Source organism: Oryx dammah, unplaced genomic scaffold, assembly GCF_014754425.2.
Source record: "Oryx dammah isolate SB20612 unplaced genomic scaffold, SCBI_Odam_1.1 HiC_scaffold_17, whole genome shotgun sequence".
Classification (NCBI taxonomy): domain Eukaryota; kingdom Metazoa; phylum Chordata; class Mammalia; order Artiodactyla; family Bovidae; genus Oryx; species Oryx dammah.
Window position 1 is genome coordinate 11,944,363 of NW_024070201.1, and position 72,089 is coordinate 12,016,451.

At 36.2% G+C, this 72,089-nt stretch overlaps 1 long non-coding RNA gene and 1 pseudogene across 1 annotated transcript; one reads left to right on the plus strand and one right to left on the minus strand.

The window, feature by feature from the left end:
- Positions 1 to 22,718: 22,718 nt before the first annotated feature.
- Positions 22,719 to 34,233, plus strand: LOC120876181. Its single transcript, XR_005724123.1, has 3 exons — positions 22,719 to 22,815; positions 32,339 to 32,341; positions 34,194 to 34,233. It is a non-coding gene; the product is annotated as an uncharacterized LOC120876181 (long non-coding RNA).
- On the minus strand, positions 33,576 to 34,048 carry LOC120876180 (annotated as a pseudogene).
- Positions 34,234 to 72,089: the final 37,856 nt, after the last annotated feature.

Below are 72,089 nucleotides of genomic sequence, written 5' to 3' on the forward strand. Positions count from 1 at the left end.
GGAGCTTTACCATCAGTCCTTCCAATGAATAATCAGGACTGATTTCCTTTAGGATTGATTGGTTTGATCTCCTTGCAGTCCAAAGGTCTCTCAACAGTCTTCTTAAACCACAGTACAAAAACATCAATTCTTCGGCACTCAGCTTTCTTTATGGTCCAACTCTCGAATCCATACATGACTACTGGAAAAATTATAGCTTTGAGGAGGCAGAGCATTGTCAGCAAATGTCAGCAAAGTAATGTCTCTATTTTCTAATATGCTATCTAAGTTGGTGATAACTTTTCTTCTAAGGATCAAGCGTCCTTTAATTTCATGCTGGCAGTCACCATCTGCAGTGATTTTGGAGACCAAGAAAATAGTCTGTCACTGTTTCCATTGTTCCCCATCTATTTGCCATGAAGTGATGGGACTGGATGCCATGATCTTCATTTTTTGAATGTTGAGTTTTCAGCCAACTTTTTCACTCTCCCCCTTTACTTTCATCTAGAGGCTTTTTAGTTCCTCTTCACTTTCTGTCATTATGGTGGTGTTATCTGCATATCTGAGGATATTGATATTTCTCCTGGCAATCGTGATTCTAGCTTATGCTTCATCCAGCCCAGGATTTAACATGATATACTCTGCAAATAAGTTAAATAATTAGGGTGACAACATGCAGCTTTGATGTATTCCTTTCCCAATTTTGAAACAGTTCCATTGTTCCATGACCAGTTATAACTGTTGCTTCTTCACCAGCATACAGATTTCTCAGGCGGCAGGTAAGGTGATCTGGCATTCCCATCTCTTTAAGAATTTTCCACAGTTTGCTGTCATTCACACAGTCAAAGGCTTTAGTGTAGCCAATGAAGCAATAAACATGTTTTTTTTTTTTGTTGTTGTTGTTGTTGTTGTGTTTTTTTTCCGGGATTCTCTTGCTTTTTTAATGATCGAATGGATGTTGTCAATTTGATTTTGATTCCTCTGCCTTTTCTAAATCCATCTCGAACATCTGGAAATTCTAGATTCACATACTGTTGAAGCCTAGCTTGGAAAATTTTGAGAATTACTTTGCTAGCATACAGCACCACAATTTGAAAGCAACAATTCTTTTGACACTTAGCCTTCTTTATGGTCCAACTAACACATGCATACATGACTACTGGAAAAACCTTTGCTTTGACTATATGGAACTTTGTGGACAAAGTAATGTCTTTGCTTTTTGGTGCACTGTCTTGATTTGTCATTGTTTTCTTTCTGAAGAGCAAGCATCTTTTAATATCATGGGTGCAGTCATTGCATGATCATCGGTTTTTGAATATTGACTTCTAAACCAGTTTTTTTCACTGTCCTCTTTCACCCTCCTCAAGAGACTCTTAAGTTCCTCTCCACTTTCTGCCGTTGGAGTGGTATCATCTACATATCTAAGGTTATTGATGTTTCTCCTAGCAGTCTTGATTCCAACCTGTGCTTCATCCAGCCTGACATTTTGCATGATGTACTCTGCACAGGGTGCAGAGTAGTTAAATAAACAGGGTGTCAATATATAGCCTTCTTATATATCTTTCTTATTTTGAGCCAATCAGCTCAAACCTTCCATGTAAGGTTCTAAGTTTTCCTTCTTGACCCACATATAGATTTCTCAGAAGACAGGTAATGAATGAAAACTGACCATTTCCAGTCCTGTGGCCACCACTGAGTTTTCCAAATTTGAGGCATATTGAGCACAGCACCTTAACAGCATCATCTTTTAGAATTTTAAATAGCTCAACTGGAATTCCATCACCTCCACTAACTTTGTTTTTAGTAATGTTTCCCATGTGTCATCACACTCCAGGATGACTGGCTCTTACTGAGTGACAACACCATTATGGTTATCTGAGACCATTTTTGTGTAGCTTTTTCTGTGCATTCCTGCCACCTCTTCTTACTCTCTTCCTCCTCTATTAGATCCTTGCCATTTCTGTCTTTTATCATGCCTGTCCTTTCATGAAATAGTCTCTTGATATCTCCAATTTTCTTGGAGAGATCTTGTCTTTCCAATTCTATTACTTTCTTCTACTTCTTTGCTTTTGTCATTGAAGAAGACCTTATTATCTCTCCTGATAGTCTCTGAAATTCTGCATTCAGTTGGGTATATTTTTCCCTTTCTCCCATGCCTTTCACTTCTCTTCTTTCCTCAGATCTTTGTAAAGCCTCCTCAGACAGCCACTTCTTGCACATCTTTCTCCTTGGGATGGTTTTAGTCAATGCTTCCAGTACATGCTAGGAACATCTGTCCATACAGTCTCTTTACCAGATCTAATCCCTTGAGTCTTCGACACCTCCACTGTTTAATACCTGAATGGCCTAGTGGTTTTACCTACTTTTTTAATTTAAGCCTGAATTTTACAATAACATGCTGATGGTCTGAGCCACAGTCAACTCTATATCTTGTTTTTGATGATTGTATAGAGTTTTTCCATCTTTGGCTGCAAAGATTATAATCAATCTGATTTTGTTATTGATTATTTTGGCACAGTAAGTAATCCATCTCAATACAAAGATATAATCATCAATTCCTGTTAGAGTTCAGTGAAAGATCAATGGTTATATACAGCAGTGTTCTGGCATCCGCTGCTGTAAAAACTAGAAATAATATAGCAAAGTAGAAATTTTGGAAAGCCTAGATTTTGTGAAGTATATCCTCTAGTGAATGTTTTTGTTGCTGTTGTTCAATTGCCAAGTCATCTCCAACTCTCTGTGACTCCATAGGCTGCAGCATGCCAGGCTTCCCTGTCCCTCACCATCTCCTGGAGTTTCCCCAAGTTCATGTCCATTGAATTGGTGATGCTGTCCAACCATGTCATCTTTTGCCTCATTCATAAACAATGAATGTTTATCCCTTCTTTATATAACAGAAAACATACTAGGCAATAGGACCATAGTATTGTACAAGACAAACTAGGCACTATCTTTCATCAGCTGACATTCTACAGGAGAGACAAAAGTAACAAATAAGGAAAACAAGATAAACCCAGGTAGCCTTAAACACTAGGAAGAAAATAAGGCTAAGCAAGGGATGTGATGAGTGAGTGAAGTCGCTCAGTCATGTCCAACTCTTTGCCACCCCATGGACTGTAGCCCATCAGGCTCCCCCATCCATGGGATTTTCCAGTCAAGAGTACTGGAGCGGGTTGCCATTTCCTTCTCCAGGGTATCTCCCTGACCCAGGGACTGAACCCAGGTCTCCCACATTGCAGGGTGACACTTTACCATCTGGGCCACCAGGGAAGCTAGCAGGGATGTGATAGATGATGACTAAATTATTAAGTTTGATTGTCAGACAAATCTCTCTCTCAAGCTGATATTTGACCTGATACTTGAATTGATAGAGAACTATGTAAGGTTCCAAAAAATAAGTATCCAAGGCAAAGGAAACAGTAGATGCAAATACTTTAACCAGGAGAATAAGCTCAGTACATGAGAAATAGAAAGAAGGGCAGCTTCTCAACTGGATCAAGTCACAACAGCATGATGAAAATGGCTTAGAGATATATGGAGACATCAATACACTTATTCATCCAGACAGCTGGGCATGGTACCTGTGTCCTAAGCTCCTGGGGCCAAATTCACTGATCTTGAGCAGTGTCCATCTCATTGCACCTTTTTCTATGTGTGTCAAACTTGAGAAAAGTTGAAAAGCATAGAATTAAGAGAAGAATGAACCTGGGATACAGGTGAGTGTTCAGAGTGGGCTGAGGTCAATTTATATAAAGTCTCCTAGTTCATGGGAAAGAGTGGGAAATAATTTGAGTGGGAAAGTATTTACAAGAATTGACATAATTTAATTTGTGTTTTGATAAGATCCCTCCAGGTACTATATGAAGACTGTAGAAGGCAAGATATTAGTATCAGGGAATCTCTCATGTTCATCCTTAAAGTCACCTTGGGGTTGTCACTTGCTATCTCAGTACCTCTGCTTCTTTATCAAATCATCAGAGATAATAGCCCTTTTCCTTGGGTTTGCATCACAGTTGTCCTGTGAAGGGAAGCAGGATGATGTCAGTGACTGCCCTGAGAAAGATAACATGTAAAAGGGAGATTGTTATTTGTGCTACTGACACCACACATTCCAACCTGACAACTATCTCTCACATATCAGTTTGTGAACAAGAGAAGATTAGTAGATTAACTTCCCAGAAGGAGAGAGGTAACAGGAACAGTGAATCTCTGGGGATTGCTTTGACACTGATCAGTTCCCACTGGCCAAGCTACTCAGAATGAAGAAAAATATATTCATCCATGACCACTTTCTATCAATTAAGATTCCTGAATAAATGACAAGGACATCTTTCACTTCACGGCTCTGTTACTGTACAATAGTCAAGTAATTAAGGATAAGACATTGACCTCTTAACTGTTGAGTTAACAGTCACACTTATAGGTGTTAAACAGAACAAGCATCACATATCTATCCTAAATGGCACATATCAATCTGTAGACCTTATATAGATGAGGTTTTCAAGATGTCTAGAGATAAACATAACCTCAGATATGCAGATGACACCACCCTTATGGCAGAAAGTGAAGAGGAACTAAAAAGCCTCTTGATGAAAGTGAAAGTGGAGAGTGAAAAAGTTGGCCTAAAGCTCAACATTCAGAAAGCAAAGATCATGGCATCCGGTCCCATCACTTCATGGGAAATAGATGGGGAAACAATGGAAACAGTGTCAGAATTTATTTTGGGGGGCTCCAAAATCACTGCAGATGGTGACTGCAGCCATGAAATTAAAAGACGCTTACTCCTTGGAAGAAAAGTTGTGACCAACCTAGATAGCATATTCAAAAGCAGAGACATTACTTTGCCGACTAAGGTCCGTCTAGTCAAGGCTATGATTTTTCCTATGGTCATGTATGGATGTGAGAGTTGGACTGCGAAGAAGGCTGAGCACCGAAGAATTGATGCTTTTCAACTGCAGTGTTGGAGAAGACCCTTGAGAGTCCAGTGACTGCAAGGAAATCCAACCAGTCCATTCTGAAGATCAGCCTTGGGATTTCTTTGGAAGGAATGATGATAAAGTTGAAGCTCCAGTACTTTGGCCACCTCATGCGAAGAGCTGACTCATTGGAAAAGACTCTGATGCTGGGAGGGATTGGGGGCAGGAGGAGAAGGGGACGACAGAGGATGAGATGTCTGGATGGCATCACTGACTCGATGGACATGAGTCTGAGTGAACTCTGGGAGTTGATGATGGACAGGGAAGCCTGGTGTGCTGCAATCCATGGGGTCGCAAAGAGTCAGACACGACTGAGCGACTGAACTGAACTGAACTGAACTGAGAGATTAAAAACCAAGAGCAAAAATTTCTGTTTTGTGTCACAGCGTCTAGTCTTTTCTTCTTGAATATATAAAATAAGATTCTTATTCCATTTCCTCAAACTTTAAAAATAAAAAAAATATATGACATCACAGTAATATTAAACTGAAAAAAGTTTATTTTATATTGATTTTTAATGTTGATACAAACATGATTCTCTACTTCTTTCAAAATACAAACTATTTTCAATTGGTAGGTAGCTCTTGAAGGCAGTAAAGAAAGGGATTTTAAAATGACAAAAACCTAGAACAAAAGAATGCTCAGGAGATACAATGGAAATATTCAGGAGAGAGAGAAATTAATGAGGGGTAAGATTATTTAATCTCTGGGATAATTCTGACTCAATAGACAAGAGTTTGAGCAAGCTCTGGGAGATGGTGATGGACAGGGAAGCCTGGCATGCTGCAGCCCATGAGTCTCAAAGAGTCAGACAACACTGAGCAACTGAACAACAACCGAATAATCCACCAGATTCAAATGAAAGGAAATATTAATTTTAGGAATAATGTCCTTAAATAAGTGACTGAACACAGATCTAAAAAACAATGAAATTTTTGCCTTTTGGTCATAGCAAGGATGCTTTCATTATTATAGGAAGGAAGGCAAAAATCTAGGTATGCTTTTATCAAGTAGATATATGAATTAGAGAGATGCTGGGTTCCTATATATGTCCACCTTCATTTTCTCTTCTGATTTTGAAGCAAGATTATTAGCTGTGAGTCCATTGAGAAGAGTGTCAGGGGAGATTTGGTGAGAAAAAGAGGCTGCAAATAATTTCAAATTCAGGAACATAATCAATCTCATTGAGTGCTGCACTTTCAACTTTCCTAAACTCATTTCACTGGGCTATCACTGCTCACAGAACAGTGTTTTTAAATCAGAAACATTCCAACATTATGAGGAACACCACTTGTTCTCATGCAGAGATTTCTCAGAAGAGTTCTGGTTATTCAAATGTGAGTAATAAAATAATGCAATGAAAATAAGTAATGAAATAATGAAAATAAGACTAGTTTAAAAATCAGACTATAATTCAAACATTAATTCCACTATATGTAGGCAATGTTGATCTTTGCTAAATTTTTTAATTTCCTTTAAGGGGAATTTATAACTGAGCTGTAATTCTGGAAAGCAGATATGCAGTTGGCCAGAGTTAAGGGAAGGAGGCACTACAAAGTGCACAAGAAAACTTTTAGAGGTGATAGATATTACATGTTCATTATTGGAATTGTGGTGTTGGTTTCCTTGATAACATGCATAAGACAAAACTTATCAAACTATAGGCTTTAAAAGTGTGCAGTATACTATATTCAACTACATATCAATAAAACTCTAAAGGAAAGAAATAGAGTTAGGTGGTAGGATATGACCTATTTAACTCATACAGTTTTAATAAATTCCAAATAATGGTGCATATACAAATAACATAAATTCTTTTTTATTTTGCATTGGAATACATTTGATTGACAATGCTATGTTAGTTTTAGGTGTACAGAAAAGTGATTCATTTATACATATATGTGTAGGTATTCTTTTTCAAAATTTTTTCCCATTTACTTTACTGCAGAATATTAAAAATAACTCAAGTTCTTTTTTATTTCTTAATTTAAATTTATTTATTTTAATTGGAGGCTAATTTGTTTACAATATTGTATTGGTTTTGCCATATCTCAACATGTATCCGCCATGGGTTCCAAACCTTGAACCCTCCTCCCACCTCCCTCCCCATACCATCCCTCTGGGTCATCCCAGTGCACCAGCCCCAAGCATCCTGTATCCTGCATCGAACCTAGACTGGTGATTCATTTCTTATATGATATTATACATGTTTCAATGCCATTCTCCCAAATCATCCCCCCCTCTCCCTCTCCCACAAAGTCCAAAAGACTGTTCTATACATCTGTGTCTCTTTTGCTGTCTCACATACAGGGTTATCATTACCATCTTTCTAAATTCCATATATATGCATTAATATACTGTATTGGTGGTTTTCTTTCTCTCTTACTTCACTCTGTATAATCGGCTCCAGTTTCATCCACCTCATTAGAACTGATTCAAATGTATTCTTCTTCTTTTTTTTTTTTTTAACTTTATTTTACAATACTGTATTGGTTTTGCCATACATTGACATGAATCCGCCACAGGTGTACATGGGTTCCCAAACATGAACCCACCTCCCACCCCATATCATCTCTCTGGATCATCCCCATGCACCAGCCCAAAGCATCCTGTATCCTGCATCAAACATAGACTGGTGATTTGTTTCTTACATGATAGTATACATGTTTCAATGCCATTCTCCCAAATCATCCCACCCTCTTCCTCTCCCTCTCCCTCCGAGTCCAAAAGTCTGCTCTACACATATGTGTCTCTTTTGCTGTCTTGCATACTGAGTTCAATTCTTAAGTGTTCTAAAATGTAAATTTTTTTTTGAAAGTAAAGCTTTACAACATGAAAAGTTCCTCAACCTTAAAAACATAAATTTTGTATCTGAGACTATACAGTTGAAGGATCATGAAGGAGGTTTCTTCTACCACAATAAAGGAGTACTTGTAGTGGTCTAGAAGTTCACTATCTTAACCCAAGCTGTCAGGTGGTACAAGAAATATCCATGTATGAGGGTGCTCCATAGACTGTTCTTAGGGAAATTTCATGAGAGGATTTAACCAATAATTCAAGTTTCAAGCCTAGTTTTACTTTCTGTGTGATTTTCTTTTTTCCTGCTCTCAACTTATTGTCCATTTAAAATTGGGACCATATTTTTTTAATTTATTTATTTAAAATATAAATTTATTTCTTTTAATTGGAGGTTAATTACTTTACAATATTGTATTGGTTTTGCCATACATCAACATGAATCTGCCATATTTTTAGGCATCAAATTACTGAAGTTCATTTTACATAAGTAAAAGACATGTCATGGTAGAGCCTCTCTTTAGTTAGTATATAAAATATCTAATACACATTACCAAACAATAAAAATATTTTCTTGAAATTAAAATTGTAATATTTATCATGCTTAAAATATTATACATATTTCACAAAGGAAATTATGCAAGTTCTCCTGAGTCAGCTCCTTCATGTTTCATATGTAATATCCCTCCACACTATACACTTATAATTTTTTATTATCTTTTATATTCCCAATGAAATCAGTACATATATGTGCAGCACATATTCCTGGCACATATTATTACATTTATGTTTTTATATTGTTACATTATGCCCTTAATGCAAGATGTATATTTTATTCATCTTTATATCCTCAGTACCAGGAACAGCTCCTAGTACTTGGTGATTTCTAACTTATAAAAAAGAAATGGAATAAGGAAGGGGAGGAGGATGTAGAGGAAAGGTAAGGAAGAAAGGGAGTAAAAAAGGAAAGAAAGAAGGAAGGCACTATCTTATCCTATTGATAAGATAGTTCCTTATCAACAGGTTACATTAGGAAATAGAAATTTAAAAAAAAAAAAAATGCTGTCCATGGAGTCACAAAGAGTTGGACATGAGTTAGCTATTGAACAACAAAAAACCTCACAGAATTTACCTTCAAACTGGTCTGTTTTTGTATGTACACACACACACACACACATATATATATACATATATACACACATTATACTACTGTTTCTACTTCTGACTCAACTACACAAAATATATTCTTTGTCTAAACATATGTTCAATACAAGTTTCCAATTACTCAGTAAGATATATGTTTCCATGTGATGGACTTTAAAAAGATTGTTTATCCCATGTACACATTGACTTACTTCTAATTTACAGAATATCCAAATGCCAATTATAGTAATAATCAATAACCCATAGTTGACTTAAATTTCTGTTCTCAAGCAATAGTCATTCAATTTAGAGATGAAAACATATTTCATATGAGTTAAACTTAGTTGCCTAGACATTAAGTTTAATCTCTGGGTTGGGACGATCCCCTGGAGGAGGAAATGATAACTTACTCCAGTATTCTTGCCAGGAGAATCCCATGGACAGAGGAGCTTGGTGGGCTATGGTCCATATAGTTGCACAGAGTGGGACATGACTGAAGCAACTTAGCACACAGCCTAGACATCAGATAAAAGTTATAAAGAAATCACTATTGTATAGCTAATATATATTTAATTGTTAAGGTGAGCTTTTAGTGTCAGAAGTCAGTCACTTGTCAGAAATATGGCTTGTATTTAATGCTACACTAAATTTTTTGGTATTTTAAGTTCATTATAGTCAATGAAACTGCATGCTTTCAGTGTGTGTCCTTATTTATTATGGGCAAAATGCATTTAAAACAGATTGCACATTGATCTTTCAAAAAATGTTATACTACCACATTTAGAAAGAAAATGATATAAGAAAGATTTAATAACAATCTCATATGTATATATGAATTTTGAATGGTATTAACTCAAATTTATATTTTTCACATTGTCATTTTTCATTACCATCATTAATATGGCATGTTGTTTCTATTTAATCTATAAACTAAAAAGGTTGATTTTAGCAAAAATCTATTTGTAAGTAGCAATTTTTGTAGCTCTTTTCATCTATGCTAAATTTGCATTTCTATAGACATTTCATAATATCCAACATTTTAACTTCAGCATACATTGTCAAGTAAAATTTTAAATATAGTAAGTTAACATTGAGATAGATTTTTCTTCTTTATTAATTTAACAGTGCACATAAAACACTTAATATTTCCAAAATTACAAAGTGAAAATGGCAAGCTAGCATTAACTAATCATATCTTCTTAATTGCATGTATGTAATGTTTTTTTAATTGCATCTTTTTCTGCTAATTTTTGTGAATGATATTCATCTAAATTGATTTGAAAGTGGTTTTAAGTGATATGCTGTGTTTACACTCAGTTGTGTCTTACACTTTGCGAACCATGAACTGTAGGTCGCCAGACTTCTCTGTCCATGGGGATTCTCCAGGCAAGAATACTGGAGTGGATTGCCATGCCCTCCTACAGGGTTTAAGTGATATATCAATGTATACACCACACAAACATACACACACATGCACAGACACAATTTCTGAAGCCATACAATTTGAAATACACTGTGTAAGTGGGTAAAATGTTAGACAAAAACTGGAACAAGTTGTACCAGTAGTCACAGCTTAATTCCTTTAAGCAAGTATTTACAATTTGCTCAGGGTTTAGTCAGCAAGCTTCTTTGTATTGTGCTATCAGTCTCCTGATGATATAGTTTAGGATATATATATGATATAGGATGATATCATATCTATCAAACTATGTCAGTTTAGAATGATATAGTTTAGGATATACATATAGATGATATAGTTTAGGATATATAGATTTTAATTTCATTTTGATTTTTGTTTGGCCCATAGCTTATTCACATATGTTTATTTAGAAATATTTGGCAATTTCCTGTATATTTTCTTCTGATTGATCTCAAATTTAATTCTATAGTATTTGGGATAATACTTCATATGCTCAATTCTTTTGACTTTCTTAAGATATGTTTTATGACCTATTATATTGTTATCCTGAATATTCCATGAGCATATGAAAATAGCTAGTTTCCTGCTATTGGGTAGAATGTTTTATATATATATATATATATATATATATATATATCAATTAAGTTAATTTTCTTAATACTGTTGTTGAAGTCTTCTCCTTACAGATTTTCTGTCTAGTTATTGTATAAAATAAAAGTATTTAAATCTTTCTATCATTAATCTTGTCACTTTTTTCTTCCTGTATTTTAGAGTTTTATTGATATGCATCTAACTCCTTGATGCACTAATACAAATTTATCACCCTAAACTAATCCTTTTTACTCTACTAATAATCATACTTATAAATCTATTTTTATCTGATAGCACAGTCATTCTTTTACTGAAGATAATTTATTTTACTTTCTGTTAACTTTACATAATACTTTATATATCTTTTTTAATTTTTTGCTTTAAACCTATTTGAATGTAAGCATATCTTTCATAGACATACAGTTGGATCTTGCTTTTTTATTCATTTTGAAACTATTTTTTCACTGAGACATATTTTGATTCATAATTAATATAATCATTAATATTATGGATTTTATCTGTCATTCAGCTATATTGTATTTTAGATATATCTATTCATTTCCATATCCCTTCTCTGCTGTTTAACTTTATTAAACAGAAATTATTTTTTATATACCATTAAAGTTCATTTATTTATCTTTCCTATATATGTTACATTGATTTAGTAAGCAATCTCAGGATTGCTGTTAGTAATTCTTTCTTTATAATGGCTGAGTAATGTTCCCTTGTAAGTTTGTACTACATTTCCTTTATCCACTCTATCAGTGAACATCTAAGTCATTTTCATGCCCTGGTTATTGTAAATAGTGCTGTATGTGCACTATTTCATGATCCCTTGCTGAAGAGAAATGAACAAGTGGTTCTTATAATTTACACAGCTTACTGCTTCTCTACAGCATGAACAGGAATGTCCCCAAAATGAAGATAGCATTCTTGTTTAGTTGATGAAAAACAGATTGGATTTCAAGGTAGAGAAGGTAGCTATAAATTTCAGGATAGATTACTAGAGAGCCGAGAGTTATATAAGTGCACATACAAGCAGAGGAATTTAAAAAAAAAAAATCAATAAAGGGTTTCTCTCAAGCTTTTGACTGTGAATGACTACACACTCATACAGGGAAGATATTCCAGGCTGGAGAAGAAACCATTGAAAAATAGAAGATCGAACAATTCTCGGAGCTCACATGGGGCTAAGACCTTTTGGAATTTCTGTGCATGAACATAGGGGTGCATGTGCCTTTTTGAATTAAGGCTTTATCCTGGTATATGAAGAGGGGTGGGATTGCTCAGTCCTACGTTAGTTATCAGTTCAGTTCAGCTCAGTTGCTCAGTCATGGCCAACTCTTTGCTACCCCAAGAACCGCGGCATGTGAGGTCTCCCTGTCCATCACCAACTCCCGGAGTCCACGCAAACCCATTTCCATTGAGGTGGTGATGCCATCCAACAATCTCATCCTCTGTCATCCCATTCGCCTCCTGCCCTCATTCTTTCCCAGCATTAGGGACATTTCAAATAAGTCAGCTCTTTGCATCAGGGGTCCAAAGTATTGGAGTTTCAGCTTCAAAATCAGTCTTACCAATGAACACCCAGGACTGATCTACTTTAGGATGGACTGGTTGGATCTCCTTGCAGTTCAAGGGACGCTTAAGAGCCTTTTTCGACACCACAGTTCAAAAGCATCAATTCTTTGGTGCTCAGCTTTCTTCACAGTCCAACTCTCATATCCATACATGATCATTGGAAAAACCATAGCCTTGACTAGATGGACCTTTGTTGGCAAAGTAATGTCTCTGCTTATCAAGATGCTATCTAAGTTGGTCATAACTTTCCTTCCAAGGAGTAAGCATTTTTAAATTTCATGGCTGCAGTCACCATCTTCAGTGATTTCAGAGCCCCCCAAAATAAATTCTGACACTGTTTCCACTGTTTCTCCATCTATTTGCTATGAAATGATGGAACTGGATGCCATGAACTTAGTTTTCTGAATGTTGAGCTTTAAGCCAAATTTTTCACTCTCAACTTTCACTTTCATCAAGAGGTGCTTTAGTTCTTCACTTTCTGCCATAAGGGTGGTGTCATCTGCATATCTGAAGTTATTGACATTTCTCCTGGCAATCTTGATTGCAGCTTGTGCTTCTTTAAGTCCAGCGTTTCTCAGGATGTACTCTGCATATAAGTTAAATAAGCAAGGTGACAATATACAGCCTTGACGTACTCCTTTTCCTATTTGGAACCAGTCTGTTGTTCCATGTCCAGTTCTAACTGTTGCTTTCTGACCTGCATACAAATTTCTCAAGAGGCAGGTCAGGTGGTCTGGTATTCCCATCTCTTTCTGAATTTTCCACAGTTTATTTTGATTGACACAAAGGCTTCAGCATAGTCAATAAAGCAGAAATAGATGTTTTTTTTTTTCTGGAATTATCTTGCCTTTTCAATGATCCAGCAGATGTTGGCAATTTTATCTCTGGCTCTTCTGCCTTTGCTAAAACCAGCTGGAACATCTAGAAGTTCATAGTTCACGTATTGCTGAAGCCTGACTTAGAGAATTTAAAACATTACTTTACTAGCATGTGAGATGAGTGCAATTGTGCAGTAGTTTGAGAATTTTTTTGCATTGCCTTTCTTTGGGATTGGAATGAAAACTGACCTTTTCCAGTCCTGTGGCCACTGCTGATTTTTCCAAATATGCTGGCATATTGAGTGCAGCACTTTCACAGCATCATCTTTTAGGATTTGAAATAGCTGAAAGGAATTCCATCACCTCCACTAGCTTTGTTTGTAGTGATGTTTTCTAAGGCCCACTTGATTTCACATTCCAGGATGTCTGGCTCTAGGTGAGTGATCACATCATTATGATTATCTGGGTTGTGAAGATCTTTTTTGTACAGTTCTTCTATGTATTCTTGCCACCACTTCTTAATATCTTCTGCTTCTGTTAGGTCCCTACCATTTTTGTCCTTTATTGAGCCCATCTTTGCATGAAATGTTCCTTTGGTATCTCTTATTATTTTGAAGAGATCTCTAGTCTGTCCCATTCTATTGTTTTTGTTTATTTCTTTTCACTGATCACTGAGGAAAGCTTTCTTATCTCTCCTTGATGGCATCAGATGGCAGAAAGATGGAAATCAATAACACAGACAACAAGCCAATCTGATCACACGGACCACAGCCTTGTCTAATTCAAGGAACCTAAGCCATGCCATGTGTGGCCACCCAAAACGGACAGGTTATGGTGGAGAGGTCTGACAGAATGTGGTCCACTGGAGAAGGGAATGCAAACCACTTCAGTATTCTTGCTTTGAGAACCCCATGAACAGCATGAAAAGGCAAAAAGATAGGGCACTGAAAGATGAACTACCCAGGTCTGTAGGTGGCCAATATGCTACTGGAGATCAGTGGAGAAATAACTCCAGATAGAATGAAGGGATGCATACAAAGCAAAAACAACACCCAGTTGTGGATTGGACTGGTGATAGAAGCAAGGTTCAATGCTGTAAAGAACAATATTGCATAGGAACCTGGAATGTTAGGTCCATCAATCAAAGCAAACTGGAAGTGGTAAAACAGAACATAGCAAGAGTGAACATCGACATTCTAGGAATCAGTGAACTAAGATGTACTGGAATGGGTGAATTTAACTCAGATGACCATTATATCTACTACTGTTGGCAGGAATCCCTTAGAAGAAATGGAGTAGCCATCATGGTCAACAAGAGTCCGAAATGCAGTACTTGAATGCAATATCAAAAACGACAGAATGATCTCTCTTCGTTTCCAAGGCAAACCATTCAATATCACGGTAATCCAAGTCTATGCCCCAATCAGTAACGCTGAAGAAGCTGAAGTTGAACAGTTCTACGAATGTAAATGTAGGAAGTCAAGAAACACCTGGAGTAACAGGCAAATTTGGCCTTGGAGTACAGAATGAAGCAGGGCAAAGGCTAATAGAGTTCTGCCAAGAGAATGCACTTGTCATAGCAAACACCCTCTTCCAACAACACAAGAGAAGACTCTACACATGGACCTTACCAGATGGTAGACACCAAAATCAGATTGATTATATTCTTTGCAGCCAAAGATGGAGAAGCTCTATGCAGTCAGCAAAAACAAGACTGGGAGCTGACTGTGGCTCAGATCATGAACTCCTTATTGCCAAATTCAGACTGAAATTGAAGAAAGTGGAGAAAACCAGTACACCGTACAGGTATGACCTAAATCAAATCCCTTATGACTATACAGTGGAAGTGAGAAATAGATTTAAGGGACTAGATCTGACAGACAGACTGCCTGATGAACTATGGACAGAGTTTCATGACATTGTACAGGAGACAGATATCAAGACCATCCCCAAGAAACAGTAATGCAAAAAAGCAAAATGGCTGTCTGAGGAGGCCTTACAAATAGCTGTGAAAAGAAGGGGAGTGAAAAGCAAAAGAGAAAAGGAAAGATATACTCATTTGAATGTTAGTTATAGTTTTATTTTTAAAAGGAACTTCATAAGGTTCTATATAATGACCTTACCAATTTACATTCCCACCAACAGTGTAGGAGGTTTCCCTTTTCTCCGCACCGTCTCCAGCATTTCTTTTTTGTAGCTTTTTTCATTGAAGACCATTTAATTTTTGATTGTTCAGTTACTGAAAAATTTGCTATCATCTATTTGTTTCTCTGTACTCAATTTTTCTTCATTTTTCATTTCTTTATGCTCTTATGTTGTACTTTTTCCATTTCATCATGCTCTATCAACCTTGTAATTTCTAGACCTGCTTCCATTGCTGGATTTATTGCATTCTGATAATGAGTGTTCTTTGTGTTTCTCTTCATGCTTTAGAATGCTTGCTTAGATAATAAGAGTTTTAAGCATTTTTTTAAAATTTCTTATCTTTTTTTTGTATTACTTTGTGCTAAATTTTTTTAAGGCAGAGTTTGATTACTTGAAATCACCTGAATACTGTTTTGCTTGTTTGTTTGCTTTTCAGATTTGCTAGTGTGGTTTCAGAGCAGCTGTTGGCTTATAGCTAATTTAGTTCTATTATTAAGATAAGCCTCTGAGGATTTTATGTGATACTCTGTGTATTTGAATTCTTTCCTCTCTGACAGAAATTCCAAAAGGTCTTAGCCCCGTGTGAGCTCTGAGAATTGCTTGATCTACTGTTTCTCAATGGTTCCTTCTCCAGCCTGGAATATTTTCCTTGTACTAGTGTGCAGTCATTCACAGCCAGATGCTTGAGAGGAACCATCTATTGATTAAAAAAAAAAAAAAAAAATTCCTCTGCTTGTATGTGCATTTACATAGCTCTCTGCTCTCTAGTAATCTATCCTGAAATTTATAGCTACCTTCTCCACCCTGAAATCGAACCCATTTTTCCTCAACTAAATAAGAATTCTATCCTCACTTTGGGGATCCTTATTCTCATGTTGTAGAGAAGCAGTAAGCAGTAAATTATAAGATCCACCTGTTTGTTTCACTTCATCAAGGAATTGCATTCCTGTAATACCTGTTATTCATCTGAAAATCATTGTATCATACATTTTATATTTGTTTTTTAATTAATTTATTTTAATTGGAGGCAAATTACTATATTGTGGGTTTTGCCATATATTGACATGAATCAGCCATGAGTGCACATGTGTCCCCCATCCCAAAACCCTATCCCACCTCCCATCCCATCCCATCCCTCTGAGTTGTCCCGCTGCACCAGTTTTGAGTGCCCTGTTTCATGCATTGAACTTGGACTGGTCATCTATTTCACATATGGTAATATACATGTACTTTGCCGACTAAGGTCCATCTAGTCAAGGCTATGGTTTTTCCTGTGGTCATGTATGGATGTGAGAGTTGGACTGTGAAGAAGCCAGAGCACAGAAGAATTGATGCTTTTGAATTGTGGTGTTGGAGAAGACTCTTGAGAATCCCTTGGACTGCAAGGAGATCCAACCAGTCCATTCTGAAGGAGATCAACCCTGGGATTTCTTTGGAAGGAATGATGCTAAAACTGAAGCTCCAGTACTTTGGCCACCTCATGCGAAGAGTTGACTCATTGGAAAAAAATTCTGATGCTGGGAGGGATTGGGGGCAGCAAGAGAAGGGGATGACCAAGGATGAGATGGCTGGATGGCATCATGGACTCGATGGGTGTGAGTCTGAGTGAACTCTGGGAGATGGTGATGGACAGGGAGGCATGGCATGCTACGATTCATGGGGTCACAAAGAGTCGGACACGACTGAGCTACTGAACTGAACTGAATGCTATTCTCTCAAATCATCCCAACGTCACCTTCTCCCACAGAGTCTAAATGTCTGTTCTTTATATCTGTGTCTTTTTTGCTGTCTTGTGTATACGGTTGTCATTACCATCTTTCTAAATTCCATACACATGCATTAGTATACTGTATTGGTGTTTTTCTTTCTGGCTTACTTCACTCTGTATAATAGGCTCCAGGTTCATCCACGTCATTAGAACTGATTCAAAAGTGTTCTTATAAATTGTTGAGCAATCTCCCATTGTGTATATATACCACAATTTTCTTATCCATTCGTCTGCCGATGGACATCTAGGTTGCTTCCATGTCCTAGGTATTGTAAACAGTGCTGCAATGAACATTGGGATACACATGTCTCTTTCAATTCTGGTTTCCTTGGTGTGTATGTCCAGCAGCAGGATTGCTGGGTCGTATGGCAGTTCTATTTCCAGGTTTTAAGGAATATCCACACTATTCTCCATAGTGACCATACTGGTTGGCATTCCCAGCAACAGTGTAAGAGGCTTCTCTTTTCTCCACACCCTCTCTAGCATTTATTGTTTGTAGACTTTTTGATAGCAGACATTCTGACCAACGTGGGATGGTACCTCACCATGGTTTTGGTTTGAATTTCTCTGATAATGAATGATGTTAAGAATCTTTTGATGTTTTATAATTTTTATGTATATGAAAATAAATCCTGTACTTATAAAATATCTTGACCAAAACTTCCTATTTTGATTTTTGTGAGGGTTTAATTAAAACTATAGAGAAACTAGAGGATAATTAACATCTTGATAATGCTGAGACATTTTTTTAAATTTATTTTTTATTTTACTTTACAATTCTGTATTGGTTTTGCCATACATTGACATGAATCCACCACGGGTGTACATGCGTTCCCAAGCATGAACCCCCCTCCCACCCCCCTCCCCACAACATCTCTCTGGGTCATCCACGTGTACCAGCCCCAAGCATGCCATATCCTGCATCGGACATAGACTGGCAATTCGATTCTTACATGATATTATACATGTTTCAATGCCATTCTCCCAAATCATCCCACCCTCTCCCTCTCCCACTGAGTCCAAAAGTCCGCTATATACATCTGTGTCTTTTTTGCTGTCCTGCATACAGGGTCATCATTGTCATCTTTCTAAATTCCATGTATATGAGTTAGTATACTGTATTGGTGTTTTTCTTTCTGGCTTACTTCACTCTGTATAATCGGCTCCAGTTTCATCCATCTCATCAGAACTGATTCAAATGTATTCTTTCTAATGGCTGAGTAATACTCCATTGTGTATATGTACCACAGCTTTCTTATCCATTCATCTGCTGATGGACATCTAGGTTGTTTCCATGTCCTGGCTATTATAAACAGTGCTGTGACGAACATTTGGGTACATGTGTCTCTTTCAATTCTGGTTTCCTCAGTGTGTATGCCAGAAAAATAAACGACCCAATCAAAAAATGGGCCAAAGAACTAAATAGACATTTCTCCAAAGAAGACTTATGGATGGCTAACAAACACATGAAAAGATGCTCAACATCACTCATTATTAGAGAAATGCAAATCAAAACCACAATGAGGTACCACTTCACACCAGTCAGAATGTCTGTGATCCAAAAGTCTGCAAGCAATAAATGCTGGAGAGGGTGTGGAGAGAAGGGAACCCTCCTACACTGTTGGTGGGATTGCTGAGACTTTCAATCAAATAACATTGTACTTCTCTATGATCGTTTTAATTTTATTTTTAAATATTTTCTCATAATCTTTGTAGCAATCTGATACATATTAATTTTTCATACTGTCTAACAATAGAACTGAATCAGTTAATTGTAAAGACTCATGAAACTCAAAACAGCATTTTCCAAAAGATTTTAATAATGATAACAGATACAATATAGCAGAAGAAAAAGGGTATAGTAATTGTTGAGAAGTTCATGACCTCCAGGCACAATCTCCTGGGTTCTCTCTCAGTATCACAGAATATACTTAGTCTTTGGATTATGTACCACAAAGTAATATGTTTGCTATATTAGTTCCAGGGATGCCTATGCACAACTTCACTGAGAGATTCTATCCCCTGATATTTGAATAGTTAAAAGCTGTACAAACAGTTAAACCAACTGAAACTCAGCAATCCATACATTTTCAATAATGTTAATAAGCTGTAACAGGGCACTATCCAAGGAGTATCAAATGTGAATTATATATTATAAATTGCTAACTAGATCACCTCATCCTATCTTGACCAAGTGTCAAGATCTAGTCTTTGGGTTTACTGAAGATAAACATAAAGATATGCTAGACCATTGCAAGGTACAAACCACTTTAATATTTTGATACAATTGTAAGTTATATATTTTATGTTTATTTTCCTCATTGTTTATGATATACAAAAAAATGTGATTTTTAACAAAAAAAGTTCATAATTAATGAATACAATTTGACAAATTTGGGCATAAATACACATCAATGATATCATGTATTAACAAGATCAAGGTAGTAAATGCATCCATCATTTTCAAAAGTTTCCTTTGTCCTTTTGCTCTTTATACCCTTTAAACAACTCTTTCCCATCTCCTCCACTCTCATCCTATGGAAGCATCATTGTTTTCTGCTTCTATAAGTTTATTTTACATATCTCATATAAATGTGTAGTTATGTAGTATCTGTTTTTTTTTTTTTTTTTTTGTGAATCAATTATCTTACTTAGCCTAATGCCTTCCAGGTACATCTGTTTTGCAACAAATAGTAGAATTTATTTCTCTTTTAAGACTGAATAAAATTTCATTGTATCTATATACCATATTTTCTAATGTTTATTGTCTGTCAATAGACATTTGAATTGTTTCTGTATATTGACTGCTGTGAATAATGCTTCTATGAACACCGGAGTGTAGACATCTCTTCAAGATGATAATTTCAATTATTTTGTACATACATACTCTGTGAACTTCCAGATGTTCAAGCTTGATTTAGAAAAGGCAGAGGAACCAGAGATCAAATTGCCAACATCTGCTGGATCATGGAAAAAGCAAGGGAGTTCCAGAAAAACATCTATCTCTGCTTTATTGACTATGCCAAAGCCTTTGACTGTGTGGATCACAATAAACTATGGAACATTCTGAAAGAGATGGGAATACCAGGTCACTTGACCTGCCTCTTGAAAAATCTATATGCAGGTCAGGAAGCAAGCTAGAAATGGACATGGAACAACAGACTGGTTCCAAATAGGAAAAGGACTACGTCAAGGCTGTATATTGTCACCCTGCTTATTTAACTTAAATGCAGAGTACATCATGAGAAATGCTGAGCTGGAAGAAGCACAAGCTGGAATCAAGATTGCCAGGAGAAATATCAATAACCTCGGATATGCAGATGATACCACTCTTATGGCAGAAAGTGAAGAGGAACTAAAAAGCCTCTAGATGAAAGTGAAAGAGGAGAGAGAAAAGGGTGGCTTAAAGCTCAACATTCAGAAAATGAAGATCATGGCATCTGGTCCCATCAGTTCATGGGAAATAGATGGGGAAACAGTGGAAACAGTGTCAGAATTTATTTTTGAGGGCTTGAAAGTCACTGCAGATGGTGATTGCAGCCATGAAATTAAAAGATGCTTACTCCTTGGAAGGAAATTTATGACCAAACTAGATAGTATATTCAAAAGCAGAGACATTATTTGCTAACAAAGGTCTATCTAGTCAAGGCTATGGTTTTTCCAGTGGTCATGTATGGATGTGGAAGTTGGACTGTGAAGAAAGCTGAGCACCGAAGAATTGATGCTTTTGAACTGTGGTGTTTGAGAAGACTCTTGAGAGTCCCTTGGACTGCAAGGAGATCCAACCAGTCCATTCTAAAGGAGATCAGCCCTGGGATTTCTTTGGAAGGACTGATGCTAAAGCTGAAACTCCAGTACTTTGCCCACCTGATGCGAAGAGTTGACTCATTGGAAAAGACTGTGATGCTGGGAGGGATTGGGGGCAGGAGGAGAAGGGGACGACAGAGGATGAGGTGGCTGTATGGCATCACTGACTCGATGGACATGAGTTTGGGTGAACTCCAGGAGTTGGTGGTGGACAGGGAGGCCTGGCGTGCTGTGATTCATGGGGTCGCAAAGAGTCGGACACAACTGAGCGATTGAACTGAATTGAACTGAACTGAACTCCATAAGTGGGAGTGCTGGATCATGTAGTATGCTATTAGAAAATTTTTATGAACATTCATTCTGTTTTCCAAAATGGAAGCACCATGTTTAATCCTATCAGTATTGTACAATTTGTTAGTCATTCAATTGTGTTAAACTCTTTGTGACCACATCGACTGTGGTCCACCAGGATCCTCTGTCAATGGAATTCTCCAGGCAAGAATACTAGATTTGGTTGCCATTGCCTTATCCAGGGGACCTTCCAGACCTAGGAATCAAATCCATATCTCCTGACGTGCAGGAAGATTCTTAAAATCTGAGCCACAGAGGAAGCCCCATCAATAGTACACAAATGTTCCAATTTTTCAACATGCTCACCAACACTTGTTTTTTTATGATAATAATCACCCTAACAAGTGTCTTATATTTATTGTGATTTTAATTTGAAAATGTAATTGTGTTTTGTATCTGTTGACTTTAATCAATCAGCACATTGATTAAAGTCAATACTAATTGAAGAAATTTATCATTAAGCTTTTTTCTTTTTAACAATTCCTATATTACCAATCATATCATCTAAAGGGAAAAAATTGATAGATTTATTTTCCAACAGTTGTGCCTATTCTTTTTCTTAATTTTTAATTTTCTTCTCAACTTATTTGTATCTGTAGCATTTAGTTGAATTAAATAAATAAAGACACATATTCCTTACTTGTTCTTAATCTCAAAAGGAAAGCTTTGATAGTTCTACCTTAATTATAGTGTTTGCTGTTGATTCTCTGTAGTTATAAGTCATCTAAATAGTAATGTTGCACCTTACTTCCTAGTTTGACAAGAACTATTTTAATCATGGATTAAAGTTTAAATTCATCAAGGAAATTTAGTTATGCCTTAAAGGAACACAAAAAGAAAGGAATAAAAAAAGAAACTACAAAACAACCCTGAACAATTAACAATATAACAATAAGTACATACATATCAATAACTACTTTAAATGTAAATGGATTATATACCCCAATAGAAAGGCATAAAGTGGATGAATGGATACAAAAATAAGACTCACATATATGCTGCCTATAGGAGACTCACTTCAGATCTAAATCCCACACAGACTAAAAGTGAGAAGATGAAAAACAGTATGTCATGCAAATGAAAACCTGGATACTAATACTTACATTGGAAAACATAGACTTTAAACAAAGGCTGTAACAAAATAGAAGGGCATTACATAATGTCAGGGAATCAACCCAATAAGAAGATATGAAAATCTAAATGTATCCCACTTACATCAGTGGACCTGTCATCCATACAGGAAATACAAAAGTGAACAGAGGCCTTGGAAGATACATTGTACAAGATGAACTACACAGATATGAGAGAGCAGTCCAGCCAAAAGCAGCAGCAGCTGCTGCTAGGTTGCTACAGTCGTGTTCGAGCCTGTGTAACCCCATAGATGGTGGCCCACCAGATTACTCAGTCCCCAGAATTCTCCAGGCAAGAATACTGGAGTGGGTTACCATTTCCTTCTCCAATGCATTCATGTTAAGTCGCTTCAGACATGTCCAATTCTGTGTGACCCTACAGCAGCTCACCAGGCTCCTCTCTCTCCACAGGATTCTCTAGGCAAGTATACTGGGGTGGGTTGCCATTTCCTTATCCAGACCAAAAGAGATGAAAACATACATTGTCCAAGTGCACATGGAACATTTTCCATGATAGACAGGTCACATGCTGGAACAGGAAGCAAACCTCAGTATAATCAACAAAATTGAAATCTTTTAAAGCAACATTTCTGACCACAACATTATGAAAGTTGAAATCAACTGCAAGATAAAAGTTAAAAAAAAAAATACACGAACATGTGGAGGCTAAATAATATGCTACTAAACAACAAATTTATCACTGAAGAAATCAAATAACAACTAAAGAAATACCTGAGGACAAAAGAAAATGAAAACACAATGGGCAGTTATGCAGTTATAAGAGGAAAGTTTATTAGCAATACAAGCCTATCTTAATAAACAATGAAAACCTCAATGAGCAATCTAAACTTATACCAAAACAGTCAGAAGAAGAAGGAAAAGTGAAACCCAAGGTTTGAAGAAAAGAAATCATAAAAATCAGAGAAGAAATAAATAAAATGTAGACTAAAAAAAAAAAAAATCATGTTGATGTATGGCAAAACCAACACAATGTTGTAAAGTAATTAACCTCCAATTAAAATCAATAAAAATAATAAATAAAATTAAAACAATTTTAAAATGATAATTGAAACTAACAGCTGATTATTTAAAAAGATAAACAAAATTGGTGAACTTTCAGCCAGACTTATAAGAGAGAGAGCAAGGGCCCAAGTCAATCATATCAGAAATAGCAAAGAAATTACAACTGATATCACAGTAATACAAAGAATCATAAGAAATCACTGTGAAAAAAAAATGTATTCTGATAGACAAAATAGGAGAAATGGACAATCACACATAGTGGAACTTTGAGAAATAGAAAATAAAAGCAAATCAATTAAAAATGAAATTAAATCAGTAATAATAATTTAAAAACACTTCAACAGACACAACTCAAGGATAAGATGGTTTCATCAGTGAACTTTACAAAACATTTAGAGAAGAGTTAACGGGCATACTTTTCAAACTATTTGAAAAAAAGATGCAAAGAAAAGATCACTTCCAAACTCATTCTGCACATCCTGCATCACTCTGATAACAAAACTAGAAAAAGATATCACAAAAAAGTAAACCACAAGCCAATAACCTTGAGGACTGTAGATGCAGAAATTCACAGGAAAATATAAACAAATATAAGTATTCAACAACATATTAAAAGGATCATACACTATGAACAAGTGGGATTTATCCCTCAGATGCAAGGATGGTTCACTATTAATAAACCAATCAATTTGAGACATGATATTAACAAATTAAAGAATAAATATTTATGGTCATCCCAATAGATACCAAAAAACATTTTTTGACAAAATTTGACATTGTTCCACTGATAAAACTCTCAACAAAATGGGTATGGGGACAACATCTCAATATAACATAGCATGTATGTTAAGCCCACAGGCAACATCATACTCAATGATGAAAAGCTGAAACCATTTCCTCTAAGATCAAAAACAAGACAAAAATAATCACACTGACCACTTTTATTCAATAAAGTATTGGAAATTCTAGTCAAAATGTATAGTTCAAAAAATAGAAATAACAAAAATTCAACTTGGAAATAAACAAGTAAAAGTGTAACTGTTTGAATACAACATGAGACAGAATTATAATGGCACTGCCAAAAAATTCCTAGTGTTCATCAAGAAATTTGATAAAGTTGAAGGATACAAAATTAATATAGAGAAGTATATTGTATTTCTATAAGCTAAAAACAGACTGTTAGAAATAGAAATTATGAAAATGATTCCAATAATTGCATCAAAACTAATAAAATATCTAGCAATAAATCAAACTAAGGAAGTAAACCCAGCTTGGACATCTGGAAGTTCCTGATTCACATAAGGCTGAAGCCTAGCATGCAAGATTTTAAGCATGACCTTATTAGCATGGGAGATGAGTGCAACTGTCCAGTGTTTAGCACATTCTTTGGTACTACCCTTCTTGGGAATTGAGACGAGGCCAATTTGCAGTCCTGTGGCCACTGCTGGGTTAGCTAGATTTGCTGATATAGTGAATGTAAAACCTTGATAGCATCATTCTTAAGGATTTGAACAGTACTGCTTTGTTTTATTAATAGCAGTGCATCTTAAGGCACACTTGACCTCACACTCCAAAATATCTAGCTCTGGGTGACTAACCACACCATCATAGTAATCCAGTTCATTAAAACTTTTTCTTATACAGTTCCTCCATGTATTCTTTCCATCTTTTCTTGATCACTTCAGCATCTACTAGGTCTCTACCATTTTTATCCTTTATTGTGCCCATTCTTGGATGGAATGTTCCCTGATGCTTCCAGTTTTCTTGAAGTGATCTTTAATCTTTCCCCTTTTGTTGTTTCCTTCTATTATTAAGGTTTGTTATTAGAAGAAGGCTTTCTTGTCTCTTCTAGCTACTTTTTGGAGCTCTGCATTTAATTGGATATACCTTTTCCTCTCTTTGTTATTCTGCTATTTGTAAAGCCTCCTCAGATTACCACTTTGTCTTCCTGCCTTTCTTTTCCTTTGGGATGGTTTTGTTTGCTCTCTCCTCTAAAATGGTACAGATCTTTGTCCATAGTTCTTCAGGCACACCATTAACAAGATCTGATCCCTTGAATCTATTTGTTACCTCTACTGTGAATTCAAACGTGATTTGATTTAAGTTATATCTGCCTGGCCTATTGTTTTTCCCAATTTTCTTTAGTTTAAGCCCGACTTTTCCTAGGGGAAGCTGATGATCTGAACCAGTCAACTCCAGGTCTTGTTTTTGCTGACTGTAAACAGCTTCTCCATCTCCAACTACAAAGAATGTGACCAGTTTGATTTTGGTATTGACCATTTGGTGGTGTCCATGTGTAAAGTCACCTCTTGTGTTGCTGAAAAAGGGTAAATGCTGTGACTAGTGCATTCTCTTGTGGGAATTCAGTTAACTGATGCCCTGTCTCCTTTTGTTATCCAAGGCCAAACTCACCTGTTACTTCAGGTTTATCTTGACTTCTTAATTTTTATTCCAATCCTCAATGATGAATAGAACATATTTTTTAGGTATTAGTTCTAGGTCTTCTAGGTCTTCATAGAACTGATCAACTTCAGTTTCTTTAGCACCAGAATAGGGGAATAGACTTGGATTATCGTGATATTGAATGGCTTGCCTTGGAAATGAACTGAGATCATTCTGTCGTTTTTAAAGTTTACACCCAAGTACTGTATTTTGGACTCTTTTGTTGATTATCAGGGATACTCCATTTCTTCTTGGGATTCTTGCCCACAGTAGTAGATATAATGGTCAACTGAATTAAATTTGTCCATTCCCATCCATTTTAGTTTGATGATTATTAGAGACTTCACTTTCACACATTGGAGAAGGAAATGGCAACCCATTCCAGTATTCTTGCCTGGAGAATACCAGGGATGGGGGAGCCTGGTGGACTGCTGTCTATGGGGTTGCACAGAGTCGGACACGACTGAAGCAACTTAGCAACAGCAGCATGTTGATGTTTATTCTTACCATTTCCTGCTTGGCCATGTCCAACTTTCCTTGATTTATGGACCTAACATTCAAGGTCTATACAGCATCGTATTTTACTTTCATCACCACACACATACAACTGAGCATTGTATCTGCTTTGATCCAGGAACTTCATTCATTCTGGAGCTATTCATAATTCTCCAGTCTTCCCCAGTAGCATGCTGGACACTTTCAGACCTAGGGAACTCATCTTTTGGTGTCATATCTTTTTAGCCTTTTATACAATTCATGAGGTTCTCATGGCAAGTATAGTGAAGTGGTTTGTCATTCCCTCCATTAATGGATCATGTTTTTTCAGAATTCTCTGCCATGACACATCTGTCTTGGGTGGTCCTGCATGGCAAGGCTCACAAACTCATTGAGTTATGCAAGCCCTTTCACCACAAGAAGTCCATGAAGTGATCCATATAGGAAACACTGAAGCATTGATGCCTTTGAATTGTGGTTCTGGAAAGAATCTTGAAAGTCCCTTGGACAGCAAGGAGATCAAACCAATCAATCTTAAAGGAGACCAACCCTCAATATTTACTGGGAGAACTGATGCTGAAGCTGAAGCTCCAGTATTTTGGTCATCTTATGTGAACAGACGACTCATTGGAAAAGTCCCTGATGCTGGGAAAGAATGAAGGCAGAAGGAGAAGAGGGTATCAGAGGAAGAGATGACTGGATGATTTCACCAATGCAATGAACATGAACTTGGGCAAATTCCAGGAGTTAATTAGGAACAAGGAGACCTGGTGTGCTGCAGTTAATGGGCTTGCAAAGAGTCGGACATGACTGGGCAACTGAACAACAACAACAATAAAGGAAGTAAAACACTTGCACTTGGAAAAGTATAAGACACTGATGGAAAAATTGAACAAGAGAAAAGCAGATATGAATACATACTGCGTTAATGGATTGGAAGAATTAATGCTGTTAAAATAAGCATACTATTCAAAGAAATCTATAGGCTTAATACAATCCCTATTTAAATACCAATGGCATTTTTTCACAGAACTAGAACAAAGGACTCTAAAATTTGTATGGAGTCACAAAATACCTCAAATAGTTAAAGCCAACTTGAAAATAATGCACAAAATTGGAGGTATCACACTCCCTGATGTCAAAAAGATATTTTAAAAGTATGGTAATCAAAGTAGAATGGTACTGACAGAACCAGATGCATAGATAAATGGAGCAGAATAGAGAGACCAGAAGTGAGACCACATTTATATGGACAATTAAATCTACAACAAAGAAGGTAAAAATGTACAATGGGGAGAGATACCTTCTTAAGTAAATGGTGGTGTGAACACAGGATAGCTATATTACAAAGAATCAAAATGGACTACTTTCCATCATGCATAAAAATGCAATTCAAAATGAATTATAGACTGAAATGTAAGACCCAAAACCATAAAATTTACATAAGAAAACAGTAAGTAGTGGGCTCTTTGACATAGGTCTTCAGAATAATTTGTGAATGTCTCCTCAAGTAAGGGAACAAAAGCAAAAATAAACTAGTGGGACTAAATCAAACTAAAAAGGTTTTACGCAGTGAAGGAAACTATTCAGAAAAAAACAAAAGCCTACTGAAGGGACAAGATATTTGTAAATGATATATTCATTAAAGGAATGATATCCAAAATATAAGAGGAACTTATACAACTCAACATCAAAAGCAAATAAAAATCCCAATTATAAATGGAGAGAGGATCTGAATAGATATTTTTTTTCCAAGGAAGACAGACAGAGAGCCAACATACACATGAAAACATTGTAAGCATCCCTAATCATCAGAAATGTGAAAATCAATATTTGAGACAACTTCACACCTTTCAGAATGAATATTTATCAAAAAGACAAAAAAAAAAGAATGTGTCGGTGAGGAGAAAAAAGAATCCTCATGTTTTGTTAATGGGGATGTGTGTTGACGTAGCAACTATGAAAAACAGCATATATATCCCTCAAAAAATTAAAATAGAAGCACTATATGATCTGGTATTTCCATATCTTTGTGCTTATTCAAGAAACAAAAACATTAATTAGAAAAGGTATGTGTTCTCCATGTTCATTGCAACAATAGTCGAGACACTGAAGCAGTATGCAATGAAATATTACTTAGCCATAAAATAAAATATTGCCTTTGTTTACATCATTCATGGACATAGAAGGTGTTAAACTAAGTGAAATAACTCAAACAGGTAAAGACACACACTGTATGCTCTCACTTTTGCCAGAGGGTGGGAGGTAGAGGAGAAAAAATAGATGAACGATATTAAGAAGTATGTCGATTCAGAAAAGATGCACAACTTGAGAGTTGTGAACTAAGTTTTGTTGGGGGCAAAATGAGGACTGCAGCCTGGGAGGTAGCATCTATAATAGCTCTGGGAGACTGTTCCAAAGTGGCAGTGGGGGAAAGTCAATACGTAAGGTTTTTGTGAAGGGGGTGTTCAATAACATGAAGCACATATTTTATAAAAGGATTGTTGTTAGTCAGGAGGATCTGATGTCACCATGAAGGGATTTAGTGCTTCTCAAACAACAGTATGGGGAAGACTAGAAATCTCTTCAAGAAAGTTAGAGATACCAAGGGAACATTTCATGCAAAGATGGGCTAGAGAAAGGACAGAAATCATATGGACTTAACAGAAGCAGAAGATATTAAGAAGAGGTGGCAAGAATACACAGAAGAACTGTACAAAAAAGATCTTCATGACCAAGATAATCACGATGGTGTGATCACTCACCTAGAGCCAGACATCCTAGAATGTGAAGTCAAGTGGGCCTTAGAAAGCATCACTAAGAACAAAGCTAGTGGAGGTGATAGAATTCCAGTTGAGCTATTTCAAATCCTAAAAGATGATGCTGTGAAAGTGCTGCATTCAATATGCCAGCAAATTTGGCAAACTCAGCAGTGGCCACAAGACTGGAAAAGGTCAGTTTTCATTCCAATCCCAAAGAAAGGCAATGCCAAAGAATGCTCAAACTACCGCACAATTGCATTCATCTCACACGCTAGTAAAGTAATGCTCAAAATTCTCCAAGACAGGCTTCAGCAATACATGAACCATGAACTTCCAGATGTTCAAACTGGTTTTAGAAAAGACAGAGAAACCAGAGATCAAATTGCCAACATCCGCTGGATTATCGAAAAAGCAAGAGGGTTCCAGAAAAAACATCTATTTCTGCTTTATTGACTATGCCAAATCTTTTGACTGTGTGGATCACAATAAACTGCGAACAATTCTGAAAGACATGGGAATACTAGACCACCTGACCTGCCTCTTGAGAAACCTATATGCAGGTCAGGAAGCAACAGTTAGAACAGGACATGGAACAACAGACTGGTTCCAAATAGGAAAAGGAGGCCGTCAAGGCTGTATATTGTCACCCTGCTTATTTAACTTATATGCAGAGTACACCATGAGAAACGCTGGGCTGGAAAAAGCATAAGCTGGAATGAACATGCTGGGAGAAATATCAGTAACCTCAGATATTCAGATGACACCACCCTTATGGCAGAAAATGAAGAGGAACTAAAAAGCCTCTAGATGAAAGTGAAAGAGGAGAGTGTAAAAGTTAGCTTAATGCTCAACATTCAGAAAACGAAGATCATGGCATCTGGTCCCATCAGTTCATGGGAAATAGATGGGGAAACAGTGTCAGACTTTATTTTGGGGGGCTCCAAAATCACTGCAGATGGTGATTGCAGCCATGAAATTAAAAGACGCTTACTCCTTGGAAGAAAGGTTATATTAACTTTCCTAAATAGCATATTAGAAAGCAGAGACATTACTTTGCCAACAAAGGGCCATCTAGTCAAGGCTATGGTTTTTCTAGTAGTCATGTATGGATGTGAGAGTTGGACTGCGATGAAAGCTGAGCGCCGAAGAATTGATGCTTTTGAACTGTGGTGTTGGAGAAGACTCTTGAGAGTCCCTTGGACTGCAAGCAGATCCAACAAGTCCATTTTGAAGGAGATCAGTCTTCGGTGTTTTTTGGAAGGACTGATGCTAAAGCTGAAACTCCAGTACTTTGGCCACCTCATGCGAAGAGTTGACTCATTGGAAAAGACCCTGATGCTGGGAGGAATTGGGGGCAGGAGGAGAAGGGGATGACTGAGGATGAGATGGCTGGATGGCATCACTGATTTGACGGATGTGAGTTTGAGTGAAATCTGGGAGTTGGTGATTGACAGGGAGGCCTGGCATGCTGTGATTCATGGGATCACAAATGGTCAGACAGGACTGAGCGACTGAACTGAACTGAACTGAATATTTATTTTATATTTAGTTACTCCTATATTGGAGCTTTTATATTGTTTGCGTACATATTTACAAAATGTCATAACCTCTTGTTAGATTAATCTCTTTCTCACCAGGCAATGTTATTGTGGATTTTTTTTTTTTTACAATAATTGTTTTAAAGTGTATTTGGTCTGATATAAGTATAGCTACCTCAGCTTTATATTGGTTTCCATTTGTATAAAATATCGTTTTTCATCCCTTCATTTTCAATATGTATGTTCCTTTACATTTCAAGTTGACACTGTGATCAACATAAAATAGATTACTTTACATATGTTACTGTATATACACTTTGTGGTCACTACAAAGCAAAATGATGTTTAGCTGAAGCTGAAGCTCCAATACTTTGGCCACCTAATATGAAGAACTGACTCACTGGAAAAAACCCTGATGCTGGGAAAGATTGAAGACAGGAGGAGAAGGAAAAAACAGAAGATGAGTTGTTTGGATGGCATCACTGACTCGATGGACATGAGTTTGTGAAAGCTCCAGGAGTTGGTGATGGCCAGGGAAGCCTGAATCCATGGAGTTACAAATGGTCGGACACAACTGAGCAACTAATCTGAACTGAACAAAGCAAAAACCTATAATAGATACAAAAAGGATAAAGAAATCTAGGTATACCACTAAAGATAGCCATGATACCACAAAGGGGAAGAGCAAGAGAAGAAGAAAAGTACAGAGAGGAACTACAAATTAGTTAGAAAAAGATGAACCAAATGCCAACAGAGGCATTTCTTTGAGTAATTTTTTTATGCTTTTTTTTTCACGATCATTCAGTTTACTTGAATATAATTTAATGAATTTTTCTAGGGATGTTAAATCTAGTATGTTAAGAAAAGGATGTACATCCTTATAAGTTTTTGTTGTTGTTTCAATATAAATTTATTTATTTTAATTGGAGACTAATTAGTTTACAATATTGTATTCGTTTTGCCATACATCAATATGAATCTGCTACGGGTGTACATGCGTTCCCCATCCTGAACCTCCCTCCCTGTAGCATCCTTCTGGGTCATCCCAGTGCACCAGCCCCCATCATCCTGTATCCTGCATCGAATCTGGACTGGGATTCATTTCTCCCAAATATTCCCACACTCTCCCTCTCCCACAGAGTCCAAAGGACTGTTCTATACATCTGTGTCTCTTTTGCTGTCTCCCAAACAGGGTTATCAATATAATCTTTCTAAATTCCATATATATGCGTTAGTATACTGTATTGGTGTTTTTCTTTCTGGCTTACTTCACTCTGTATAATAGGCTCCAGTTTCATCCACCTCATTAGAACTGATTCAAGTGTATTCTTTTTAATGGCTGAGTAATACGCCATTGTGTATATGTACCACTGCTTTCTTATCCATTCATCTGATGGCATTGTGTATATATACCACTGCTTTCTTATCCATTCATCTGATGATGGACATCTAGGTTGCTTCCATGTCCTGGCTATTATAAACAGTGCTGCGATGAACATTGGGGTACACATGTCTCTTTCAGTTCTGGTTTCCTTGGTGTGTATGCCCAGCAGTGGGATTGCTGGGTCATAAGATAGTTCTATTTCCAGTTTTTTAAGGAATCTCCACACTGTTCTCCATAGTGGCTGTACTAGTTTGCATTCCCACCAATAGTGTAAGAGGGTTCCCTTTTCTCCACACCCTTTCTAGCATTTATTGCTTGTAGACTTTTGGATTGAAGCCATTGTGACTGGCGTGAAGTAGTACCTCATTGTGGTTTTGATTTGCATTTCTCTGATAATGAGTGATGTTGAACATCTTTTCATGTGTTTGTTAGCCATCTGTATGTATTTATTTAAATTCAAGTGAACTAAATTGTCAAATCAGCAGACATAGAGTAGCTAAATTGATAACAATGAGGAAAAAAAAAAACACCTAGATGTCCATCAGCAGATGAATGGATAAGAAAGCTGTGGTACATATACACAATGGAGTATTACTCAGCCATTAAAAAGAATATATTTGAATCAGTTCTAATGAGGTGGATGAAACTGGAGCCTATTATACAGAGTGAAGTAAGCCGGAAAGTAAAACACCAATACAATATACTAAGGCATATATATGGAATTTAGAAAGATGGTATTGATAACCCTGTATGCGAGGCAGCAAAAGAGACACAGATGTATAAAACAGTCTTTTGGACTCTGTGGGAGAGGGAGAGGGTGGGAATATTTGGGAGAATGGCATTGAAACATGTATAATATCATATATGAAATGAATCGCCAGTCCAGGTTCGATGCATGATACTGGATGCTTGGGGCTGGTGCACTGAGACGACCCAGAGGGATGGCATGGGGAGGGAGGAGGGAGGGGGTTCAGAATGAGGAACACGTATATATCTGTGGCAGATTCACGTTGATTAATGCAAAACCAATACAATATTGTAAAGTAATTAACCTCCAATTAAAATAAATATATTTATATTTAAAAAATAACAACAATGGCGAAAATAAGAAGACATACATGCTGCCTACAGAAGACAGTGAATTATTTGAGTAGTGGAATGGGATCCAAACAGAGCCAATGATACTTAATTCTCAAAATCTTTTGAAACTAGTGTTTTTGTTGTTGTTTGGTTTTTATATCATAATCATAAACTTAACTCTGTAATACAGCTAAACTTAGAGAAAGATAAGGAAAATATGGAACTCAAAGAACTGCAGTAAGAACAAAGATTATAGGATATTTTGAGCATATGGAATTGAAGGCGTGCTCTCATGAGCTATAAAAGGGATGTTTTGATGGTTATGACAAAACAGACGTCAAGTTTATTAGATTTGTCCACAGTCAGCAATGGTGATCTTCTTTCAGGTTTTGCCATTCCTGGACTCAAAGCACACCACAACTTCCACAATATTCATGCTTTCTTTCACCTTGCCAAAGACTACAAGCTTGCCATTCAACCACTCGGTCTTGATAATGCACATGAAAAACTGGAACCTGTTGTCTAGGGGCCAATGTTTGCCATGGACAAGGTACTCGGACCCATATGCTACAGGATGAATTTTTCATTAATTTTCTCCTCATAGATGAACTTACCACTAATGCCATTATGGCATGTGAAGGCTCTGCTCTGGCATATAATTATAAATTGTTTGTGAAGGCAGGAACTTTCATAATTAAATCCTCTCTCCCCAGTGCTCAGAATATGAAGGTTTTCTGCTGTCTTTGGAAGTTTGAAAGAGATGCAGCAGAAGGACTGGCTGTCAATGGCAATATCAAAGAACTCATGGGGGCTGACCATGGTTGTGCAGCACAGGAGGCTCTAGGCTGGCAGTGTCTGCAAGGCCTAGAAAAGTGAAAGTGTTAGTGTCGCAGTTGTGTCCATCTCTTTGAGACCCAATGGAATGTCTGTGGAATTCTCCAGGTGAGAATACTAGAGTAGGTAGCCATGCCCTTCTCCAGGGGATCTTCCCAATGCAGGGATCAAGCCCATGTCTCCCACATTACAGGCAGATTCTTTGCCATCTAATTCTTTACCACCAGCAAATCCCTATGCAAGGCCTGTAGGCAATGTTAGAGAGACAATTCCTTTTCACTTGTGCTGCCAATAGAGTGGTCCAACACTGAGGGAAACGTCTGAAAATAGCTTTGTTACAGTGAAAGGGAAAAAGGGAAAATGAAGGGAAATACCCTGAATATATTCACTATTTGTACATTATATCTCACACAGAGCTACTACTACATTTTTTTGTTGGTTGTTTGATTTATTTTCTCTTGTTTTATTCAGCTTGAGGTATTTGTGTGTGTGTGTGTGTGTGTGTGTGTTTGTGTGACTTGCATCTAAAAGAATCCTGACAGGAGCACATTAATGACTATAAATTTCTAAATATTATTTGAAACTTTAGACTGCATTATCAAGAAATGTGGAGATTTTAATCCTGAGCAGAGAAACTCTAAGAGAAGTATCAGGACAGAGTGGTCTCACTGGGTCCTGGAAATTATTCTCTGACAAGCTGAGATATAACGACAGCAATATGGCTGTTGGAAGTAAAGTCAACGGAGTTTCCCATTCTACCACTTCTTCAGTGCATCCTGATCTTCAGGTGTAGTTAAGTGGAGCCAGATAAGACTTAGGAAACTGGGCCAGATAGCCAGTGATAACTATAAATCTACTGACTGCCTTATATTATGTTTTGTGACAATTCTGTTAGGATGCATTAAACATGATTATTAATTTCTAATTTGTGTGAACAAGAATTTAGATTATAGGATCTTGTTCTTAGATGAAATAACCAAAAGGTCTGATTCAATTTATTTCTGTTATTATCAAGGACATTTATATTCAAGAGGCTAAATTTTGTGTGGAGGATACAGTAGTAAGAAAAAATAGTTATAGAACTTACAATCAAGTGGAAAAACAGAAAATGAAACATAGAGTAAAGTATATAAGAAACTGAATTTTCCACATCTATTCCAATTTTCTTCTAATGGCTTTCCAGTACAGATTCTAAAATTAGTAGATGCATTTTCTAGTCTATCTTGATGTTAGGGATTTAGATGTAAATGAAGTTCAAATCAAATTTGTTGCTGTTTTTCAGTCTACTGAGTTATGTCCTATTCTCTGAGGCCCCATGGACAGCATACACCAGGCTTCCCTGTCCTTCAGTATCTCCCAGAGTTTGCTGGAACTCATGCCCATTGAGATAGCATTGATAGTGATACTATCTAACCATCTCATTCTCTGCTATGCTCTTCTTTTGCCATTGATATTTCCCAGCATCAGGGTCTTTTGAAATGAGTCAGCTTTCCACATCAAGTGGACAAAGTACTGGAGATTCAGCTTTAGCATTAGTCTTTCCAATGAATATTCAGGATTTGTTTGCTTTAAGATTGAGTGGTTTGATCTCTTTGCAGTCCAAGTCTTCTCCAACACCACAGTTCAAAAGCATCAATTCAGCTCTCAACCTTCTTTATAGTCCAATTCTCACATCTGTACAGGATATTGGAAAAACCATAGCTTTGATTTTATGCACTTTTGCTGGCAAAGTGATGTCTCTGCTTTTTAATATGCTGTCTACGTTTGCCATAATTTCCACCCAGGGAGCAAGCATCTTTTAATTTCATAGCTTCAGTCAATATCAGAAGTGATTTTGGAGCCCAAGAAAAGAAAATATGTCACTGCTTCCATTTCTTTTCCCTTCTATTTATCATGAAGTGATGCAACTAGATGCCAGGATCTTAGTTTTTTGAATGTTGAATTTTAAAACCAGTTTAGGTAGATATATTCCTAAGTATTTTATTCTTTTCATTGCAATGGTGAATGAAATTATTTCCTTAATTTCTCTTTCTATTTTCTCATTACTAGTGTGTGGGGTCCTAAATGGGAAACCTTAAAAAAGAAGGGCTAGCTTTGCGGTTTAGAGCTAAGATGGCTCCTGGCGGAAGAGATGAGGGTGCGGCCTAAGTTGTCTGTCAAAACTTTTGATTGGTTTTCTTGATTTCTGTGCACGTAGACAGTGCGTGATCACCATAGACTCCTGTTATAATGATGGCACATGATGATTTGACCTTTAATGTGATTGGTGCAACTATGGAAAGTCCCTCACAAACCCCTCCCTGCTTACCTTTATAAACCAAGAGCTTACAACAATAAACCGGAACTGCTTAGATGGAACCCCTGTCGCGTCTGATTGTCTCTCGCTCGCCGAGGGGCTGGGTTGGCGGACAGCAGGCTCACCTCTCCTAGGGATCCCTCAGCTTTGCTGAGAGAAGTTCCACTGCCTCTCTCTTTCTGCAGAGTGCCCCCCGCACTAGTGTACAGGAATGCAAGGGATTTCTGTGTGTTGATTTTATATCCTGCAACTTTACTATACACCAAGGAAACCAGAATTGAAATAGACATGTGTACCCCAGTGTTCATTGCAGCACTGTTTATAATAGCCAGGACATGGAAGCAACCTAGATGTCCATCATCAGATGAATGGATAAGAAATCTGTACATATACACGATGGAGTATTACTCAGCCATTAAAAAGAATACATTTGAATCAGTTCTGATGAGGTGGATGAAACTGGAGCCTATTATACAGAGTGAAGTAAGCCAGAAAGAAAAACACCAATACAGTATACTAACACATATATATGGAATTTAGAAAGATGGTAATGATGACCCTGTATGCAAGACAGCAAAAGAGACACAGATGTGTAGAGCGGACTTTTGGACTCTGAGGGAGAGGGAGAGGGTGGGAATATTTGGAAGAATGGCATGGAAAGATGTATAATATCATATATGAAACGAATCGCCAGTCCAGGTTCAATGCATGATACTGGATGCTTGGGGCTAGTGCACTGAGGCAACCCAGAGGGATGGTATGGGAAGGGAGAAGGATGGGGGGGTTCAGGATGGGGAACACGTGTATACTTGTGGCAGATTCATATTGATATATGGCAAAACCAATGCAATATTGTAAAGAAATTAACCTCCAATGAAAATAAATAAATTTATATTAAAAAAATAAAACCAGTTTTAAAAAAAAAAAAACATTTAACCTGATGCACTCTGCATAGAAATAAAATAAGCAGGGTGACAATATACAGCCTTGTCATACATATTTCCCAATTTTTATTCAGTCTGTTGTTCCATGTCCAGTTCTAACTGTTACTTCTTGACCTACATACAGATTTCTCAGGTGACAGGAAAGGTGGTCTGAAATTCCCATCTCTTTAACAATTTTCCCAATACAGTATTGTAAAGTAAAAAAAAAAAATAATAATAATAATAATAATAAAGAGCACGCACACAAAAAAAATAAATAAATAAAGAATTTTCCAGTTTGTTATGAGCCACACAGTCAAAGTCTTTAGCCTAGTCAAACAGGCAGAAGTAGATTTTTTTTTTTTCTGGAACTTTCTTGCTTTTTCTATGATAAAACAAATGTTGGCAATTTGATCTTTTGTAACTCTGCCTTTTCTAAATCCAGATTGTACATCTGAAAGTTCTCACTTCATGTACTGTTGAAGCCTAGCTTGAAGAATTTTTTAGCATAACCTTCCTATCATGTGAAATGAGTGAAATTGTATGGTAGTTTGAACATTCTTTGCCATTGTCCTTCTTTGGGATTGGAGTGACAACTGGCAGGCCTGTGGCAACTACTGAGTTTTCTAAATTTCCTGATATGTTGACTGCAGTGCTTTAACAGCATATTCTTTTAGGATTTGAAATAGCTCAGTTGGAGTTCCATCATCTCCACTAGCTTCGTTTGTAGTAATGTGTCCTAAGTCAAGGCCTACATGACTTCATATTCCAGGATGCCTGGCTCTAGGTGAGTGACTACTACACCATTACGGTTATCTGGATCATTAAAACCTTATACGGAACTGAACTCCATTGGAGAAGAATGAAAATTTCAGGAATGTGGTGTCCATTCTGTTGCTGTATGTTGTGGCAGGCAAGGCATGGATTTGGAGGTAAAGACTGGAGGAAGTTTTTATGTTTGAGTCATGGATAAGATTATGTCTTTTCTCCCAGAACTTTTATTTTCTGAGTATCTAAAGATCTCTTTAAAATTATTTCTTCTCAAACTATGTATTTGTAATTAGACTCTAACAGATTTGGTATTAGATCTAATCTCTTCAATCTATTTGTCATTTCCACTATATAATCATAAGGGATTTGATTTAGGTTATACCTGAATCGTCTAGTGGTTTTCCCTAATTTCTTCTTTCCCTAATTTCTTTAATTTAAGGCAATAAGGAGTTCATGATCTGAGCCACAGTCAGATCCTGGTGTTTTTGTTGACTGTATAGAGCTTCTCCTTTGGTTACAAAGAATATAATCAATCTCATTTTGGTATTGACCATCTGGTGTTTCTCATGTGTAGAGTCTTCTCTTGTGTTGTTGGAAGAGGGTGTTTGCTATGACCAGTGGGTTTTCTTGGCAAAACTATGTTAACCGTTGCCCTATTTCATTTTGCACTCCAAGGTCAAATTTGCCTGTTACTCTAGATAACTCATGACTTCTTACTTTTGCACTCCAGTCTCCTATGATGAAAGGACATCTTTTTTGGGTGTTAGTTCTAGAGGGTCTTGTAGGTCTTCATAGACCTGTTCAACTTCAGCTTCTTCAGCACTATTGGTTGGGACATAGACTTGGATCACTGTGATATTGAATGGTTTACCTTGGAAACGAACAGAGATTATCCTGTCATTTTTGAGAATGCACCCAAGTACTGCATTTCAGAGTCTTTTGTTGATTATGAGGGCTACTCCATTTTTCTTAAGAGATTCTTGCCCACAGTAGTAGATACAATGGTCATCTAAATTAAATTCACACATTTTAATTCATTGAATCCTAAAATGTTGATGTTCACTTTGCTATCTCCTGCTTGACCATGTCCAATTTACCTTGATTCATGGACCTAACATTCCAGGTTCCTATGCAATATTGTTCTTTACAGAATCAAACTTTATTTCCATCACCAGTCACATCCACAACAGGGCATTATTTTTGCTTTGGCTTTCACTCTTCCTTCTTTCAGGATTTATTTCTCCACTCTTCTCCAGTAGCATATTGAGCACCTACAGACCTGGGGAGTTCATTTTTCAGTGTAATATATTTTTGCCTTTTCATACTGTTCATGGGGTTCTCAAGGCAAGAATACTAAAGTAGTTTGCTGTTTTCTTCTCCAGCTGTACCATTTTTTGTCAGAACTGTCTACCATGAGCCATCCGTATTGGGTGGTCCTACGTGACATGGTTCATAATTTCATATTTATAACTAGTAAGTTCCAAATCTGAAGGAAATTTTTATGCAGCAATGGTTTCAGAGAGTAATTATGAGGTTTAAAATCATATTTGTTATTCTTAATAGTGATTAGATATAGAGGAGACTTGAGGTCCAATGTAAATACAAGCTACTACTCTTTGTGCATCTTAATTTCTCTCATCTAAGCCATATGTGGTATTTCATAATACAAAATAACTCAAAAACCCTCCAACTTCTTCCTGTCTTATCTCCCATATTTTATTTTTAAAATGAAGCCTCCCATATGATCCTTTAATGGAAAGGAAAGTGATTAGAATGAGACTTTTCTCTCTAGAGGAGGTGAAATGTTGGTTCTCAGCAAGAATAATTTTGAGTGGGAAATGGCCAAAGTTTCCTTTGTTTTTTTTGTAAGAATCTCTCTTTTGAAGGAAAAGTTGATAAATGCATCAGGAAGGGCAAAAGGAATGCCATCTCTGTGAAGGAATTTTCCTTCATCATAGTAGTTATGCTGGTCACACAAAAAGAAAGGAAAAGTTAAAATGCAGAAACAAGAAAAGAAAATCTTACTTTTATTGTTAACTTGCTTAGTATTTTATTTCTTTTGAAAAGTTGTTAGGGCGGTCCTAAGATGGCAGAGGAATAGGATGGGGAGACCACTTTCTCCCTCACAAATTCCTCAAAAGAACATTTCAACGCTGAGCAAACTCCACAAAACAACTTCTGAATGCTGGCAGAGGACATCAGGCACCCAGAAAAGCAGAACATTGCCTTCAAAAACAGGTAGGAAAAAATATAAAAGATGAAAAAAGAGACAAAGGAGGTGGGAAGGGAGCTCCATCCCAGGAAGGGAAGCCTGTCCCGGGAAGAGAGTTTTAAGAAGAGAGGTTTCCAAACACCAGGAAACACTCTCCCTGCCGAATCTGTGGCGAGCCTTGGAAGCACAGAGGGCAACATAACAGGAAGGAAAAATAAATAAATAATTAAAACCAACAGATTACAAGCCCAACAGTAACTCCTCCAGCAGAAAAGCAGCACAGACGCCTGCATCTGCCACTAAAAAGTGGGGGCAGGGCAGGTAGGCGGGAGGTGTGGACTGCAGTGCTTTGTCAGAATCAGGCAGGAATGCCCCGTGGGTAACCAGAACGAACTAACTTGGGCTAGCAAACCAGACTGTGGGATAGCTACCACATGAAAAGCTCGAACAGAAGACACCACCAGGACCACACACAGAACAAAGGATGGAACAGAAATAGCTGGCTGCAAACCATCCCCCACTGGGGACAGGCAGCCAGAGATGTAAGGGCTGGAAAGGGGCAATCGCAGCCCCTGAGAGACTTTACCTACAAAACTGCCAGCAGGCTTCTTTGCTAAGACTTCTGGGGGTGCTGGACAGTCACCATCTGCCTCACAAGGGGCACCAGCGGTACACCCAGAAAACTGAGCAGCAGAGACAGGAAAGGTGACAAGTCTCAGTGACCGTGCTCGCCAAACACCTGAGATACTTGGACCTGGGAAGGGCACAAAACGCAGTCCCAACTGAATGTGCACCTCTGAGGGCTACCTGAGCGCCAAACCTGAGTGGCTTAGACCGGGGAGGTGCACGCAGCCTAGGGACGACCTCAGACGGTTCCCAGCTGAGCAACAGAGAGCTGGAGCGGTTTGTGCTCTGCAAGCAGGGACAGGCCCAGCGGGGCTGAGACACTGCATGCACACAACAGTGTTATTTGTTTGCAGCATCTCTCCCTCCCCACAGCGAGACTGAACAAGTGAGCCTAAAAAAAAAAAAAAAAAAAAGTGTCCACCACCGACCCCCAGTGTCAGGATGGAAATCAGACACTGAAGAGACCAGTAAACGGTAGAAGTTAAACAGGGGGGACTGCCTTGGAAGTGACCCCACACTGCCCACAACACCAGAGAAAAAGCCAGATATATCTTTACTATTTTTACAATCATTCCTTTTTTTTTTTTTCTTTTTGTTGATGCTGTTGTGGGGTTGTTTTTTCTTCTTTTCTTTTTCTTCTTCTTTTTTTTTCTAACTTTTTAAAAATGGTAATCCTCTATTTCTCCTCTAAATTTTATTTCTATAACCTTCTATTACTTTTCAAAAAAAAAAAAAGAAGAAGACTCTATGTTTTAAAGCAAACACCATATATAGTCTTTGTGTGGTTGTTGTTGGTGTTTTTCAATAATTCTTGTGGCTTTGTGTTTTTTCTTGTTTGTTTTGTTTAATTTTTTTTTTATTTTTTCCTTCTTTTTTTCTTTAATATTGTATTTTTGAAAATCCAACCTCTACTATAGATTTTTAATCTTTGCTTTTTGCTTTTTTTGTTGTCAATTTTGTACATTTAAAAACCCAAACTTCACTACCCAATTTTACCTGAGAGCGAGATTACTACCTTGACCACTCTCTCCTCCTTTGGACTCTCCTTTTTCTCCACCAGGTGGACTCTGTCTCTTCCCTCCCCCTTCTCTTCTCTACCCAACTCTGGGAATCTCTGTGTGTTCCAGACGGTGGAGAACACCTAAGGAACTGGTTACTGGCTAGATTTGTCTCTCTCCTTTTCATTTCCCTCTTTTATCCTCCTGGCTACCTCTGTCTACTTCCTCCCTCTCCTCTTCCCTGTATAACTCCGTGAATACCTCTGAGCGGTCCAGACTGTGGAGTGCACATAAGGAAGTGATTACTGGCTAGCTTGCTCTCTCCTCTTTTGATCCCACTGCATCTCATTCCAGTCACCTCTAACTACCCCCTCCCCCTTCTCTTCTCCATGTAACTCAGTGAACCTCTCTGGGTGTCCCTCAATGTGGAGAAACTTTTCATCTTTAACCTAGATGTTTTATCATCGGTGCTGTACAGATGGAGAAGTCTAGAAGCTACTGTAAAAATAAAACTGAAAACCAGAAGCAGGAGGCTTAAATCCAAAGCCTGAGAACATCAGAGAACTCCTGAATTCAGGGAATATTAATCAATAGGAGCTCATCAAATGTCTCCATACATACACTGAAACCAAGCTCCACCCAAGGGCCAACAAGTTCCAGAGCAAGACATACAATGCAAATTCTCCATTAACACAGGAACACACCCTTGAGTTTCAATATACAGGCAGCTCAAAGTAACTCCAAAACCATTCATGTCTCATAGCCCATTATTGGTCACTCCATTGCACTCCAGAGAGAAGAAACCCAGCTCCACCCACCAGAACTCCAACACAAGCCTCCCTAACCAAGAAACCTTAACAAGCCACTGATACAACCCCACCCACAGTGAGGAAGTTCCATAATAAAGAGAACTCCATAAATTCCTAGAATATAGAAAGGCCACCCCAAACGCAGCAATATAACCAAGATGAAGAGACAGAGGAATACTCAGCAGATAAAGGAACAGGAGAAATGCCCACCAAACCAAACAAAGAGGAAGAGATAGGAAATCTACCTGAGAAAGAATTCCAAATATTGATAGTGAAAATGATCCAAAATCTTGAAATCAAAATGGAATCACAGATAAATAGCCTGGAGACAAGGATTGAGAAGATGCAAAAAAGATTTAACAAGGACCTAGGCGAAATTAAAAAAGAGTCAATATATAATGAATAATGCAATAAATGAAATCAGAAACACTCTGGAGGCAACAAATAGTAGAATAACGGAGGCAGAAGACAGGATTAGTGAAATAGAAGATAGAATGGTAGAAATAAATGAATCAGAGAGGAAAAAAGAAAAACGAATTAAAAGAAATGAGGACAATCTCAGAGACCTCCAGGACAATATGAAACGCTCCAACATTCGAATTATAGGAGTCCCAGAAGAAGAAGACAAAAAGAAAGACCATGAGAAAATCCTTGAGGAGATAATAGTTGAAAACTTCCCTAAAATGGGGAAGGAAATGATCACCCAAGTCCAAGAAACCCAGAGAGTTCCAAACAGGATAAACCCAAGGCGAAACACCCCAAGACACATAGTAATCAAATTAACAAAGGTCAAACACAAAGAACAAATATTAAAGGAAACAAGGGAAAAACAACAAATAACACACAAGGGGAATCCCATAAGGAAAACAGCTGATCTTTCAATAGAAACTCTTCAGGCCAGGAGGGAATGGCAAGACATACTTAAAGTGATGAAAGAAATTAACCTACAGCCCAGATTACTGTACCCAGCAAGGATCTCATTCAAATATGAAGGAGAAATCAAAAGCTTTACAGACAAGCACAAGCTGAGAGAATTCAGCACCACCAAACCAGCTCTCCAACAAATGCTAAAGGATATTCTCTAGACAGGAAACACAAAAAGGGTGTGTAAACCCAAACCCAAAACAATAAAGTCAATGGCAACGGGATCATACTTATCAATAATTACCTTAAACATAAACGGGTTGAATGCCCCAACCAAAAGGCAAAGACTGGCCGAATGGATACAAAAACAAGACCTCTCTGTATGCTGCTTAAAAGAGACCCATCTCAAAATAAGAACTGGAAAAAGATATTCCACACAAATAGAGACCAAAAGAAAGCAGGAGTGGCAATACTCCTATCTGATAAAATAGACTTTAAAACAAAGGCTGTGAAAAGAGACAAAGAAGACCACTACATAATGATCAAAGATCAATCCAAGAAGAAGATATAACAATTATAAATATATATGCACCCAACGTAGGAGCACCGCAGTATGTAAGACAAATGCTAACAAGTATGAAAGGGGAAATTAACAATAACACAATAATAGCAGGAGACTTTAATACCCCACTCACACCTATGGACATATCAACTAAACAGAAAATTAACAAAGAAACACAAACTTTAAATGATACAATAGACCAGTTAGACCTAATTGATATCTATAGGACATTTCACCCCAAAACAATGAATTTCACCTTTTTCTCAAGTGCTCACAGAACCTTCTCCAGGATAGATCACATCCTGGGCCATAAATCTAACCTTGATAAATTTTAAAAAATCGAAATGATTCCAAGCATCTTTTCTGACCATATTGCATTAAGATTAGATCTCAATTACAGGAGAAAAACTACTAAAAATTCCAACATATAGAGGCTGAACAACATGCTTCTGAATAACCAACAAATCACAGAAGAAATCAAAATATGCATAGAAACAAATGAAAATGAAAACACAACAACCCAAAACCTGTGGGACACTATAAAAGCAGTGCTAAGAGGAAACTTCATAGCAATACAGGCATACCTCAAGAAACAAGAAAAAAAGTCAAATAAATAGCCTAATTATATACCTAAAGCAACTAGAAAAGGAAGAAATGGAGAACCTCAGAGTTAGTAGAAGGAAAGAAATCTTAAAAATTAGGGCAGAAATAAATGCAAAAGAAACAAAAGAGACCATAGCAAAAATCAACAAAGCCAAAAGCTGGTTCTTGGAAAGGATAAATAAAATTGACAAACCATTAGCTAGACTCAATGAGAAACAAAGAGAGAAAAATCAAATCAATAAAATTAGAAATGAAAATGTAGAGATCACAACAGACAACAGAGAAATACAAAGGTTCATAAAAGACTACTATCAGCAATTATATGCTAATAAAATGGACAACATGGAAGAAATGGACAAATTCTTAGAAAAGTACAACTTTCCAAAACAGAACCAGGAAGAAATAGATAATCTTAACAGACCCATCACAAGCTCGGAAATTGAAACTGTAATCAGAAATCTTCCAGCAAACAAAAGCCCAGGTCCAGATGGCTTCATAGCTGAATTCTACCAAAAGTTTAGAGAAGAGCTAACACCTATCCTACTCAAACTTTTCCAGAAAATTGCAGAGGAAGGTAAACTTCCAAACTCATTCTATGAGGCCACCATCACCCTAATACCAAAACCTGATAAAGATGCTACAAAAAAAGAAAACTACAGGCCAATATCACTGATGAACAGATATGCAAAAATCCTCAACAAAATTCTAGCAATCAGAGTCCAACAACACATTAAAAAGATCACCATGACCAAGTGGGCTTTATCCCAGGGATGCAAGGATTCTTTAATATCCACAAATCAATCAATGTAATTCACCACATTAACAGTTGAAAAATAAAAGCCATATGATTATCTCAATAGATGCAGAGAAGGCCTTTGACAAAATTCAACATCATTTTATGATAAAAATTCTCCAGAAAGCAGGAATAGAAGGAACATAGCTCAACATAATAAAAGCTATATATGACAAACCCACAGCAAACATTATCCTCAATGGTGAAAAATTGAAAGCATTTCCCTTCAAGTCAGGAACAAGACAAGGGTGCCCACTATCACCATTACTATTCAGCATAGTTCTGGAAGTTTTGGCCACAGCAATCAGAGCAGAAAAAGAAATAAAAGGAATCCAAATTGGAAAAGAAGAAGTAAAACTCTCACTGTTTGCAGATGACATGATCCTCTACATAGAAAACCCTAAAGATTCCACCAGAAAATTACTAGAGTTAATCAGTTAATATAGTAAAGTTGCAGTATATAAAATCAACACACAGAAATCTCTTGCATTCCTATACACTAATAATGAAAAAGTAGAAAAAGAAATTAAGGAAACAATTCCATTCACCATTGCAACGAAAAGAATAAAATACTTAGGAATATATCTACCTAAAGAAACTAAAGCCCTATATATAGAAAATTATAAAACACTGATGAAAGAAATCAAAGAGGACACTAATAGATGGAGAAATATACCATGTTCATGGATCAGAAGAATCAATATAGTGAAAATGAGTATACTACCCAAAGCAATCTACAAATTCAATGCAATCCCTATCAAGCTCACAGCGATATTTTTCACAGAACTAGAACAAATAATTTCAAGATTTGTATAGAAATGCAAAAATCCTCAAATAGCCAAAACAATCTTGAGAAAGAAGAATGGAACTGGAGGAATCAACTTGCCTGACTTCAGGCTCTACTACAAAGCCACAGCCATCAAGGCAGTATGGTACTGGCACAAAGACAGAAATATAGATCAATGGAACAAAATAGAAAGCCCAGAAATAAATCCACACACATATGGACACCTTACCTTGACAAAGGAGGCAAGAATATAAAATGGAGTAAAGACAATCTCTTTAACAAGTGGTGCTGGGAAAATTGGTCAACCACTTGTAGAAGAATGAAACTAGATCACTTTCAAACACCACACACAAAAATAAACTCAAAATGGATTAAAGATCTAAATGTAAGACCAGAAACTATAAAACTCCTAGAGGAGAACATAGGCAAAACACTCTCCGACATAAACCACAGCAGGATCCTCTATGATCCACCCCCCAGAATTCTGGAAATAAAAGCAAAAATAAGCAAATGACATCTAAATAAATTAAAAGCTTCTGCACAACAAAGGAAAATATAAGCAAGGTGAAAAGACAGCCTTCTGAATGGGAGAAAATAATAGCAAATGAAGCAACTGACAAACAACTAATCTCAAAAATATACAAGCAACTCCTGCAGCTCATTTCCAGAAAAATAAACGACCCAATCAAAAAATGGGCCAAAGAACTAAATAGACATTTCTCCAAAGAAGACATACGGATGGCTAACAAACACATGAAAAGATGCTCAACATCACTCATTATTAGAGAAATGCAAATCAAAACCACAATGAGGTACCACTTCACACCAGTCAGAATGTCTGTGATCCAAAAGTCTGCAAGCAATAAATGCTGGAGAGGGTGTGGAGAAAAGGGAACCCTCCTACACTGTTGGTGGGAATGCAAACTAGTACAACCACTATGGAGAACAGTGTGGAGATTCCTTAAAAAATTGCAAATAGAACTGCCATATGACCCAGCAATCCCACTGCTGGGCATACACACCGAGGAAACCAGAATAGAAAGAGACACGTGTACCCCAATGTTCATCGCAGCACTGTTTATAATAGCCAGGACATGGAAACAACCTAGATGTCCATCATCAGATGAATGGATAAGAAAGCAGTGGTACATATACACAGTGGAGTATTACTCAGCCTTTAAAAAGAATACATTTGAATCAGTTCTAATGAGATGGATGAAACTGGAGCCGATTATACAGAGTGAAGTAAGCCAGAAAGAAAAACACCAATACAGTATACTAACACATATATATGGAATTTAGAAAGATGGCAATGACGACCCTGTGTGCGAGACAGCAAAAGAGACGCAGATGTGTAGAGCAGACTTTTGGACTCTGAGGGAGAGGGAGAGGGTGGGATGATTTGGGAGAATGGCATTGAAATATGCATACTATCATGTAAGAAACGAATTGCCAGTCTATGTCTGATGCAGGATACAGGATGCTTGGGGCTGGTGCATGGGAATGACCCAGAGAGATGTTATGGGGAGGGAGGTTGGAGGGGGATTCATATTTGGGAACGCATGTACACCCGGGGTGGATTCATGTCAATGTATGACAAAAACAATACAGTATTGTAAAGTAAAATAAAGTAAAAATAAAAATTTAAATTAAAAAAGAAAAGTTGTTAGTTATGTATTACCATTTTTTAACTTATTTCCTTATCATTGATGTTCTTTAAGAGTCTCTGTGAAAATCCAATTAAGTTTTCCAATCAACTGGTTACAAATGTATCTTTGAAGGACAGTTACTAAAATGAGGATCTAGAGAATAGAAGTGAAGCCAGAATTGCTGATCTCTAGTTGAAAGCACTACCTACTGGGTGATAGAAATATCTACTGCTTTTAGCATCTCTGACCACATTATTGTCAGCAAATGAAACCTGAGTCAAGGGGAAAGTCTAACAAAATTATAATTCTGTTTACAGAAAAAATAAATTCCTTCCATATGATTGTATCTATCTGTAAACAAAATGGAAAGAGAAACTTGTTGCATCATTCAAATTATTCTTTCTGGTATTCTTGCCATAAAAGTCATAATTCCTAAAACTACTTAGAGTTTGAATAAAAACACTCAGTAAAATAGGTTTTCAAAATCATAGAACATTCTGTCAATAAATGTAATCATTCTTGAGCAATCTTTGAAATGACAGGAACACTACCAATGCATTTCCTACCTAGCCAGGAGGCATTTGATCCTCAAGTCACACTATTTTGTCTTTTATAAACCTAGAGAAGGATAAAGAGAAATTTCATATACACATTTGGACAAAAATGAAGAAAATAGTTTTCACAATTCTATGAGTCCTAAAAGCTTTTCTTTTTACTATCTTTGGTGACGGAAAACTCCAAGTTAACCCCAGCTTATCTGGCAAACGAATATGAATCACAAATGCATTTAAGTATGAATATTCTCAGGTTCAATTTAGAGCTCATGTTGACAAGTACAATTCAATAATTTTAGCTGTAGCCTAAAACATTATGAACAGACTTCTTTTTAGCCAAGTACAGTGTTTTGTTTTGAATAGGAAATTACTCTGGTAAATTTTACTATTTATTGGTAGAGACTGTCCTATTATACTATGTCTGTTCAAATAGATTGTGAAACTGAGAGAAAATTCAATATCACTGAGCAAGACTCTGTTAAATTCAGAAAGTTGTGGAACAATTAATCAAACAGTCAATCAGAATGAACTCAGAAATAACTTGTCCTTTAAAATATCTGAGTTCTAACATTCATCACTTTCTTGAATGTATAATGATTACAGTGCAGTATTGCATTATTAGAATTTTGTAATTTTTTTTACACGTTCCATTCTAACTTCCCTCTTTCTTAGCTTTGTAGTTACAAGAGTAAGGAAAAAACATAAAAATAGTTAATCATACAAAATATAAATTTCTTTATTTTTTCATTGTGGATAGCATGTCTTCCTCTAGTTTAGATAATATTCATTCAATATCAAATAATTATGAGACAGGTTATGTGATTTTTCCACTTCTTTTCCCCTTCTCAGTGTTTCCTCTCTAGGAAAAGCCATTCACTGACCCATGAACCTTTCAGAATCCCACTTGTGATTTAGGTAATATTTTAAATAGAAAAATTTTAAAGAAAGTGCCAGGTAACTTCTGTTAATCCTTCTTTCTTGAAATATTATTCTCTTCAACAAACTTACTCTCTTCCACCTCTCTTTTATTTTTCCATCTCATTCACCAAGTTTTCCTCTTTAATCTCACAGCTAAATATAGGATTTCTTCAGAATTTGACAAAATGGAAAATCTACTGATATGATTACATCCATTCTTACATATTGTATAGAATTTCTGTACTGAAAGTATTAGTCACTCAGTTGTTATACGATTCTTTAACAAACCCATGGACTGTAGCCCGCCAGTCTCCTCTGTCCATGGGATTCTCCAGCCAACAATATTGGAATGGGTTGACATGACTGTCTCCAGGAGATCTTCCTGACCCAGGATCAAACTCAGGTCTCCTGCATTGCAGGCAGATTCTTTACTGTCTGAGCCACGAGGGAAGCTCTATACTGATAACCACCAAATGTATGTTTCTAAACTATTCCTCTCATTTGAACTTCTGACACACATATACAGCAGCATAACTGATGGGTATATTTTTCAATTTTTGAAGGCATTTAACATAAAGCTTTCTAATTTTTCTACTATCCTGCTCTTACCCTCATTCTCCTTACCCAAATCTGCTACTTCACCAAACATTCTATCCCCATCAATGGCCCCCACCCTTAGTTACAGAGAAAAAACTATAGCATCATCTTTAACATCATCTTCCTGGCAACACATCAGACCACCAAATCTCTGTTAATTCTATTGATATATCTAAAACATTACAGACCTGTCTGTTGTCTATTTCACTACAATCTCCTTGTTAATCTGAACTCTCAGAAGAGAAGCTTAATAAGTATTTATTAAACACATTTATATATGACTGAATGCAGTCAATCAATTCCCTTCAAGTCATGCCAGTGCTCTTCTTCCCTTATACACATAATTCTTTGTGCTTCTTATCAGATTTTTCATTCTGAAAGACTGACTTTTACTTTCTTTCTTCATTTCTATACTTTTACCAGTTCTCAAATTCATTGAAAATTTATTTCTCTCTTGATATCCAGTATCTAATGCTTATTCTGAAAACATAATTTTAAGTATCTATTAAAGTAAACTAAGTAGTTAAAACAAATATCCCAAACAGTGGTAACCTAACCTTTTGGCTCCACCAACACTATTTCCTATTCTTTTCTTGCTATTTGAAATGTTGCTAGTATGAGCCATGAACGATGCTGGCATTCTTGGCCTGAAGAGGTGAGGAATTCAATCTGGGGGCAGTGACGAGACTTAATCACTTAGAGCTTTTGTGTGATCAAGAATTATTAAAATATAAAAGACGTAGAGAAAGCTTCTGACATAGATATCAGAAGGGGACAAAAAGAGTGCCCCCTTGCTAATTTTTAACAAGAAGTTATATACTATTAGCAGGCTGGTAATTAGAGAAAGGAAATGTCTCAAAACTCAGAGAGTGGCACCAGAACCCTCACCCACAACATGCATTTTGATATAACATTGGCACAAGGTGAGTCATCCTGCACCATAAAACAATTGACATGATTCTTGAAGAAAGGCAGATTTCTAAGCAAATATAGAGTCTCATAAACATAGCTTAAGACAACATTTCCATGAATAAAACATACTGGTTTGTTGAGTATGAGTTCTGAGTCTTGAAGAAAGACAGAGTCTAATGTTAATACATAGTTAATTATCATAGCTTAAGAAAAATATTTCCATAAGAAATACGCATTGGTTAGCTCAAGGTTTGAGGAAAGTTAAATTTAGGTGGAACCAGGTGTCATCATGGCAATATAGAATTTTGAAAGAAACCTCCTTTTAACTTTGTATATAGAAGGGGAAAAAAAATCTGACACTTGTAGTTTGTTTCCTCCTGCCTCTTAAGAGAGAGATTAAAAAAAAAAAAAAAAAACTTCTGATGCTTGCAGTCTATTTCCTCCATTTGGAGACCACTAGCTTTCCTGCCTGTTTAGTTCAGTTCAGTTCAGTCACTCAGTAGTGTCCGACTGTTTGCAACCCCATGAATTGCAGCCTCCCTGTCCATCAGCAACTCCTGGAGTTCACTCAAACTCATGTCCATCGAGTTGGTGATGCTATCCATCCATCTCATTCTCTGTTGTCCCCTTCTCTTCCTGCCTCCAATCCCTGCCAGCATCAGTCTTTTCCAATGAGTCAACTCTTTGCATGAGGTGGCCAAAGTACTGGAGTTTCAGCTTTAGCATCATTCCTTCCAAAGAACACCCAGATCTGATCTCCTTTAAAATGGAATAGTTGGATCTCCTTGCAGTCCAAGGGAATCTCAAGAGTCTTCTCCAATACCACAGTTCAAAAGCATCAGTTCTTCGGTGCTCAGCTTTCTTCACAGTCCAACTCTCACATCCATACATAACCAATGGAAAAACTATAGACTTGATTAGATGGACCTTTGTTGGCAAAGGAATGTCTCTGCTTTTTAATATGCTATCTAGGTTGGTCATACCTTTCCTTCCAAGGAGTAAGCATCTTTTAATTTCCTGAATGCAGTCACCATTTGCAGCGATTTTGGAGCCCCCCAAAATAAAGTTGACACTGTTTCCACTGTTTCCCCATCTATTTCCCATGAAGTGATGGGACCAGATGCTATGATCTTCGTTTTCTGAATGTTGAGCTTTAAGCCAACTTTTTCACTCTCCTCTTTCACTTTCATCAAGAGGCTTTTTAGTTCCTCTTCACTTTCTGCAATAAGGGTGGTGTCACCTGCATATATGAGGTTATTGATATTTCTCCTGGCAATCTTGTTACCCTCTCACTATCACTGATTATTTATTGTCCTAACTTTTGTAATAAGCATTTCCTTCATTTGCAGTTTCAACAATTATTAAGACAATTCTAAATAATATAATTAAATTTTCACTACTGTGGTTTATTTATTCTTACAAAGTTACTGTGCATATTCTTTTTTAACTTGTTTAATTCACTCAATATTTTATTAAAAATGGTCATTTTGCTTTGTGTAGTATTATCTAATTTATTTCCTTTTCCGTATGAAATTCCATTGAAAGAATATATCAGTTATTCTTTTTATAACATTTATTCTTATGTTTTGTAAATGGTCCCTTGGGTTATTCTGCTTTTAATTGTTATAAGTGATATTGAAGGAGGAAACAGTCAGAACATGCTCCATCTTGAAAGCAAGACTCCATCTTGGGGACAAACTGTGGTCTTTGAGTTATATGCTCAGTATCTATGGAAATGACATGCCAACCGGAAAACCAGACCCCACAAAAGAAGAGCCCCAGGGCTCATACCTAGACTCTCCATCACCTAAAAGAATACCCTAATTATCTGTGTAACCAAATAAAATCATAAATTATATAATTCTTATTGGGGTATGACCACATACTTATTGACAATTGTCCACTGTTAACTACCTAGGCTTAAGGCATATGAGTCACGGGTTTAAGGCATACGAATCATGGATTAACTTTGATTGTATCTTTCTTTTCCTTTGTTCAGACTAGTTTCAGAGAATTTGGGGAAGTGGGTTTGGGCATGTACACTTGGTATATATCAGGTTTTCACAAAAACTGGTCAGGGACCTTGGCTAAGAGGAGACTCTGCCTTGGTCCTGCCAATTTAATAAACTGCAGTCCACTATCTGTATTCTCCTTCTGAGTGAGTTTGTTTCCCAGAATGCATGGATACAACAATATGTCATGGATAAGAAAGCTGTGGTACATATACACAATGGAGTATTACTCAGCCATTAAAAAGAATACATTTGCATCAGTTCTAATAAGGTGGATAAAAGTGGAGCCTATTATACAGAGTGAAGTAAGCCAGAAAGAAAAACACCAATACAGAATATTAATGCATATATATGGAATTTAGAAAGATGGTAATGATAACCCTGTATGAGAGACAGCAAAAGAGTCACAGATGTATAGAACAGGCTTTTGGACTCTGTGGGAGAGGGAAAGGGTGGGATGATTTGGGAGAATGACATTGAAACATGTATAATATATATGAAATGAATCGCCAGTCTAGGTTTGATGCAGGATTCAGGATGCTTGGGGCTGGTGCACTGGGATGACCCAGAGGGATGGTACAGGGAGGGAGGAGGGAGGGAGGTTCAGGATGGGGAACACGTGTATAGCTGTGGTGGATTCATGTTGATGTATGGCAAAACCAATACAATATTATAAAGTAACCTCCGTGGGGATGACCCAGAGAGATGTTGTGGGGAGGGGGGTGGGAGGGGGGTTCATGTTTGGGAATGCATGTACACCCGTGGTGGATTCATGTCAATGTATGTCAAAACCAATACAGAATTGTAAAGTTAAAATAAATAAATAAATTAATTAATTAAAAAATTTAAAAAAAGAAAATAAATAAATTTATATTAAAAAAAACTATGTCAAAAGTCGTTCTTGGATGTGTTTGCTTGGCTATTCGTATACACAAATATCTCTAGGTTATGTGGAGACATCAACTTTCAACTTCATTAGAGGAGCCTAGCTCTTTTCCAATTTATAGTTTATCTAGAAATGTAAAAGAGTTCTCCATCATCAATAATCCTGATAATTTTCATTTTTTGCCAGCCTAATTTGTAGAGTGGTATCTCTTTGTGATTTTGTAATTTATATCCATGATTATTTATGCTTTTTTTTTAAATAATGTGTTCAACTCATTGTATAGGGGACCTGTAAAAGTCATGTGCCTTTTTTTTCAGGTTTTCTTAAATTTTTCTATTGATATGTAGAAATTTGTAATATATTCTGAAGCTTTTTGTCAGTAATATGTATTGTTGATATCTTTTTCTCATCTGTGTCTTGCCTTTTTCTTTCTTTAAAATGTCTTTTGAATTAAAAAGATCTTTAACTGGGTAAGCATTTTGTATATCTTATTTAAGGAACCTTACCTTACTCAAAGTGAGTAATATATCCTTTTCTAATGTACATTTTAAAAATCTTTATGGTTTGGGTTTACATGAATATTTCTAATCCAACTGCAGTTAGTTTGGGGACAGAATAACATTGTAGTCCATTTCCCAATTTATCTATTGTATGTCATATTATCCTAAAAAAATTATTTAAAAATGTCTCAATTTGTTCAGTTCAGTTCAGTTCAGATGCTCAGTCGTGTCTGACTCTTTGCGACCCCATTAAACGCAGCACGCCAGGCCTCCCTGTCCATCACCAACTCCCGGAGTTCACTCAGACTCATGTCCATTGAGTCGGTGATGCCATCCAACCATCTCATCCTTTGTTGTCCCCTTCTCCTCCTGCCCCCAATCCCTCCCAGCATCATAGTCTTTTCCAATGAGTCAACTCTTCGTATGAGGTGGCCAAAGTACTGGAGTTTCAGCTTTAGCATCATTCTTTCCAAAGAAATCCCAAGGCTGATATCCTTCAGAATGGACTGGTTGGATCTCCTTGCAGCCCAAGGGGCTCTCAAGAGTCTTCTCCAACACCACAGTTTGAAAACATCAATTCTTTAGTGCTCAGCCTTCTTCACAGTCCAACTCTCACATCCATACATGACCACAGGAAAAACCATAGCCTTGACTAGACGGACCTTAGTGGGCAAAATAATGTCTCTGCTTTGAATATGGAAACTGTTTAATATAAGTGATGCTGGGAATATTGAGATTCTGGATAAGCAAGAGAGAGATAGTGATACATGATCAGAAGATTAATGGATTATAATTCATAAGACCCAATTTGTGTTCCACATTTACTCCTATTACTTATATAGTGATAATGAGAAAATAATTTAAGCTCAATGAGCTTCAGTTATTTTTGTTTTGTTTTGTTTTGTTTTTGGTCTCCAGAATATCTATCAGCAGAATCTGAAGATTGAGATAAAGGTGATAGAAATTTCTTAAAATATAAAACTTTAATAACACCAATATTAGTAATAAGAACTATTGTTTATCATTTATTAGGGGTCTATTGTGGTAAAAGAAATATTAAGCATTATTCACACGATATTTAAATCATGAACACTATAAAACTATTCCTTTTTTATCACCTTTTCATGAATGAGTCATATAAGAGTGGATGACCTAACCAAAATTACCAGAGAGAGTAAATATTTGAAACCAGGCCTGTCTCAATCCACATTACATGTAGCTAACAATTTCATGCTAGAGCCAATCATACTTTCATCTTGTACAATGTGTAAGATGCAACCCATTAAAGATATCTTGAATAAAATGTATTTTATATGACTTGATACTTTCAGGGCCAAAATTTTACAAATTAATTTTATATGCTCTTATATCTTACATTTATACATCTATAATCTGTTATGATATTGTTTGCTTGCTATAATTTATATATTCACTAATTTGTCCACTAGGAACTATTTTAACCAGTACCACATACCATATTATACTAATTGAATAGGATCCAAAATAAAATTACATCTTTGCTTGGTAACACTGATCTGTCAAGAAATGAGATGCATTTGTGTTCAATTCAACATGAAACTGTAATATAGTATCTCTATAATTGCTTCATTTTTAAAAATTTGGTCTCAGCTAAAGTGGATATCCACACCAGGCTTCAGCAATTTGTGAAACGTGAACTTCCAGATGTTCAAGCTGTTTTTAGAAAATGCAGAGGAACCAGACATCAAATAGCCAACATTCACTGGATCATTGAAAAAGCAAGAGAGTTCCAGAAAAACATCTATTTCTGCTTTTTGACTATGCCATAGCCTTTGACTGTGTGGATCACAAGAAACTGTGGAAAATTCTGAAAGAGATGGGAATACCAGACCACCTGACATGCCTCTTGAGAAATCTGTATGTAGGTCAGGAAGCAAGAGTTAAAACTGGACATGGTACAATAGACTGGTTCGCTGCCAGAAAAAAAATATTCTCAATCTTTTGTAAGAGGGAGGAAAATTTTTGCATACATTTTTACTCTTTAAATAAAGACACTTATACTGTCATAATAACAATTATGTATTTCTTTGTGTTTTTTGTAATTTTACATAAGACAGTTATTTTCTATTTTTACTCAAATAAATATTTGTGCATAAAATGTAAAAATAGTAAAATGATAAAAATAAAACTATTATACAGTATTAAAAAAAAAAAAAAGACTGGTTCCAAATAGGAAAAGGAGTACGTCAAGGCTGTATATTGTCACCCTGCTTATGTAACTTATATGCAGATTACATCATGAGAAACGCTGGGCTGGAAGAAACACAAGCTGGAATCTAGATTGCTGAGAGAAATATCAATAACGTCAGATATACAGATGACACCACCCTTATGGCAGAAAGTGAAGAGGAACTGAAAAGCCTCTAGATGAAAGTGAAAGAGGAGAGTGAAAAATTGGCTTAAAGCTCAACATTCAAAAAACTAAGATCATGGCTTCTGGTCCCCTCACTTCATGGAAAATAGATTGGGAAACAGTGTCAGACTTTATTTTGGGGGACTCAAAAATCAGTACAGATGGTAACTGCAGCCATGAAATTAAAAGACGCTTACTCCTTGGAAGAAAAGTGATATTAACTTTCCTAGATAGCATATTGAAAAGCAGAGACATTCCTTTGCCAACAAAGGTCCATCTTGTCAAGGCTCTGGTTTTTCCTGTGGTCATGTATGGATGTGAGAGTTGAACTGTGAAGAAAGCTGAGCGCTAAAGAATTGATGCTTTTGAACTGTGGTGTTGGAGAAGACTCTTGAGAGTCCCTTGGACTGCAAGGAGATCCAAACAGTCCATTTTAAAGGAGATCAGTCCTGTGTGTTCATTGGAAGGACTGATACTAAAGCTGAAACTCCACTACTTTGGCCACCTCATGCGAAGAGTTGACTCATTGGAAAAGACCCTCATGCTGGGAGGGATTGGGGGCAGGAGGAGAAGGGGATGACAGAGGATGAGATGGCTGGATGGCATCATCAACTCGATGGACGTGAGTCTGAATGAACTCTGGGAGTTGGTGATGGACAGGGAGGCCTGGCGTGCTGCAATTCATGGGAACGCAAAGAGTTGGACATGACTGAGTGACTGAACTGGAACTGGAAAGTGGATATCTAGTTGTAAACACTAAATTAAAATTAATATCTCCCTTATTTGTAATTTACAAGAAACATACTACCCTTAAGAAAATACATAGTAGTCACATAATATTTTTTTCAGATACAGAATTTAATTCCACATTTTAGAACTAAGAATAACAATCTACAAATGATAAATGATCAAGAAATATTTAATTAACATGACTGCTTGATTAATTTTCATATAAGTATAAAACTTTCTAAAATGATGTATAAACTATACTCCTGACTCAATTCAAGTCTATCTCTTTAAAAGAGAGAAATGACATATACGGAGTAAGAATCTTACAAGGGAATGCTTTTTTTTTTTTTAATTTTTATTTTATTTAAGTATGTAATTTATTTACAATAGATAGTTGATTTATAATGGTATGTTTATTCCTGATATACAGCAAAGTGATTCAGTTATGCAATGCATGCATTCTTTTTCATAGTTTTTTCCATTCCATTGTGGTTCATCACAGGATTTTTTTTTTTTAAGCGTAATTACTATTTATACAAATTTCACACAACAGCAGGATACAAATTCTATTCAAATTCCCATAGACTATAAACCAGGAGACACTGGAACATATCCAGTAACATAAAACAACATGAAAAAATGTCATGGTCTAAAGGTTTTGAAATCATAGAGTGTGTTTTCTTTTCACTGTGGAATTATATTAGAAATCAATGTCAAAAGAAACTTAATAGTAATCCTCATATCTTCAGGGGCGATGTGACATTTACCAAGAGAGATCTTTGACTTGGGCATTGAAAGCCTCATTAAAGTTAAAAGACTGCAAAATCACAGAAGGTGATTGTAGAGGAAAAAAAAAAATTAAATGAGAAATTAATATCAAACATAGTTTAAAAAACTCTGTATATTTAGGAAAAACATATCCAACATCTGATAAACATTTTTTATTATAATGATAATGTAACTGTTCATTGTAATAGCATTGTAACATTATTGGTCAACAGAAAATAATAGAATTCTATGTCACTAAAACATCCATTTAATAGAAAAGTGTTTGGTCACTTTTTAAAATCCATATGAACATTAGAATTATCTTGGAATTTTTTGAAAAATACAAATGTCAAGGTACTGTTTTTCCAAAACTCCAGATGCGATTCTATTGAGTGGCCATGTTTAAAAAACAACTGGACTATATGATGATCTTTTACTTATATTTTGTGTGTTTCATTTTTTCTTCTTCATATTCAATGTTCCCATTTCACTTATTTTATGTTTTCCAACATCTCTTTTTATTTCTTGTTATTTTTTCTCAAGTCTTTATCAAGTGTAGTAGAAAAGCTTTTATATATATAGTGTGGGAAACTTTGTTTTTTTCTTTTTCCAAAGAATCAGACAAACGTAACTCTTTCACTTATGCTTGGATAGTGTTTATACTCCATTTTGAATTTCCAAGAATGGCTAGAAGCTAAACTCCATTCTGTGCATTTTAAACAGTCCCTGACTCATTAAGAAACTACAGGAAGAATGCAATCAAATTAACCCCAGAAGACAGAAATTGAGCCTGAATGCACATAGAGAAGAATGGGAGGGATTTTTTCCTCATTTTTCCTGTCAAATAAAGTTAAAAGAATTAATTCAGGCCCAGAGAAGTCTTTTATCAAGAGATCAATCATGTCAGTTCCTATTTGTGTCATAAGTGTAGGGAATGTGTACACATAACCAAAAAGAAAAAGAAAAGAAAAGAAAAAGTCAAAGCAAATAACAAATTCAAGGGAGAAAATGTGTGCCTCAGTCAGTCTAAGATAAATTTGAATTAACCTTTTCTTATACAGAAGCTAGAAACATGCTATAATAAGGTGAAGCAGGATATTGCTTGTTTAAATTATGAATGTGTTTTTAATAAAACTGCATTTTCCATGGAACATTCCATTTTGCTTATTTTCTAAGTCACACATCTTATTTCTATATTAATTATTGCTCTATAGATATTAGTTAATTTGTTTTTCAGATCAGTCCACTAATAATCAAGCATGAGATTCACATCTTGATTGATGGTTAATATCAGAGATAGTTTTCCTGAGCATAATCAGCCTCGACCTTTTGAACAGTAATATATTTACATGGACAGAGGAGCCTGGCAGTCTACAGCCCATGGGTCGCAAAGAATCAGGCATGATGGAGCAATTGAGTACACACCAAACTTTAAAATTGAAAATGTTTAATACTCTAAAGGAAAATTCTGTATACATAAACCATGATGACCATTTATGAAAACATTACCTAATAGAGTATGAAAAAAGGAGATACTCTGATTTATCATGGTTAAGAGTCGATGCTAGTTGCTGGAAATTTGCCATACATTGACTATACAAAATTCTTATAGCATATTTGCATGTTCTAGAAGGACAATAATTATATTTATATTGAAACACTTTATGTAGGTAAGCACTTAGTGGGAAGCTGCCACTGTATTTAAAATTATGATCTGCTCACTCATAGTCACTACATCTAAAAATGTATTTTGATTATTGAGTTTCCAGAATGTACCAAGTAGAATGTGTTCATATGTGTTTGTGTGTAGTCTTTGAAGGGTTAGGTATTACTGCATTTTTCTATTTTACAAATGAAATATTAAAAATAGGTAATACTTGATAAATTATTTGACATCTTTGCTTATAGCCATGAAAAAATACTTACAATCTTTAAATTTTAATTTTTAAAAAAAAAGTACAATTGTACAATTTTATGATGTGGTATGGGCTTCCCTGGTAGCCCAGATGGTAAAAGCATCTACCTACAATGCAGGAGGCCAGGGTTCAATCCTTGGGTCAGAAAGATCCCCTGGAGAAGGAAATGGCAATCCACTCCAGTACTCTTGCCTGGAAAATCCCATGGACCGAGGAGCCTGGTAGGCCCCAGTCCATGGGGTCACAAAGAGTTGGACAAGACAGAGCAAATTCACTTCATGTTGTGGTATACATCATAATACATATATTTAATTGGGGTATAATTCAGAGATGCCATTAAGGATTTTAAAAAACAGAACCTGTCAGTGCTGTCAAGCTTTGGGAAAAAGCAGTCTCTATAATAGACATATAGAAAAGACCCTAGACATTTGGAAATGATGTGTGGGAATTTTTGATACTGGCCAAATTGGTAGGAACTGGGAGTAGCTTCTGAAGGTGATCAGGAAGGTTGGAGGAGTAATACAGGCAGAATCTTAAGAGTCACATGGGTAAACAAATTAGCAAAGAGGACCTCTGTTAAAAACCCAGAAGAGATGCTATATTAATTATTTAACAAAACAAAATAGTGGAATAGGGAAAGTGAATCTCAAAATATACTCTGTACTAGAATACATTATCTAGATATTTTTTACCTCTGGTGCTACCACAAAAAATAAAATATTGGTGCATTTGGTGTTCTTGTGTTAGCTTTGTTTACTACTTGACTTTGCTTAGCATAATCAAGAAAGAAATGTTTAGTCTAATACACAGTCTCCTCCTTAACTACTGTACCATCCTGCTTTTCATGAAAGAATGTGAAAAGATTTTCATTATAGTTCTGTAGAAATTTTCTGTTTATCTGTAAGATTGTCTTGAGGATGGGGGGTGGGAAGACTACTGTAACCTGAGATTTTATGTCGTTGTTGTTTAGTCTCTAAGTCGTGTCCAACTCTTTTGAGACCCCACAAACTGTAGCTTGTCAGGTTCCTCTGTTCACGGGATTTCCCAAGGCAAGAATCATGGAGTGATTTGTCATTTCCTTCTCTGGGGGATCTTTCAGCATCTCTTGCCTTGACAGGTGGATTCTTTATTGCTCAGCCACCAGGGAAGCTCTTTTGTTTTATAGGACAAAGGATAAAAATGAGATGAGAAACAGTCAAATCTTCCATTGAAAGAGTAGAAAAATATCAGTAGGTGAGAGGAGAGAAATACAAGATATTTAAATCAAAAAATAAATAAATAAGTAAGCTGTCCACCTAAATAAAAAAGTACACAGCAACAAGTTCAAATTAAGTTTATTTGAAAATAACAGAGGAATGGCAATTCAGGTAACCCATGTTCTCACAAGCTATAAATGAGTCCATTGAGTGTTTAGGGTAGACTTTATTTATAGGCAAGGAATAGAAAGAGAGGAAAGTCCATCCAGAGTGCAAACAATAGTTCTTTGGCTTGAGGAAGGGGATAAATTCCTGGCAGATGTTCATTGATAAAGTGTGTTCTCTGTAAGTCATGTATTTATGAACAATGAGTCTATCAGTTCTTAAGTTCCATTCTGCTGAGCGTGCATGCATAAGATTCTCCATCCCATATTGCACAGCTCCGTTTCTCCGTTTTAGGTTACAATCCTCTCAGAAAACAAAAAAGTAAAGTAGTAAGTATTCAATGAAGATTTGTTTTAACGTTTTGTAGATGCACATTAGGCTAAATATTTCATTGCTTTTCTGCTGATTACAATAAATTGCCTTGGTCTAAGTCATTTAAAGCCAATGAGTGCACCATTTTTCTAGTTTAGTCATTCACATTTGGATTTGAGAGCACATGCAAATTAGGATATTTTATTTTATTTTTTTTAGTGCATTGTTTGAAATATCCAGAGACTTGAAACTAATGTAGTAAGTAATCATTTCCATTGACACACAGTTATCCACAACTAGTTTAGTGTTTATTGTAGACTGAATCTAGGCCTTTAGTTTAGTGTTTATTTTTTAGTGTTTTTATAGCATTTTTATTTCTTTTATAGTACTTAGTGTTTATTATTTAGTTTTTTTTTTTTAATAGACTGAAACTAAACCTTTAAATAGCTATGGAAATGGTGATGGAACTCACACCTCAAAACTTACCCTTTCAGATTAGAGACATCACTGATTTTTACAACATTTATATTTGTTATCTGTATCTAAAAAATAGCTTGTGTATATGCGTGATCAGTCTCTTCAGTTGTCTCTGACTCATTGTGAGCATTACTAAAAGCAGAAATTCTCTGTGAAACTGAATTTACTTATCTTATTCATTCAACATGAATTCCTTAGTTTATAGCTTAATTGACAAATATTTAATAGCATCTACTATATCCATCTACTATTCTGACAGCTGCAGATATGGTAGTAAGCAAAATAAATAACAATTTCTGACCTTTTCCAGAACAGTAAAAATGTCTCTTTGCATCCAATTGAGTGAGGTGACTAGTAGAAATGAAATGAAAGCACTAACAAAGAAAATGAAGATGAGGAGAGGGTTCTTGAAGGAACTTGTAGTAAATTTTAGTTTTTTTTTTTTTCCCTTTGAGTGAGATTAAAAAAAAATTGGAAAAAATTCCTTTTTTTTTTTTTTTAAGGAGAAAAAAGACAGGTTTTTTTTTACTAAAAAAAAAAAAAAAAAAAAAGAAAGAAAGAAAAAGACAACTCTGACTACTCTGTGGGGACAAAGTGAAAGCAAAAGGCCAGGTAAGAAACCAAAAATAATGATAGTGGTTTGGAATAGTTCACATTTGCTGATGCTCTGAAAGTACCAATGGTGAGGTGAGGCAGTGTAGAAGTGAGGGAATGGGGGATACACAACTACTGGGTATAAGATATGCTGCAAGTTGTACAACACAGAGAATGTAACCAGTATTTTGTAGAACTGTAAATGTAGTGTAATTTTTTAAATTGCATTAAAATTTTTAAAAAGTAAAAAAGTTAATGATGATCCTTTTTTTTTTTTTATAGTTGTTTTTGGTTTGACAACTGAACTAATTTGCCATTTTCTGATAAAACAAAGACTGTAGGAAGAGCATATTTGAATGGTGGTGAGAAAGATCAAAAGTCATCTTTGGAAATATTAATTTTGATTTTTTTCTAGATATCCAAGTTAAGTTATTGGGTCAGTGGTTGATTACATGAATTTGACGTTCAGGGGAATATGCTATACTAGGCATGCTTTTTGGACCTATAACCAGAGACGTGTGACACAGTGTAAAAAGTGTACTGTACAGCCACAGTGGTTAGTTGAACATGTTTTGTATATATGACTTTTATAAAACGATTAAAATTCACCTTAAACGACAAAAAAAAAAAAAAAGAAAAAAAAAGAAAAGAAGAGAAAAGTCTGAATGAGACAACCATGGGATAAGGAGCTCAAACTAAATAGTGGGTACTCCAACACTTAAGGCTGGAAGATGAAAAGTACTGAGCAGAGAAACAGAGAAAGAATTACCAGACAGGTAGGGAGAAAACTCAGGAAAGTAATATGTTTAGGGAAGAATGTGGATCAACTGTATGAAATGCTGTTAACAGAAAAGTAATAGAATTACGAATTGACTGCAATGTTTTATAATGTGGTTAACTCTGAGGATCTTGTCAAGAACAGTTTTAGAGGAACATAGTTGGTTAAAGCCTAATTGCAAGGTTTCAAAAGGTTAGAGAAGAACATAGAAATAAAGGATAGAAACAATACTTCAAGCAATTTCGTTATGAAAGGGGGCAGGAAAGTGGATGGACAGTCATTGGAGAAAGATGTGGCATATAGAGAGGATTTGTGTTAAGATTGTAAAATTATAGCATATTTGATATTTGATTAACAATTTTTCAGAGAGGAAAATTTTGTTCTCTATTCAGAAAGATAAGCTAAAAAATACTCAATATACTTAAGCAGCTTTCCCTCAGAACACCTTGACACTTTGATGTTGTGAATAAAATAATTACAGAAAATTTACATAACTCGAGTTTATAAATTTCAGTTCCTTATATTTGCAATCTGAAGTATTATATGTCTTGTTCATTTATTACATGTTTTATTCTTCATAGAGGGCTTAGATCTCTTGTCTAGTAGGTGTTTTAACCTGTTCACCATGACAGGGGATATAAGAGTAATGTCTAATATCAAAGAAGGGGTTTCTCTGGTGGCTCAGATGGCAAATAATCTGCCTGAAATGCAGGAGACCTGGGTTCAATCTCTGTATTGGGAAGATCCACTGGAGAAGGAAATGGCATCCCACTCTAGTATTCTTGCTTGGAAAATCCCATGAAGAGAGTTGACTGGCAGGCTATGGTTCATAGTGTTGCAAAGAATCAGACATGCCTGAGCAATTAACACAACAACAAATATCAAAGAGGCTATCATAGCAAGTCAATATATTCTTTATTCATTTTTATTTAGTGAATTACAATTCACTAAATTACTCAGTGGAGTAATTCACATATTACTCAGTGAAGTTGTTTTGGCACTTGTCTCGCAGTCCCTCAGTTGTGTTTGACTCTTTGCAACCCTATGGACTGCAGCATGCCAGGCTTCCTTGTCCATCACCAACTCCTGGAGCTTGCTCAAACTCATGTCCATTGAGCCGGTAATGCTATCCAACCATCTCACCCTCTGTCATCCCCTTCTCTTCCTGTCTTCAATCTTTCCCAGAATCAGGGTTTTTTTCCAATAAGTTAACTCTTCACAGCAGGCAGCCAAAGGATTGGAGCATCTGCTTCAGCATCATTCTTTTCACTGAATATTCAGGGTTGATTTCCTTTAGGATTGACTAGTTTGATCTCCTTGCTGTCCAAGGGACTCTCAAGAGTCTTCTCCAACACCACAGTTTGAAGCCTTCCTAAGAGAACAATGCAAAGAAATAGAGGAAAACAATAGAATGGGAAAGACTAGAGATCTCTTCAGGAAGGTTAGAGATACCGAGGGAAAATTTCATGCAAAGATAGGCACAATGAAGGACAGAAACAGAAGCAGAAGGTATTTAGAAGAGGTGGCAAGAATACACAGAACTATACAAAAAAAGATGTTAATGACCCCGATAACCACGATGGTGTGTTCACTCACCTAGAGTCAGATATCCTGGAGTGTGGCAGTACTGTTCACTGCTATCTTAATGACCTGGATAACCACAACAGTGTGATCACTCACCTAAAGTCAGACATCCTGGAGTGTGGAACTACTGTTCATTTAAAAGAGTGAGTGTCATGTTTGGGAAAGGACAGGAGCTGACAGTTCTCAAGATGAATGTCCTTCTTTCTTGTTCAGTGAGCAGGTGAGTAAATGAATGCACACTCCAAATGCATCACGTCAATTAGAAAGTAAGCCAAGTTAGAGATGTTAGTATCTTAATAGAGGCCCAGAGATTCCAGTCTCAGTCCCTTGGAAACTCCAATATATCTGTAAGAAATCTTAGTATTATGTAGAACAAAATATGGAAACTTATGATTTCCATCATTGACTCAGTTACATGTAAATTAATGTACATGAATATCACTGTGCTTGACTAGTTAAAACTATATAGCATTCCATTGGTAGGTAAGCCAGGAAAAGGATGGACAGTGCCAGTGAAGCAATAGAAATAGAAGAGGGTGCTATCATGGAAGCAGTAGGAAGAGTGTCTAGAGATAAGAGTAGCCAATCATTTAAATGTTTCCTTTTACTTTCTTTCTTTCTTTTTTTTTTTTACTGAAATACTCATTGAGTCCTTTAAAGTACACCATACACTGGATGAGGCACTGCAAAACACTCTCTCTCTCTCACACACACACACACACACAATTTTTATGCAAAGTTCAGTCATTTTTAAAAACATATATATATATGTATATATATAGTGTTGAAATAGATGCTCAATAACAAATATTTTTTACTCAGATTATGAAGACTTTTCCAGGAGAACTCATATTTATTGGTGACACAAACTTATATGTATTTGATTTTAAATGAAAATGAAAACAAACAAACAAAAAAGTGTTGCAATTATCTAATAGGAAAAACAACTAGAATTATCTGATCTTTTATTTGAGAAGAATCAGCAATGAAATGCAATTTTGACTTATGTATTAGTATTCTTGAAGTCATTAGATAAGAAACAGTAGATACAAATACTATTGTTGCTTTGAACTGTTTAAAAAGTTCTATTAAATTTTTCCATTTTCTATTTCTGCTTGACACTTTTTATTAAATCAGAGGAAAATTCAAAGTATTACACAGACATCTGTTAATGCTACATTTTCTGTGTGGTATCACATCAATTATATTCACATATACACATAATATATTTACTGTAAAACTTTGTAATAATCATAGACTCTTACTGCATAGGATATTATTTTAAATTTGAGCAACCAAAAATGTAATTTAAGATCAAATTTCCAGAAAGATAATTCTAAGCAGGTTAAATTTAAGGCATGTCATTAGTATGCAGTTCAGTGCAGTCATGTCCGACTATCTGCAATCACACAGACTGCAGCATGCCAGGATTCCCTGTCCAACACCAACTCCCAGAGCTTGCTCAAACTCATGTCCATCGAGTCAGTGAAGCCATCCAATCATCTCATCCTCTGTCATCCCCTTCTCTTCCCACCTTCAATCTTTCCCAGCATCAGGGTCTATTCTGATGAGTCACTCATTTGCACCAGGTGGCCAAAATATTGTGTTAACCAATCATTATTATTAACCAAGCATATTATAGTAACTGTGAAAAATTATCTACTACTTCCTTATAAGAAAAAACTTGTCAAAGACAATATCAAATTAATTCCTCTGGAAAGTACTAGATCAACCATCAGTTCAGGTCAGTTCAGTTGCTCAATCATGTCTGACCCCATGAACTGCAGCAGGACAGGCCTCCCTGAGTTCACTCAAACTCATGTCCATCGAGTCGGTGATGCCATCCAGCCATCTCATCCTCTTTCACCCCCTTCTCCTCCTGCCCCCAATCCCTCCCATCATCAGAGTCTTTTCCAATGAGTCAGCTCTTCGCATGAGGTGGCCAAAGTATTGGAGTTTCAGCTTTAGCATCAGTCCTTCCAAAGAAATCCCAGGACTGATCTCCTTTAGAATGGACTGGTTGGATCTCCTTGCAGTACAAGGGACTCTCAAGTCTTCTCCAACAACACAGTTCAAAAGTGTCTATTATTCAGCAATCAGCTTTCTTCACAGTCCAACTTCCACATCCACACATGACCACTGGAAAAACCATAGCCTTGGCTAGACAGACATTTGTTAGCAAAGTAATGTCTTTGCTTTTGAATATGTTATCTAAGTTGGTCATAACTCTCCTTTGAAGGAGTAAGCAATTTTTTTTAATTTCAATTGGAGGCTAATTACTTTACAATATTTTATTGGTTTTGCCATACATGAACATGACTCTGCCACGGGTGTACACGTGTTCCCCATCCCCGTACCATCCCTCTGGGCCATCCCAATGCACCAGCCCCAAGCATCCTGTATCCTGGATCGAACCTGGACTGGTGATTATTTTCTTATATGATATTATACATGTTTCCATGCCATTCTCCCAAATATTCCCACCTCTCCCTCTCCCAAAGAGTCCAAAAGGCTGTTCTATACATCTGTGTCTCTTTTGCTGTGTTGCATACAGGGTTATCATTACCATCTTTCTAAATTCCATATGTATGCATTAATATACTGTATTGGTGTTTTTCTTTCTGGCTTACTTCACTTTGTATAATAGACCCAGGTTCATCCACCTCATTAGAAATGATTCAAGTGTATTCTTTTTAATGGCTGAGTAATACTCCATTATGTATATGTACCACTGTGTTCTTATCCATTCATCTGATGATGGACATCTAGGTTGCTTCCATGTCCTGGCTATCATAAACAGTGTGGCGATGAACATTGAGGTACACATGTCTCTTTCAATTCTGGTTTCCTCGTTGTGTATGCCCAGCAGTGGGATTCCTGGGTCATATGCAGTTCTATTTCCAGTTTTTTAAGGAACCTCCACACTGTTCTCCATAGTGGCTGTACTAGTTTGCATTCCCACCAACAATGTAAGAGGATTCCCTTTTCTCCACACCTTCTCCAGCATTTATTTCTTGTAGAGCAATGCTTTTGGATCACAGCCATTCTGACTGGCGTGAAATGGTACCTCATTATGGTTTTGATTTGCATTTCTCTGATAATGAGTAATGTTGAGCATCTTTTCATGTGTTTGTTAGCCATCTGTATGTCTTCTTTGGAGAAATGTCTATTTAGTTCTTTGGCCCATTTTTTGATTGGGTCCTTATATTTCTGGAATTAAGCTGCAGGAGTTGCTTGTATATTTTTGAGATTAGTTATTTGTCAGTTGCTTCATTTGCTACTGTTTTCTCCCATTCAGAAGGCTGTCTTTTCACCTTGCTTATAGTTTCCTTTGTTGTGCAGAAGCTTTTAAGTTTAATTAGCTTTTAATTTTAATTTGTTTATTTTTGCTTTTATTCCCAATATTCTGGGAGGTAGGTCATAGAGGATCCTGCTATGATTTATGTCGGAGAGTGTTTTGCCTATGTTCTTCTCTAGGAGTTTTATAGTTTCTGGTCTTACATTTAGATCTTTAATCCATTTTGAGTTTATTTTAGTGTATGGTGTTAGAAAGTGTTCTACTTTCATTGGTTGACCAGTTTTCCCAGCACCACTTGTTAAAGAGATTATCTTTTCTCCATTGTATATTCTTGTCTCCTTTGTCCAAGATAAGGTGTCGATAGGTGTGTGGATTTATCTCTGGACTTTCTATTTTGTTCCATTGATCTATATTTCTGTCTTTGTGCCAGTATCATACTGTCTTGATGACTGTGGCTTTGTAGTAGAGCCTGAAGTCAGGTAGGTTGATTCCTCCAGTTCCATTCTTCTTTCTTAAGATTGCTTTGGCTATTCGTGGTTTTTTGTATTTCCATACAAATCTTGAAATTATTTGTTCTAGATCTGTGAAAAATACCATCGGTAGCTTGATAGGGATTGCATTGAATCTATAAATTGCTTTGGGTAGTACACTCATTTTCACTGTATTGATTCTTCCAATTTCATGGCTGCAATCACCATCTGCAGTGATTTTGGAGCCCAGAAAAATAAAGTCTGACACTGTTTCCACTGTTTCCCCATCTATTTCCCATGAAGTGATGGGACCAGATGCCATGATCTTCGTTTTCTGAATGTTGAGCTTTAAGCCAACTTTTTCACTCTTCTCTTTTACTTTCATCAAGAAGCTTTTTAGTTCCTCTTCACTTTCTGCCATAAGAGTGGTGTCATGGCTGGATGCAAATGTATTGATATGAACTAAACAAAACATTTTCCCTACCTCAGGTATTTACTTGAAGGTATTATTTTAGTGTCTATACTTCCCATATTTAGCAGCCTGTTTTAAGGTTTTGTAGATTACATTCTACCTACTCTGCAAATGGGCCTGTGTTTTGGCATCCCACAGAGTTATGCAACACAGACTCCATCTACACATACACAGTAGAGCTTAGCTCTCATTAGATACTCTTTTGTTTCATTTTATTTTTACTGATGAATGAGTCTGCAAGTATGAAATTTAAGTATAAAGGCAATAGTTGGGTGATTATGAAGAAAGAGATGATAATTTTGAAAATAAAGCTTGTACACATTTCTGTCAATATTACCAAATATGTGTTCTGAAATTAACGTTCAAACCTAGTACATGAGTATATACATATATACATATATACATTCAAGAAATTAAGAGAAATTAATAGTCAAGCCTAAAGTAGGATGGTAAGACAGTAGAGGAAAGTTAAGAATTCATGGCGATAACTCAACTAAGAGCATTTACTATGATACAGATGAGTAAACATTTTAGTATCTTTAGTGATAAAATACATTTTAGAAATATGACTAAATGAAGAGAGTTGCTAAAAGTTAACAAACTGATTTGAAATATATATATATATACATTATAAAATATAAACTGAGATCTAAATTTCAATAAATAATAATCAGTAAGTTAAACACAGTTAAATATAATATTTTTAATAATCTTTCTCCACAGACACACATACCAAAAAGTATGCTTATATATGCTGACCATTTGAAAATTAGTTATTTTTTCCTCTTAAATAATTTAGCAGGCGTCTCTAAATTTAAAGATGCTTCCCTATATAATGATAACATTATATATGTTTATATATTTATATACATGTATATACATATATAGCATGGATGTGTATGCATATGCATATATACTTAATATGTACATATATATAACCAATATGTCATAAATTTAAAGCCATAAATATCACTTAAATTTCTAGTAAACTTTAATGCCTTATGTATGATTTTTTGCCATTGTCCCAAAAATATATCATTTATTGACCTTTTTAAACAAAGAATCTATCCAAAATTTACATATTGCTTTTTACCTCATGTGAAGATGTGACTCATTGGAAAAGACTGTGATGCTGGGAGGGATTGGGGGAAGGAGGAGAAGGGGACGACAGAGGATCAGATGGCTGGATGGCATCACTGACTCGAGGGACGTGAGTCTGAGTGAACTCCGGGAGTTGGTGATGGACAGGGAGGCCTGGCGTGCTGCGATCATGGGGTCGCAAAGAGTAGGACATGACTTAGTGACTGGACTGAACTGAACTTTTTAGTTTACATGCTGCTTCACTTGCTTTTAAGATAAATAGGTATTCAAATTTGTGTGGGGTTTGACACTGATTTTTACAAGTGTTCAAATAAGCTTTCTTGAAGAATCTCCCCTATTCTGAAGTTTTCTGTTTCTTCATGATGTAGTTTAAATTGTTCCTGTAAATTTTCTGTGAATTAGAAATTACTTTGAGCTAGAGATTTAATTCAATATCAGGTTAAGCATTTTGGTAGCTTTATAGTCAATGTTGTATACTTGATATAGAATCTTATCTAGAGGTATATAATGTCAATTGTTTTTTTCCATTGTATGATGAAAGCTGCAGCTTGATAATGTAGTTAAGGCAATATTTGCAGATCTTACCCCTGTAATTTTTTGGTTTTCCTTTTGTTATTACCAAATAATCAATGAAATAATATTGTGAATATATGTTTCCCAATGATTTTCATCTAATTGCTTGTGAAAATAATGATAGAATCCATCCAAGTTATTTGATTACAAAATTTTGATTTCTATTTTCCTTCAATATGCATTATATCTTTTTGTTAACATCCTCTGTAAAGAGGAAATTTTCATGTATATAATTTTATATAAACATGTTCATTAATACATTTTCTCTCTCTGTATAAATATATATACATATATAATATTATGCAATATATACAAATATAATATTATTTTATAATAATAGACACAGAATTATACATAACTATGTTATAATAAACACATAATTGCTTGGAAAATTCAAAAAAAAAAAAAAAAGAGGAGACTGCAGGCCCCTGTCCATGGCATCACAGAGTCAGGCATGACTTAGCACATCTGTATATATATTTAATCTAGTAATTAAGGATATAAAATTTTAATTTGTTAACATGAAGGAAAATGTGAAAATATGACTGCAAACAAGTTACAAGTTTGTTGTTCATGTTGTTGACATGGCTTCCTAATCATAAGGCAGTTGAATTATTTATATAGAGATAGAGATATAGAAAAGTTATAGGAAAAGAAAAGTAAAAACTAATAAAACCTTGCATTTGTATCACTCTCCCATTTAATATGTTAAATATGAAAAAAATATATATATATATAATATTATCTTTGTAACACAACAAATGGTCACAAGAGAGACAAAAATTTCTGAACTTGGGAGAAAATCAAGGAGAATATTTAAAATTATAGATTATAATAAATACCCCTGTGATTTCACAAGGAGCATCTGAAATAAAATTCTATTTGTTCTGAAATAAAATGTTCTAGGAATTTCATCACAGGCTAGCTT